The 72,089-nt window shown below is 43.6% G+C and overlaps 1 protein-coding gene and 1 pseudogene across 2 annotated transcripts; one reads left to right on the top strand and one right to left on the bottom strand.

Annotated features, from left to right (window-relative positions):
- Positions 1-17,944: 17,944 nt before the first annotated feature.
- LOC308420695 (small ribosomal subunit protein eS25-like) lies at positions 17,945-18,318 on the bottom strand (annotated as a pseudogene). The gene has a single exon. The product of its transcript is annotated as a small ribosomal subunit protein eS25-like (transcript).
- A 4,940-nt stretch (positions 18,319-23,258) lies between these two features.
- Positions 23,259-56,645, top strand: DCT (dopachrome tautomerase; the record flags this gene model as incomplete). The annotated part of the gene is made up of 8 exons (XM_080916621.1): positions 23,259-23,553; positions 30,416-30,715; positions 32,931-33,031; positions 33,579-33,745; positions 36,413-36,592; positions 38,477-38,612; positions 51,265-51,466; positions 56,473-56,645. 8 exons carry the CDS (start codon positions 23,259-23,261, stop codon positions 56,643-56,645), a joined length of 1,554 nt encoding a protein of 517 aa, XP_080772747.1.
- Between the last annotated feature and the right edge of the window lie 15,444 nt (positions 56,646-72,089).

Below are 72,089 nucleotides of genomic sequence, written 5' to 3'. Positions count from 1 at the left end.
AGAGTCATCACAGTTCTGCCCTCTCATACCAGTAGTTGCTGGAATTTCCAAAAGAGTTTCAACACAAAGTAGTGTTTTTAATTTGAACTCATGAAGGATATTTAGTTTCCAAGACCCACAAAATAGCAGGTGTCTTAGTCCAGTGGGATACTCTACGTAAGTACGCAAGACAAGGTAATTGATAGTGAGTATTTATTGGTTCACAAGTTCTGAATGTTGGAACTCAAGATCAGTGATCCAATGACTGGTCGTAACCTTCTAGCCACATCATCTCCTGGTGGAAGGCAAGTCCCAAGGGAGAGAGAAAGGATACACAACATCAAGAGCCTGACCAAGTAACCTTAGGCCACCTTTTATTCAACATCAACCCATCCATCCAAATTCCAATACAACAGAATTGATTCCAGCACATGCTTAGGGGTGAAAACTTAAACCGCAGTAGTAGCTGATCTTAGCAGGTACTCACAAGGTACTCACAATCTTCTTTCACCCTCACAACACAGGTTCTTGCTCCTGTTTTTTGAGGCACACAAGAGAAGCTTGTGGAGGCTCAGTAGCCTTCGCTGTAACACACAGCCCCTCGTCGGTGGTGAGGTTTGGAACCAGGCAGCAGGACTCCATGTCTCCATCTTAGCCTCATCTCTGGATGACTTCACTGACGACCTGTCTAAAGAACGGGCTTCATTCTGCCCTGTGAGGTTTTGGCTAAGTTTCAATGGACGTGGCTCATTCTCTTCAAATATTTATCATGTAATTTGTTCCGAAGAATTACAGAGCAGGATCTGTCTTTCTGGGAGAGAAAGGCACAAGGCTGGTGCCAGCAACTCTGTTGGGCTTCACAGCCAGCATCAGTTTTGCCTCCACACTGGGGAGCCCTGGGTTTCTCATCCTCTTCCTCTCCAACCACATTTCCCAAAAAACCTAGCTCTTTAGTGCAGTCCGGAACCTAGCTTCCCCGCTTTCAGACAGATGTGGAAGCTGAGCTAGGTGGTATTTAATGGACTCATTAAACATTTTTATTAGAGAGTTGGGCCCAGTGTTTGGGAATCGACTTGTCAGGAGTACAAAGGGCGAAGGGATGTGCCGTTCCAGACACACCAGCCACCGCTGACCCCTTCAATGCAGGAGCCGATACTGTTTCTCGCCCTCTGGTGGGCCTCACCACCAGAATAGATTAATTTTGTCATTACCCTTTCTCAGTTTCTGCCTTTGACCAGAAAAAAGAGGTTAATTGTGTGCCATTTCTCAGGAGAACGAGGTATCAGCATTTTAATTCTTGATAGTTTATGAATTGTGAGCAGCTAATTAAAACGTAAAGATTAGAGGAGCTATTTTGGTTGAGAGGCCATTTTCAGGGCTGTGCATTGAACAGAACAAAGGGTCGTCTGTTCTTTTCATCCCCCAAGTTTAAATGTAACTTGGTGCTGAAAGAGCCCTGAATGGTTTTGCACAGTGAGTATTCATCGTATTGATTCTAATTTTAATTTCGCAGCAAATGGCATGTCTGAAAGCCAACGAGGGGTTAACACGAAGACTATTGGGAATGTTAAGTAGCAAGATTTGTGTGTAAAGGCTCCTTTGGACCCTTCCTGACCTCCACGAGGCATCATAAAGTCAAACAGGGACCATTTTAAGATTCCGTTAGATGTCCTTCATTGCGTCTCAGAGGGCTCTGTGTATTTAGACATTTTTCTCTCAAACATAGCCTTTCAGTTTCTGTCTGGAGGATAATAGACTGTCATGAGCTTTTCCTTGGTTCTTCTACAATGTGGTTTGCTTTCAGGCATTTTCTTGGGTGTGTGAACAAGGTGCTAATGGACCCCGTCACACCTTTGCACAAACTAGGAAAGGGACATCTTCAACCCATGCAGTCTTCACAGACTTAAAGCTAGAAAAGTTGACCAGAGTCAGACCTCGGCTCCTAGGTACCTCCTGGCAATGCAAACCCCACACAGGAGTGGCCATGGCTCAAAAAACAGTTTCCATTTAAAATTGCTTAGACATTCAACTCAAACATATTTTGTGTGTGTGTGTGTGTGTGTGTGTGTGTGTGTGTGTGTGTGTGTGTGTGCATGTTTGTGTATGTGTGTGAATATCGATGTGCACATGCCATGACAATCATGTGGAGGTCTGAAGACACCTCACTGTAGTCAGTTCTCTCTTTCTACCACACATGCTTCAGGGATTGTGATGACTATTCCTGGCTGTTGACTTGGTCACATCTGGAATGAACTACAATCCAGAATTGGAGGGCTCACCTGTGATCTAGATCTTGAGTCTGGAAGACATGTTTCCAACTTGAAAAGGAATTCTTGAGGCATTGTGGCCAGGAAAATCTTAGGCTCAGGCAAGGTAGCACACACCTTTAATCCCAGGAGACCGAGGCAAGAAGATCTCTGAGTTTAAGGTCCAGATCCAGGCGTGATGGTATACACTTTTAATCTGGGCCACACCTTCTGCCGGAGGCCTACATGGGGACATTGGAAGAAGGAAGATTCACTCTTCTCTGACTGCACTTACTTGTCTGTTGGAGTCCACTTCTATAGGAGACCAGCTCAAACCACCTCGTGGGACTGAGAAACTACTAGAGTCTTAGACGTCCCATCCACAGCTGACCATTGTTGGGTTAGTTGGACTACAGACTGTAAATCATCACAATAAATTCCCTTAATATAAAGACATTCTATAAAGTCTGTGACTCTAAGAGAGCCCTAAGACAGGGATTATACTCAGTTATCAGGCATGTTAGCAAGCATCTTTCCTTACTGGTCCATCTCACCAGCCCTCTCTATGTTACTGTAAAAACTATTTTTATTTTACATGTATGGTTGTTTTACCTGCACATATGTACATGTATGTATCATGTAAGTATAGTGACAGTGGAGACCAGAAACAGACATGGGATGCTTTGGAACTGAGGTGGTAGACAATTGTTAGCCATCATGTGGGTGCTAGAAAGAAATCTGTGTCCTCTCCAAAGAGCAGCAAGTGCTAACAGCCGCGGGGCCAGCTCACCAACCTCTCCACTTGAAACAGGGTCTGTCACTGAACCTGGGTTTTGCTGACTCAGTAAAGCTGGCTGGCCAGTGTGTTGCAGATCTATTTCTCCAGCACTGAGGTCACTGTACAGACCCATGCCTCTGTGCCTTGCTTTTCATGTGTTTCTGGGAACTCATTTACTTGAATCCTGGTGTTTGGGAGACAAGTATTTTACCAAGTAAGCCATATCACCAACACCTCTGCTTACTTCTTGGTGTTTTCCAAGATGAGATGAGTCCAAATGTTCAAATGCAAACTTCTTGGAGGTAAGACAAGGTCTTACAAGATCCTAGTTTTCATCTTCTGTCACCAATGGGCTGAAAACCTATCAAGTAAGGTCAGGAGAGAACAATGTGGGGCTAGTGAGGTTAGTCAATAGCTAAAGGCATTGGTTGCCAAGCAGTGACCCAAGTTCAGTTCCCAAGACCTACATGGAAGAATGAGAAAACCAACACCTACAACTCATCCTCTGATCTCTCTACATTTCTTGCCACACAAACCACCCATCCCAATGAATGAATCAATCAAGGAATCAATCAAAGTAATAGATATTAACAAAAGAAGCCACAGCTTGATGGGATGAGATACAGGAAACAGACAGCTGTATGAGTGATTAATCATGCCACCGAGGTACTTGTGATAAAGGTTAAGTCATCGTGGGGACTATAATGACCAGATAGCCTCTCTATATTCTCATGTTGATCTGTATCACCTTAATCCCAATAAGTTCTACTTTGTGTCTTTATTCTGATTCTTAGAATACGTTGGATTTTTCTTACTTTAAGGTCTTTGTCCAGGCTCTTCTACTGATATGAAGTTTTCTTGCTCCCTTGCCCAGTCTCAAGCAGCTTCTTCTTTATCACTGTCTTGTCATGAAAGCTGCTAGTATCTCCCTGTTGACTTTTTTGTTTTGTTTTGTGTGATTTTTGAGGCAGGGACTCTCTGTGTTGGCCTGCATGTCTTGGAACTCATTATGTAGGTCAGGCTGGTCTTCCTTTGGACTTGAGATTGACTTCCAGACCTGGCAGTTAGATATTTATTGGCTGGAGTATGGCTTAGAGAGGGTGGGAAAGATGCATTTGAAGAACAGTCCCCACTGTTCAGAGCTGGGACTGGTGGTACCAAAATGCCTAGTCGCATGAATTTTCTGCAACAACATTAAACCATTAGGTGCTTACATTACTGGCCGGTAGATGTACAAAGAAACAGGTAAATTTGACTTTAATGACATATTATTTATGATAACATACCCAAGTCACAGTTCACAATTTTGCCAATTCAAAAATTATGAAAGTTATTTTATAAGCTCTTCTTCAAAAGCTGGTATGTATTTAATGTTTAAGAATATATATCCAGAGGGGAACTGCAGTCAGCATGTAATATATGAGAGGAGAACAAATTAAAAAATAATAAAAAGTGAAATGATGTTGATCAGGAATATTTTAACACACGCACACACACACACACACACATACAGAATATATCACCATTTGGGCTCATTACAATGCAGTATTACATATGTGTTCATGGAATAGATTACTTTTATACTCTATCTGTTAAGAGGATGAACTGCCGAATATTTGAGTCCTTGGCATGCATCTAAGTCCAGTAACATGTTTGTCTATGGGCAGGACCCACAAAACTAATTACCAGCTTCAGAAACCACTCCTATTTTGTGAAAAAGAGCAAATATCATCACCATGACAACCATCGGAAACAAGAGTCCATTTCCTATGCCCATTGTGTCCTAGGTTACTGTTCAGGTACACCATGAATGCTCTCTCTCTCTCTCTCTCTCTCTCTCTCTCTCTCTCTCTCTCTCTCTCTCACACACACACACACTCACACTTCTGTAATGTAAACTATACTCATTACTTGCAGACATGTAGAGAGAATTCTAGAATTCACTGAGACCCAGTGGCTGAAGACTCAAGAGGTCTGCTTAAGTGAATGGAATCTTTGTTCTGTGTGGTCAGCTTTGTAGTGCAGGCAAAGGGCCTTGTACAGGGGGCAATCTCATTAAACTGTTTTCTGTCTTGTGAGGCTCACTGCTGCCTTCATGAGTAGTTTTGTTCCTTGGTCATAAAATGCTTACCAATTAGACCTATAATTCCTGGAATCCAATGCAACTTCATAAAAAATTGATTAACAAAACAAAACCCAAACCAAAACAAAACAAAGCAACTATAGGAACAAAACAGCATCAGAAGACTTTCTTAAATCAAGTGAGCTGGGCCAGTGACCAGTCTTTCTCTCACAGCCTCCCCCTTATAGATGAGGATTGGCCTTGAGGGAGATGTATGTGTCCAGGAAAGTAGGTACCTTCCACATTACGTACTTCACATAGGTCTCTCCTGTCCCTGAAGGGCGCTGTCAGCACCTAACAGATGTGAGTGAGTCAGACTCATCTCAGGAAGCCATCGGATTTGCTTGTCTACGTCGTTAGCAGCCTCCATCTGTGGCACCAGGGAGTTAGGGCTTCATGTGGTCTGTGTACAGGTCTGAGCCAGTAGCAAGGCAGAAGCAGAAGGGCTCTTCAAAGCTATATAAGTTCTTATCCTCAGCTCTGTTCTCCTTTCACCAACTTGGACCAGAAGCTCCCCATGCCCGTTGGCAGCCATCTTAACTGGACTAGCAGGTCAGAGTGTGGACTTCCACCCAGCGTCTCCATTTCCCCCCTTGTGGAACAGCACACACTTCATGTAGCCCTTCGTGTTTTGGAACGGGTCTCCCAAGTTCTTCCTGAGAAGTTTTCCTCCATGTTGGGAGGCCCTTAATGTAAAGCTCATCAAACTGATGATCCCATACAAACTGAAGTATTTCTTTCCTTTTTAATTTCATGTTTATTTTTAATTGTGTGTGTTAGTGTGTGTTCATGCAAATGCAGGTACCCATGGAGGTCAAAGGTGTTAGATTAGCCTAGAGTTAATAGTAAGTTATATTACTTACTAGAGTTACATAGTAAGTTATATGCAGATGGAGAACTTCAACTTGAGTCCTCTATAAGAGCAATATGTCCCTGTACCCTCCTCCTCTGAGTCTTCTCTCCATCCACTCTCCTTCTTTTCTTCCTTTTCTATGCTTTTCTTCATCCTACAGATGTGCAGCAAGAATGCCAACTGAATAAACTAAATTGAGATATGTAAACAGAAGGAGCAGAAGCAATGGAAAGCTGTGACTTTATATGTGGTCACCTTCTCAGGGTTCAGATACCACTTGCTCTTCTTCTGGAGCCATATATATACAGCGAATGTGGGCTGACTTACCTTCCTGAGCTTACAGAATTATTGAGGGGACAAAAAAAGTCATAAAACAGCCTGTTTAATGCCCGGCACATAAAAACAACTTATTTGTTATTATGCCAGATACTGGAGCGACTGTTGCCTAGCAACAGAACACATCATGATCTGAAGTAGTGCTTTCTTCTTAATGTCATAGAGTATGGCATGCTCTGCATGTTCTGGACATAGTTGCAGACATGCTTACATGACTGTGTGCTATGTGAAAACAAGATGGAGGAGCAGTATGGAAGGGCCCCTGATGGGTCCATTTTCCCTTCTGCTAGTGATTCACGAGGCGAAAGATAGAGGCTAAAACTCATAGACTCTTCACTCTGCAGATGAAGAAGAGCTGTTGGCTTGTAAGAGTTTTACAATTAAAAGGTTGATACAGCAGAGACACAAACTCCACTGTTGTTCAAAAGCATCACACCTGTTGACATGGGTTGGAGGCATCTACTAGGGAGACACTCTTGTAGCTTGCATCAAAAGTCGGGTATGAGGCTCAGAGGCCATTGGGACTTCACTCTTGCAGCTGTGGTTTTTGTTTTTAAATTTCTAAGTTTGAACTAACTCCAGACTTGCAGAAAAGCTGCCCCTCAAAAGGAAGAAATGCAGCGTAGAGAAAACTCCTGTCTACTTTTCAACCCCACTCCCCTTACGTGAATATTTTCCGTAACTGAAGTATTCCTACCACAACTTGGAGTCAAGATCAACATGACATCATCTGGGGATCTTGTTTGAATCCTACCGACTTTTCTTCTAGTGTCTCTTCTGATTCTAGATTGCACTGAGTTGGCACATCTCTGAACACTCTCCTGTCTTTGTGGTCCGTAATCTTTGACTGTTTCCTAGAACTCTGATACTATCGAAGGATATCGACAACTGCAGCCTTCTGTTGTCCAGGGAGAAGATGTTCCACAAACACTTGACATAACAATAACATCCTCAATGTATCTGTCTGGTATTTTTCATGCCCTAGTGGACACGCGTGTGTGTATTCAGCTCTTCTAAGTAGATAATCTGACACCGCACAACTATAACTTTATCATGGGATGGTGGTTACTCCTGAATGTGTCCAGACAGTTCTGTACTTACTAATTCAGTTCTGTAGCCTCATTTTCCATTCTTGCCTGCACTTTCTGTAATGTCAGTCTATGTGGTTGAGTATTTGTTTTGGTGTCTGGTTTCTAATCCATCACTATTTTGTATTGCTTATATTGTTTTGTGCTTGGCCATGAGGGCTTCCTGCAGACTGTTCCCGTGTCCTTAGAGTTGTCCTTTGAGTTGTCTCATGAATTTCTCTGAGGTACCCTGGGTATATAAAGAAGCCAAATGAGTCACTTAATTTTTTAAGATCATATTTTTGTTTACTTTTCGTGTTGTGTGTATGTGCGTGTTTGGGATGCATGGGAGGAGATACAGGGCACGTGTGGAGGTCAGAGTACACTCTGGGAGTGTGATTTCTCTCCCTCTTACATGTGGGTCCCAGGGATTGGTCTCAGGCCTTCAGGCTTGGTGACAGGAGCCTTGGCCCACTGAGCAATTATCCTGACCCCACAAATCACTTTTAATTGTTTTTTTTTTCTCATTCCACCATGGTATGGTATGACATTGCAGTGGAAATCATTAGCAGCATTGTCTATAATGGTACATATATACATCCAGAACAAAAGGGTTTTGGCTCTTGCTCATTGAATGCCAGTAGCAGGTAGGCCCTGGACCAAAAGCAAGTGATCAGTGCTGCCTGGGCCGTACGCTCTGTGGTTGGGAAGCAGCGCCGAGGCTCAGAGACTTTAAGACTCTTCCTGGAATTCAGCATGAGAACTGAGAAGGAGCAGAGCATTCTTCCCAAGCAGCAGGGAGTATAAAATCGGAGCACATGATTTTAGCAGAAGATTAATTACATTTCGTGACACGCCAAACACTCCCATTACAGTCTTGAGAACAGCCAGGAGTGTGCCACGAAACAACAGCATTTTATTAACTCCACATCTTTGGATTGGGATGTGACATTTTTTTCTCCTTGACTTTGGTAAATGTGCAATAGACAAGAGGAAGAAATGTTACCTCGCTTTGCACCATTGCTGATATTCATTCTATAGGTTAACGGTGACTATTGTTAACCCGTTTATCAAGGACTCTAATATGAAAGCCACAGCTTCCACTTGATACTGTCAGAAAGGGAACAATGGGCAGGATCTGTGTTCTTGAAGACTGTTACAAAGTATCAGGTGCTGGGTGGCTTTAAACAGTACAAATGTATTCTCCCAGGTAGGATCTGTGCCCTGGGCTGCAGTAACAAAGCACCAGACACTGGTGCCTTTAAACAATACAAATGTATTCTCCCACACTTGCAGGAAAGAAGTCTAGAATCAACATGAGGGAGGGGCTCCACTGCTTCAGAATCCACAAGGGATGCTCCTTTTTTTTTTTTTTTTTTGGTTTCTGTTGGCTCCAGATTGTCTATGGTGTGACAGCACCCCCGCAGTCTCTGCCACCACCGTCTACATGACTTCTCCCCCGTGCTTCTCTCTGTTTTCTTGTGTCCGTTCTTTCCCTTCTTTCTGTTTTAAAAAAAGATTTTTAAAAATTTATTTATTTATTATGTATATGAATATACTGTTGCTGTCTTCAGAAACACCAGAAGAGGGCTTCGGATCCCATCACAGATGGTTGTGAGCCACCATGTATGTGGTTGTTGGGAATTGATCTCAGGACCTCTGGAAGAGCAGTCAGTGCTCTTAACCACTGAGTCATCTCTCCAACCTCCCCCTTACCCCCCTTTTTTTAGACACATCTAACTGTAGCTTTGACTGGCCTGGAATCCACTTCATAGACCAGGCTGACCTTGAACTCATAGATATCAAACTACCTTTGACACCGTGCACATGTCATGGGGAACATGGGGAAGCAGAGAGTAAAGAGCCCACAAGCCATCCAGGTGACTGTTCTCATCATATCTAGACCTGAACTGAAAGCTTAGTGAGTAATAGTGTCTCTCTCTCTCTCTCTCTTTTGTTAAAAGATTTATTTATATATTATATGCAAGTACACTGTAGCTGTCCTCAGAAACACCAGAAGAGGGCATTGATCCCATTACAGATGGTTGTGAGCCACTATGTGGTTGCTGGGACTTGAACTCAGAACCTCTGGAAGAACAGTCAGTATTCTTAAACACTGAACCATCTCTCCAGCAGCCCTAGTGTCTCACTTTCAAGCAGTGTTAAGTTTATGGAGTGGCCGGCAGAGTGAGCTCCCATACCCAATCCTGGCAGTCTCCAGTCTCAGAGTCTGTTTGCTGCTAGGGCTCTAACCTGGACCGGACTGCACATAGGAAGCACTGTTCTACTAATCTGCATTCTCAGCCCAGTTGTCCCACCACGAACTCTGGGATGTGGCTCACTTACTCTAGTCTGTGAGTTGGTGCTGATGCACTGCTAAGCACATTTCATGCATTTGTGTATATTCTTTACATTGTAGTCTGTAGGGTTTGACAGCAGGGTGATGTAACCCACTGCTACAAGTTGGCCTAGAAGAGTTTCACTGTTCACTGCTGTAAAGATGTCTGGTGGGTCACCTCCTTATCCTCCCCTTGTGACTCTGATTCTTGGCAACCACCGATCTCCTTACTGTTTTGAAATTTCCTGAATGTCGTGGAGCTACAATTGTTTGCTGGCAACCAGTTTCACATGAGTTCTTAGAATTTAAACTCGGGCCCTTAGGCTTGCAAGCTCTTCTACCCAGTGAGCTGTCTCTCTTTAGCCTAGCTTTCTAAACTCTCTAAGATTATGTTTCTTGTTATCAGAATCAGTATGAAAGGAGTTATATTAGGGCATAAATTTCAGAAGACATGGCTCCACAATTAAGAGTTCTTGCTGTTCTTCTAGAAGGACTGGGTCCATTTCCCAGCATGCTGAGCCACCTGTAAGTACAGTCCCAAAAGATCCGATGCTCTCTTCTGGTCTCAGTGGGCACCTCCCCATGACTTGTATATGTATATGTATGTGTATGTGTATATGTGTGTATACATGAATACAAATTAAAAAATAAAAATTTAACTAATACATGTCAGCTTTTAATTAGAAGAAGGAACCACACCTTGGGGGTAAGCTCCCACCTCCAGTTACCCTGGCCCCTATGGCCCCTACACGGCTGTATTCATTGCTAATTACTCTTTTGACGATATCACTTACTCTGACGGCCCACACTTAATGCTCTGTTATTTGCTCCTAGGAACCATTTTAGATCTGGCTACAAACAAGAAGAAAGCGGTATTTCTCTTCCCCAAAGAAAGGTCATTTCACAGCCAGAAGCGCAATGCTGCATAGTCTACCGAGCTTAATATGGAGAAGAACAGAGAGGTGATGGTGTCGGCTCTGGGCTGCCTTTCACATGTCACAGCACCTGTCCTTTCCTTGGAGGTTTCTGACATGTCGCCTCTTTCTTGTTTTACTTTTTAATAAAGGCCTGCCTCCAAATAGACCTTTCTTTACAACTCAAACTTATTTAAACACATCTTGAAAAGTTGAGTGGCAATCACCCTAAGTCCAGATTGTTTTCTCATACGTGATGAAGATGTAAGACCCAAATTGAGTCTTATCTATTTGGAGCTCCCATGAATAAGACGAGAGATTGGGAATAGACGCAAAAGCAAGAGGTTTATTCGTCCAGTGCACTGGGATGGCCTACAACCAGAGGAGAGGCGACCTTGAAAGGCTGTTACAAGCAGTTTTTAAATGTTTTAGGGGTACAGGTTACATTATCAAGGTTATAATTTTAATTCATTAGCTAAGCATATTGACCTTTAAACCTATTGGTTAGTGAGCATATGCGTCAGGACCCTATGTGGGACTCTCTAGAGGGTCAGATGGCTCTCAGTCAGCACATTTTACAATTCTCCTGAGAATTGTTTACTCAAGAAAGTAAACTCTCAGGCCAAGGCAGTCTGGGCTGCTGGGCCTTTGTTTCTACACAGGTGGGGGTAGATAATTTTTTACTTCTTTCAAACACAAAGGAGTAGTCTGCAATTGTGAGACTGTAATAATGGACCAGTGAGCCCAGTCTTAGTCATAGTTTAAGGTGTGTGAAGAAGTCATCCAGAAGCCATGTTTAAGATATTTTAGGCTTATCCAATGGAAATTTCATTCATATGTACATATTGTGGTGCTTTGACTAAGAATGGCCCCCATAGGCTCATATCATTAAATACTTAGTCGCCAGGGAGTGGAACTTGTTTGAAAAGATTTGAAAGGGTTGAGAAGATTAGAAAGTGGAACCTTGATGGAGAAAGTTTCACAGACTCACACCAGGTCCCCAACCCCCTGCCTATGAATCAGGATGTACCTATTCCTGGAAAACAGCTTAGGCCTTTCTTCTTTACTCATTCCCAGTTTTTATTCTTCACCAACATGACCCAAAATCTTCTGAAGCCCAAAGCTTGAAGATGTGACACGGTTGTCAAAATTAAATAGGTTTATGAAATTCCATGTCCAGTTGGTCTGAAATTGCGCCCCTTCCAATTTACATGCTCAAATATGGATCTTTGATGTCTCAGAATGTGACCATTTGTTTGGGTGCAATTCGCTAAGCTGAGGTGATACTGGAGTTGGCTGGGCCCTTTATCCAATATGTTGGTGCCTTATAAATAAGAAGGGGAATCTGAATACAGAGACACAAAAATAGAATACCGCATGGTGGGTGACTCAAAAAGCCCGATAACTACCAAAAACTTTCGGAGGGACCAGGAACAAATCCCCCTGATGTTTTATCCCAAGCTTCCAGCTACTCAACCTGTGTTGTTCATTCAAACAACTCAGTTGGTTGATCATTGTTACCACTGCCGTATTCTTCAATTTAGACGATTTCTGTGGTCTCAGATTTCTTTACCAGAAATGTATCTTCTAGATTATCTATGAACCTTGAGAGTTTATCTGCTATTTTCACTACTATGCTTAAGTTTCAGGCTCTTTATCTATGATGGCCCCTGGTCCCCATGCACAGCATGGTCCTATTTCTTCACCGACTGCTGGGTCTTCAGAGAGGACGTCCATTTCTCCTCCATTACAGCTGTGCCCCATTGAGATCTGATCTAGCATTCAAGTCATTGCATAAAGTGAAATCTATTTCCATGGCACGCAGTGAACTTTCATAAACTTTACAGCTTTTATGACTATAAAAATGTGATACTATACATTTCTTTAGAACTGAGGATAAATCAAAGCCCAAGGAATCACCTTGGTTTGTACTGCTTTTCTGTTTGTTTTCTTTTTCTTATGGTAGGATGCTTTTAAAAAATGAAAAATTCATAAGAGTAAACTTTGTACATTTTATGTAGCCATCTGTAATGATTTACAAGAACATCGTTCTTTTCTATAGCTTATCAAATGAATAGAATGTTTAAGAATTGCTTTCCTGCTGTGTGTGTGTGTGTGTGTGTGTGTGTGTGTATGTGCATGTGTGTGATTGATTCATTGACATGACTGAACTAGTACAGATGCAATTAATCGAAGCAGAACCATTTGCACAGAATGTGTCAGATGGTCACTGTGGCTTGATAATTTCTGACAGCGGTTATAAAATAGCGACTTCGTATCTGCATTAGATTTAGGTCAAGAAATTCTGGGACACTATTTTCTCTTGTTTTTAATGATTGGATTCATTTGTGTCAGTTCTTTATGTTAGTTATTTCTCACATCTGGTTTATTCCCATGCCCCCATGGCTTATTACAACTTGTCCTCATATATAATATTATAATTAATGATGGAAGGTCTAAAGTTCTAAGTTGATCAGGGCAAATTTGTCAATAGCATTTCATTCAGTAGGATATACGAAAGCACAGATGCTTTTATTTCTGGGTAGAAATATTGTATTATGGATGTAGGCCATCCCAGTGCACTGGATGAATAAACCTCTTGCTTTTGCGTCTATTCCCGATCTCTCGTCTTATTCATGGGAGCTTCATATGTTATGTTAGAGTTAAAAATACTGATTTGGTTGCCAGGAGAAAATATTGAAATAAATCTTTAAAATTAGATTCTAGAGATAGATGTGTATGTGTGTATATGTGTGTGTGAGAGAGAGGGGGATAGAGAGAGAGAGAGAGAGAGAGAGAGAGAGAGAGAGAGAGAGAGAGAGAGAGAGAGAGAGAGGAGAGAGAATGAAGAGCAAGTTGGTAACAAGAATCAAGATTTTTCTCAGTGGAGAATTTCAGTACTCTACCGTGAAGTACAACCCTTCAAAGTTGTCCATTGAAATTTAGTAAAAATTGTGTACAATTATCAGATAATTGTTTCCTTAAAAATGGCCTTTTTAAATTCTGTGAACAATAAACTATATCTTGGGTATTCTGTACTTTTTTTTTTTTTGGCTAATAGCCACTTATTAGTGAGTACATGTGGTGCATGTCCTTTTGGGTCTGTGTTACCTCACTCTCTCAGTCCCACTTGGGAGGGAGAAGAAAGCAACCACAAGTAGGGAGGGAGGGACCTGGGAGGAAAAGGGGACGGGGAGAGGGAAGAAGAGGGGAACACAATCTGGTGGGGGAAAAGGACTGAATCCATGAGGCCCATCAGAAAGAATGGAAACAGGCAACATTGGGAGGCCGGACGTTGGAAGACCCTCCAGAATGTTTCAGAGACCTGGGAGGTCAGAGACTCTCAGGACTTGAAGGAAGGGACCTTAGATGAAATGCCCTACAATGAGGAGAGGGACCCTGTAGGGCCCACCTCCACTAGAGAGACAGGGCATCAAGTGAGGGATGGGGTTGCCATCCCAGAGTCAAAACTTGTCTGAAAGAACTGCAGGGATGAAAATGGAGAAGAGCCAGAGGAAAAGAAGGTCCAGTGACAGGCCCAAAGTGGGATCCAGCTCAAGGGAGGCCCCAAGGCCCAACACCATTACTGAGGTCATGGAGTACTCACACAAGGGGACCTATCATGACTGCCCTCTGAAAGACCCAACAAGCAGCCCAAAGAGTCAGATGCTGATATTTGTACCCAACCAATCAGCACAAGCTGCTGACCCCTGTGGTTGAATTAGGAAAAAGCTGGAGGAATCTGAGGAGGAGGGTGACCCTGTAGGAGGACCAGCAGTCTCAATTAACCTGGACCCCTGAGATCTCTCAGACACTGAACCACTAAGCACACACCAGCTGATATGAAGCCCCAAACACATATATAGCAAAGGACAGCTGGGTCTGTGTTCATTCAGAGAAGACTCACCTAACCCTTGAGAGGCTGGAGGCCCCAGGAAGTTTAGAGGTCTGGTGGGGTGGGTGGGGTAGGGACACCTTTGTGGAGACAGGGATGGTGGGAAGGAGGTATGGGATGTGGAAGAGTCGAAGGGTGGACCGGGAAGGGAATAAAATTTGTAGTGTGAAAAATATTAATACTAAAAATTATTGATGATCAAAATAATGAACAATGGCATAATGGTCAGTGGTTTGCCAGGTTATAGGGTCAAGTCTGATGTGGCTCCAGTTGAACGTTTTTGTGGAGATAATAATTGTAGCCACTGTTTGCTGGACACCAGCATTTCCTGTCCTATCCTGTGCCAGGGTCTATGTATATGGTGCAAGTTTAATCCTTAGTATGAGACCTTATGATGTCGGTACTGTTCTTTAGGGTTTCCATATCAGAATCCCGAGACGGACATAGAGAGATGGCTCTGTGTAAAGAATACTTGCTCTCTTGTATGGCACCAGGGTTTAATTTTCAGCACTTGCACGTCACCTCAGAGCAATCTGTAATTTCAGTTGTGGAGAACCCAACACCTTCTGTCTTCCATGGGCACCAGGCTTACATGTGGTGCACAGACATACATGAAGGCAAATACTCAAACATAAAATTAAATCTCTCTCTCCTCTTCTTAGTTTTCTTCTTTGTTTGTTTGTTTTATTGTTTCTTTCTTTCATTTGAGATAGGCTTTTCTGTGTAACCCTGGCTGTCCTGGAACTTGCTCTGTAGACCAGGCTGGCTTTGAACTCAGAAATCGGTCTGTCTCTATCTTCTGAGTGCTTGGATTAAACCACTCTGGAAATCAGTCTGGCGGTTTCTCAGAAAAATGGACATAGTACTAACTGAAGACCCAGTTATTCCACTTCTGGGCATTTACCCCAGAGACGCTCCAACATACAACAAAGATACATGTACCACAATGTTCATAGCAGCTCTATTTATAATAGCCAGAAGCTGGAAAGAACACAGATGTCCTTCAGTAGATAAATGGATACAAAAATTGTGGTACATTTACACAATGGAGTACTACTCAGCTATCAGAAACAATGGCTTAATGAAATTCTTAAGAAAATGGATGCATCTAGAGAATATCATCCTGAGTGAGATAACCCAGTCACAAAAGAACAGACATAATATGCTGTCACTGATAATGGGATACTAACCTCAGAAAGCTCTGAACACCCCAGAAACAACTCACAGACTGGGTGAAGTTCAAGAAAAAAAGAATATATTTTAATAAAAATAGAACTGTATCACATCCCCCTTTCCTTCCTACAGCCCCTCCCAGTTTCTCTTCTATCCTCTCAAATTAATAACCTCTTTTCCTATATTATTGTTACATACATACATATGTGTATATATATGTACCCACAAATAATTACAACCTTAAAAAATGTATTCGTATACTTTTATGCAAAAATGCTTAAAATTTGTACATTTATCTTTGTTTTTTAAAATAAAGTTTTTTAATAATAAAATAAAATAAAGGTGTGTACCACCACACCAGGCTCCCATAAACTTTAGAACCTGTCTGTTCTTGTGCACGAAGTAACTGTGGGAACTTTGATTGACATGGCCACCTTTAACTCCTCATAGGAAGCCCCTCCCACATCACGCACCATCAGCATTATTCATCATTGAAAATTTACGACTTTTTTTTATTAATGAATGTGAACTTTAAGGCAAGTTTTACATATCCCCGGTTCAAAGTCAAAATGTACAGAAGCACAAAATGAAAGCAGATGGCTTTTCCTTCCTTGCTTCTCAGTCTGTACAGGTCCCTTTCCCAGTGACAGCCACACTTCCTGCTTCTTGCTATGCATTAAACTTGAGAAAGGCAGCGGCAGATAGACAGATGCAGAGACCTGCGCTCAGCTCACATGCCTTTCCTAGAAGAGATTAGAATAAACACAGTGCTCCTCTTGTTATGTTTTCTGACAAATATATATGTATGTATATATGTGTACGTGTATATATGATAACACACACACACAAAGAATATACTTATCCTTTTGGGACCCCAAGTGGATACCGTATATTTGTGTGTGTGTGTATGCATGTGACTTGATGGATGTACATGCCTATGTGTGCACACACATGTGGCTGTCAGAGTATATTATCAGTGTCTTCCCCTACATTCTTTACGTCACTGCCCTGAGTGGGGTGGGGGCTCTGAGTACTCTCGACACCGGCTGTTTAGTCTAGGCCAGCCATCCGTGAGCCATGAGCTCTCCAGACCCCACCACCTGTGTTCACTTCCCAATGCTGAGGTTACAAGCCTGGCTTTGACATGTGCTCTGGGGACTCAAACTTGGGTCCTCGTGCCCTCAGGACAAGTCCTTATGAAGTCATCCCCTCAGCCTTTCTTGCATTATCTTAACCAAACATTTACAATCCAGGAGCCAGTGCTAAAGTTGTCTTGATAAGCGCAGAGCATCTTGCAAGTGCACAGGCGAGCCCGCTGGGTTCATTTAGAGTGGGGTCAAAAGGAGAGTCGTTCTCTCCCTCCCACAGATCTCTATTTTGAAGCAGAAGCCATTTAATTGCTTATCCAAATCACTCTTAAACTGCATGTAAGAAACACCCAAAGGGAATTCCCATGCATCTGGCAAAGGATCAGAACCATATGACACTGAACACGAAGGGGTCTATGAGGTCAGACCTAGGCCCGAGGTGAGTGTCGGCAGGGGTAGGGCACAACCTTCAGGACAGACTAGCAAAGCTTCATGAGAAAGGGAAACACAACAGAAGCCACATAGCCTGCTCCTAGCATTTAATTCCTGTGTGTGTGTGTGTGTGTGTGTGTGTGTCCCTCACACCACCAGGAAAAGAGAAAACAAAGTCATATGAGGACGGATGTGTAGGAAAATAAAGCTAACCTCATGTCCCCAAGATGTGCAGTAGAGAAGAGACAGAACACATCAGAAGAGTCCAGCAGGGGGCTGGAAAATGGAGACGGTTTTCAGTCAGAGGCCTGAGAGAAAGGAGCGAGCGGCTTGCTGAGAGGCAGAAGAGAGACACACATTCTCTCTGTTGTCATATTAACAAGAGCCAAAGACGCAGACTGCCCCAGTCAGTGGCTCACCCGGCATCCAGCTAGCTTCCTGCTTCTGACTGGAGGAAGGCTGCATGGCCATCTTAGTTGCCAAGAATTTGCACCCTGCTTGGAGCCATCTGTGTGTGAATAATATCGTCTTACTCACCTCCCTCGACACCCGTTCAGTCCTTAGGCCAGTGCAGTGATAGGTGCTGGCAGCAAAGGGGATGTCCACAGACTGTCCTTTTAAATGCACTGCTGCCCCAACTGTAGGAAACCCTAGCAAAGAATGGCTTCTTACAGAGGCTTTCTCCTGCTCTCGGGATACAAATGTACAGCCCATTGAACCTGTTCATGCGTCTTCACCAGCAGCTGGAGCATCTCCACCCTTTGTGTTTCTGGTGTAAATGACTTGGGCTCCGTGCTTTGAAACCAGCTTTATAAGTCCTTCACTAAGTAGCTCCTGAAGGGCTGCCCTGGCCATGGAACCTCGAATCTCAGTCTCTCTGAGACCATGGCCAGAGTAATAAGCTTATAGTTGGGAACTTCCTTACAAAGTTTGTCGTGTGTAGCTTTGTCAAACAGGACAAGATTGTTCAGCTTGTCCTGAACTTTGCCTTTGGACCACTTTTTTAGCTTTGCCACCAGATTGATTTCCTGGGTCTTTGTCTTTTTCTTGGCCAACTTTTCGGCATCTTTATTCTTGTTGCTGTCTTTGGGTAGCATGGCGAAGCTCAGAGTAGTGTGGACCACAGCAGCCTCACTAAGATGTTGGAACTGATTTTTATAGTTCTTATTGGCAGCAAATAGTTTCAATATGCCCATGCTCCGGTCTCCTGGGTTTTGCTATTCGAGGCCCCACAGACCTTCCATTTTGTAAGGATGTGGTTATGTTAAACATGCTGCTGTCAGATCCTTCTGCCTGGCATCTACAGTGGAAGATGACCTACACCCACCTCTTAGGGACCTTTTCGAATTCTTTCCTAAGTTTTGTCTCGCTAACAAGCGATGGAGCCATGCAGCATCCACACCTAGAGTGACCAGAGGTCTACGTGCACATACATACGTTTTCTCTTCCTGCTTCACTTCCCAAGGACTCTGGGACTGATCCTACAACACACACATGTACAAAATGACAAAACGAGAAGCTCAGAATAACAGACTGGATCTTGCTGAGTTAGTTGTGCATTGTGAGGTCTATAGGTTTCGAATGGTCATCCTGGCCAAGGCAAAGATAGAAATAAAACACCGAAGAGTCACGAGGCTGGAAGACCCGGAACAGGAGCCATGAGAAAGCAGTTTTTTTGGGTGCTAGGCTGGCAGAAAAATTCCTCTAATGAGAAGCATATTAGATGATTTCATAAATCTCAGGGCCACATGATACTTCATTTTATCAGACTTTAATGTTGGCTGACATCTTGATACCAAAAGTAATTCAGTTTATGACAAGCTGGAGAGACCGTATCCTTTATTCTCAAAATTGTGATCCTCCTGCCTCCACCTCCTTCAGAAAATCCCATTGGCATGCATCATTACAACGGGTAAGATCCCTTATTCTCATTTACAATGAGACACCTCCATTGCGTAACAACGTTAAACTGATTTCTACTAGAAACGCCTAAATTTCAAGCAAAAGTTTTTGTGGGTTTGTTTGTTCATTTAGAGATGGGGTCTCAGGTAGCCCAGGCTGGCTTGACTTGCTATGTATCTGAGGATGACCCTGATTTCGGCTACCTCCACACTGCAAGTGCTGGCTGGGTGATGTACATCACCATGCATACCTGCGTTATGAGGTGCTGGGATTGAACCCAAGGCTGCACACATGCCAGGCAAGATCTCTACTAGCTGACCTGCATCCCCAGCCCCTCTTTGTGGTTTAAATGAGATGAGGTAAAGGCAAAGAAGCAAGCTTAGAGCATAGAGCAGGAGATTAAGAAATATAAATCTCCGGGGGGCTGAAAAGATGGTTTGGTGGTTAAGATCATGGACACCTCTTGTAGAGGACTTAGGTTCAGTTCCCAGTATCAACATGGCAACTCACAACTTCCTGTAACTCCTGTCTCAGGGGATCGGATGCTCTCTTCTGAGCTCCACAGGATCCTGCTTCAAAGCAGTGCATACACATTAACATTGACTCACACACATATACATTAAAAGAATCATAAATAAAACTTTTTTCTTTTTAGTATGGGATAGAGTTTGTTTAGGGTATGGGGATGGTAGTTGAGGAAGTAGAGACGGGGGGGGGGGGAAGGGAGTAGTAGAGGCCATCCACGTGCATGAGGGGGGAGGGAAGTAAGGAGAGAAAATACAGAGAGGGAGTAAGAAAAGCAAGAGCAGGGATCTTACATGTCTTATTTTGAAGTATTGCAACTAATGCCTGAGAGAAGATAAATATAGTAACAGCTTGTTTCGAAGATCAGGACCTTGGGGTCAGGGAGACACAGTTCTTCTGTTGCCCTGGTAACTGATGTTCCAGCCTCCTTTTCCTCTCCTGTCACCTTGGGATAATAACCAGTGATTACCTAGACGGTGAAGAGAATGAGCCTTGTACTGTGATAAGAAGGTGTCCTTGTCGAGGACACTAAAGTGATCGGCAAAGGACAGCTTCTCTCAGCAGTTGACACTCCAGCGAGGGGAAGCCAGGAGAGGATCTTTCCAGCAGAAGAAACAGCAGAACAGTGGCCAATAGTCTCCATGACTAGGTCTGTCTGGGTAGCGGCGATCTCAGTACTCTACCCAGCAAAGGAAGACAGAGAGGTGGGCAGTGGAAGATCTGGAAGGACCTTCTAGTCCAGCTCTTCCCAAACTCTATGGTACAGAAGTTTTGAAAAGCAGTTTTAAGGCCAATGTGAGAACTAAGTGTACATGGTATCTGTGCATGTGCAAGAGAGTACGGGAATGCCAAGCTTCTAAATGCTGGGTCCCACTTCCTGTCCTTACTGTACCCACCCTGATGTAGGTCAAAAGCACACGCGTGGGGAGCGCGTGGAATGATGCTCGATTTTACTCTAAGTGCTTCAGAAGGCATTGCCAGGGAAGGAATGAAGAGAAATTGAAGATCCAAGGACCGTGGCGGTGTTGGGTCCTCGGAGTAGAGGACAAATGTGATGAGACAGCGAAGTTTTCCTCCCAAGAGGAAGCTTGCTAGGAGTCTGAGATTTGCAGTTCAGAGCAGGACCTGGGAAGGAATCCTGGGGTGAGGTGAGAACCTTCACGGAAAGCCTCAGATAACCTGGGTTACACAGCATGCGCTACAGCAAAAAGGAGACAGGTCGATCTGGTGTGAGAAATGCGGAAAGTCCCTCAATTTCAGGTTCCTAGAAATGGTGGCATCTCCTGCACTTTACCACTTCTAAGAACACCAGGCTTCACACTGGTGGCACGAAGTGGATGTCAGCAGACAGACAGAATGAATGGGGTCCAAAAAGCCTGTAAGCCTTTGCTGTTAGGTGTCATGTTTCTAGCATGGCCAAGCCTAAGAAAGGAGCACACCTGGTCTCTCAGCTGACACTACTGCAAGTGTCACCTGCAGCTACACCTCCTTTCCACACTTTGACTTGTAAGAACCTGGAAGAGAGTTTAGGAAACGCTGACCTGAGTCTGGGGAGATGGATCAGTCAGTAACATGCTTGCTTGCATAAGCTTGGGGACCTGACTTCAGATCCCCAGTGCCCACATAAGAAGCTAGGGATGGTGGTGCACCCCCATAATCCCTGTACTTGAGAGGCAAAGAGACGTAGATCCCTGGAACTGTCTGGTCAGCCACTACCCAGTGGTTCAGTGGGAGACTCTGTCCCAAAAACCAAAGTGGAAAGTGAGTGGGTAAACAGTTCGTGCTGATCTGTGGCATCCACTTCCACATGCACATACAAGTGTGCACACACATGCATGCCTTCCAAAACACACATACTGTAAATGCACACAGCTGCATGCAGGCATGTACACACACACACACACATACACACACACACACACACACACGGGCACACATGCTCACATGCACTTACAGTGCGGATGCCCTGAACATATCATCAAGAGTCTGACTCAATGTCCAGAGCCCAGAGGTACAAACTGCTATTGAGTTAGTCACAGTTCCATATCACATGGGTGGCATAGAACACATAATAGGAACTCCTGGTTACTTCTCCCTTCCTTCCTTCTTTCTTTTTCTTTTTTTTTAAAAGATGGGGTCTCCAAATAGCCACTGCTGTTCTGAGACGTGCAATGTAGACTGGGCTGGCTTCCAACTCACCAAGATCCCTGCGCCTCTGCTTTCCGAATGCTGGGATTAAAGTCATGGGTCTCTAGCCAGGAGTATACACTTGGCTGCCGTGTGATTTTTTTTTTTTCTCTCTCAAGCTTAAGAATCCCTTTGAAGTTAATGAGACACTTTTTATTCACACACAAGGTATTCTTAGGTCCCAACTAGGGCAGGTTTAAGTTATCGATGTGTATAGAGCTCGTGACGCCGAGATAGTCCTGTTTGCACTAGGAAGGGGCAAATGCTCTGACGAACGGTCACCACTGCTCATCTCCACACTCCGTGGTACCCTAGAGGAAGCGTGTAGTGGCATTCCCTCCTAAACCAAAGCTTGATTACGCCAAACTTCAGTGCAATCAAAGGATTTCCTCACAAGCCCCACTCCAGCTTGGTTTCCTGACAGAAAAACGTCAATGCCGAATAATTGGTAGCAAATTCTTCCATGCAAATTAAAAAGAAATCAGCTCCGTGGATGTGCTGAACAAGAAAAGAGGGGGCTATTATTTGGAAGCAAGAGGGTTCCTAATTGTGCAACAAAGCAGTTCCTTGTACACTGGCTTTTAATAAACGTTTGTTTCTTTATGTGGGGGGCTGCGTGATCTCCTGTGGCAGTCTGTCCCATGTCAGCTAACAGTCATGAGGGAGAAGTACTTAGCAATGCACAGGGCTGTAAGGGGCCTTTGACGGAATGCTTGCTGCGTCTAATGATGCACAGGGAAGTCTGAGGTCACAAGCTTGGCTGAGACACACTAGCCCAATAAAGAGGCCGATTTTGCCCTCCTGACACAAAGCCAGACACTTTATCAGCTCCATTGTGCACTTAGGGTCATGTGCTAACAAAGAGGATTTCTCTAGTTATAATCCCCTTAATGATGGCTTCTCCCAGCCCTTCCCCCACGCCTCACCAGGGCCTCGTGGCTTGGCGAGCCGGAGAGAATAAAGGCAGCACGGTGCTTGGCTTTTGAACGGAGTTCAAGGCAATTAAGGTCAAGGGCTAGGGAGAGGAGGAGGCTTAGAAACAGCAGCCATAGTAAAAACCGTAGACGGTGCACTCTGTAAATTAACTCAATTAGACAGAGCCCGATTTAACAAGGAAGGCTGGCGAGAAGCACACCCCTCATTAAACCTGCTGTTAGAAGAGCTTCTGAGGAAATTAAATTTGTGTTAGTTGTTTGAGTCACAGAAAATAGCATGTGCGCGTACACACGTGCACACGTGCAGGCTCTGTGATTTAGGTGGGAATTTTGAGAGGGGAGAGGGAAGGGCTAGAACCAAACGTCGAGAAAAAGAAAAGGAGATTTAAGTGAGCGAAGGGCGCAGAACTCAGGAGTGGAAGACAGGGAGGAGACAGCCAGACAGAAAACAGGTGGGAAGCCGAGCCAGGCCTCCCAATTAAGAGAGCATGGGCCTCGTGCGATGGGGGCTTCTGCTGAGCTGCCTGGGCTGTGGAATTCTGCTCGGAGCTCGGGCTCAGTTTCCCCGCATCTGCATGACCTTGGATAGCGTGCTGAACAAAGAATGCTGCCCGCCTCTGGGCCCCGGGGCAACCAACATCTGTGGACTTCTAGAGGGCCGGGGGCGGTGCGCAGAGGTGCAGACAGACACCAGGCCCTGGAGTGGCCCTTACGTCCTCCGAAATCAGGATGACCGTGAGCAATGGCCAAGAAAATTCTTCAACCGGACATGCAGATGCACAGGTGAGGGCTCTTGGGCAGACCCAAGCGAACGCAGTCACTGCATTTGAGCTTGGTGGAGAATCCTAGCGAGAGGAAAGCGACCCCTTCTGAGGGAGGGACACCTGTGAAAGACTGTTAGGCTAGCCGCTTCTGGTCGCAAGTCTGTTCATTCAGTAAGGCGGATAGATGGCTTACACCTTTCACGCCCTGTACATGGACTTATGAAAACTAAATCAACATTGTGTGGGCCGCGCCTGAATTTCTGGACACACGCCAACATACCTTTGGCTTGTTTGTTGGGAGGGAAGGCTACAGAGCTGGGGAGCCTGCTTTGAAACTAGAACAAGTCTTTTCAAGATGGACTGGGGCCTCTCCTGCAATGGGTTCGCACTTGCTGAGGCGCTGGGTGCGGCTTGGCATGGGGCAGGCGCAGAGGAGGCAGGTGCTACAGAGCTGTTCTCAGCATTTCTCAGGATTTGAATAGACCACAGGCAGGGCCCATCTTCCTTGTTCAAGTCAGGACCGGACTGTAACTTTGCCAGAGTTGAGGAGATGGACCCAAGAAACTTCCTCAGAGAGGTGTTATTAGGGACCAGTGGCTTCTTCCCACCGCTGTCTAAATTCTGATTGGGCAATTATCAGACCTGCTCACTGTGCTCCCTTTACAACCAGGGTCTCTCCCAATACTTGTTTCTATGACGTCTCCATTTTCTCTGCTTTGCTGGCTTTCTTACGTCCTCCTCTATCCCACTTCCGGTTGCCGGAAACTGTGCACAACTGTAGAGAGCACTCGAGAGTCAGGCAGGGCATCTGAAAAGTCGGAATCCCAGCGAGCAGTAGCTCCACCGAAGCCCTGGGACTCTGTTCCTCGGGGGCCAGCTGCGTGAGGCTTTCCCTTTTGGGAAATTTCTGCTTTCACACATGGAGCTGAGGCACAGGAGATATGTCAGGGTCAGCAACGCTATCACAGAAGGAAGGTGTGACAAGTCCAGAAGCTCTGCCCTTATCGTTTTGTTATAAAATAGTTATGATGTTAGAAGTACTGAGAAAGAGAGAACCCAGAACATTGTGCGTGCCAGGCAAGAGCTGAACTACATTCCAGCCCTTGTAAGTGTAAATCACATGATTTAAAGGAATTATGAGGTCTAGTTCTGATCTAGATATTGTGATAGAAGTTATGATAATGTGTTGAATATGTATCATTCATTTTTTTTCCGGAGGTATTAAAGCATTTGCTTCATTAGCCATTGCTCAAAGGTTTTCAGCCCCATGTTGTGGGAGGGAGCATTGGATTCCACACTTGTATTGGGAGCCACACTAATATGGGTAACCTTTGTCTCAAGCCTTCAGAGCCATCTATGGGAATTATTTCCAGGTCAATAGATGGCAAAATGCTGTGTTTTTCAAAAGCTGAACATCTCTGTTTTAGAGTCCTGGGGCAGGATGCTTTAGTAGGTCAGATGCAACAGTGAGATTGTCCTCCCTCACCTTTCTAGTTCTCACTTGGAGAGTGAAGGCAATTTTGCTTTTAAAAAGTGAAAGGGGAAACCCCAGGACACAGCAGACTAGAAGGCATATTTGCTATGTCTCTTTCCCAAGGGAGTATTTTGAACATTCCTCAAGATGGGACAGAAACGTGTGTCAAACTGACCTATGGATGAAATGGGGTATGGGTCAGGAGCGGGATAATCCACAGGTTTCAGATAAAAACATCCCATTTCCAGAGACCAATTCCTTGAAGTAGGGCTTCCTTCCTCAAGGATCTGCATCTCCAGCCGCCTACCAGCCATGAGTACCCTCGAGGGTCCATCTTGGCTGTGGTTTACCTCCTTTCGCCCATTTATTGTCTCCGACTCACTTGGGCTCACTGCTCCTTCTGCACATACCACGTGTTTTAAGGCTGCTTAATATGTGCAACGTAACTCCCTTTATCTAGCTTTAAGATTTCCACACAAGATTCTGCACACGGTCAATATATACAACAACAAGTTTGCACACACACACATAGTCTCACAGTCCTGTTCCTCTCACAACAATCAAGGAAATGGGCATGTCCACTACCTCCAACAAGTTTTCTTGTGTTCTTGCTCTTTGGTTATTCTTTTTTTCCAAGAATACTTTACATGAGCCTTAGCTTGGTGGCCCATTCTTAAGTGTGCAACTATACTACTATAGAGTGGGTATCCCAAACTGTGACTCCATACTCTCTCCGTGAAGCCTCTGTTTCCTCCTCTGCCATCCTTCCTGGTAACCACTGTGCTCTTGTCCTCTCTGGTTAGCTGACCACTTTAGATGCCTCGCTGAGGTTGAGCCAGCCATTTTGTACAGTTGGGACTTATTTCACTGAGCACAAAGTCTTCCGGGTTCATCTGCAGGTTGTAAGAGGTAGGTGATGATCCCACCAACCCTCCTTCTCCCTTTTCAACTTACTATTTTTTTTTAAATTCTGGGACTTGAACCCAGGGATTCTACACATTACACATACATTCCACCACTGAGCTACATCCTCAGTCTCCTTTCCTGCCCCTCGCCCCCCTCTCCGTCTTGAGACGGGAATCTTAGAGACTTGCAGTGGAACATTGCTCTGTGTAAATAGTTTACATCATTTGGTGATGTGCCAACTGTTTCAAAGATAGACATATTTTCTTTTATTTTCCCTTTTAAAGAGCAAGAAGTTTACCTGCCTTGAGTAGTGTCTTAGTTCTCAGGGATCGTGTGTAATTTATACCTGACTTTGAGCATCCAGAAGGCTTTGAGAGCTGTCTAAAGCATTTGCAAATGGAGTGCCTGGGACTCTCCTGGCCAACCTGAAGTTTCTTTCTTTCTTTCCAACTTTTTTTTTTAATTGAATATTCTTTGCATTTACATTTCAGATGTTATCCCTTTTTTCACAATCCCATCTCCCTCCCCCTCCTATTGCCTCCATGAAGGTGCTCCCTCTTTCAACCACCCTCTCCCATCTCATTGCCTTGGCATTCCCCTACACTGGGAAAACGAGCCTTCATTGGACCAAAGGCCTTTTCTCCCATTGACGTCAGAAAATATTGTCTTCTGCTGCATATGCAACTGGAGCCACGGGTCTCCTCATGTTTACTTATTGGTTGGTGTTTTAGTCCCCAAGGAGCTGTAGTGGGTTTGGTTGGTTGATACTATTGTTCTTCCCATGGGGTTGCAGACCCTTTCGGCTTCTTCAGTCCTTCTCTAGCTCCATCATTGGGGTCCCCGTGTTCAGTCTGGTGGCTAGCTCCAAGCGTCCTCCTCTGTATCAGTATGGCTCTGGCAGAGCCTCTGAGGAGACATCCATATCCAACCTGAAGTTTTTAAGGCACAGATGGAAATTAGTGCGTGGTCAGCAGAACACTGGTGACCTTAGCATTCGCTGATTCCTTGAGAAAATAATTGCTCCATGCTCTACCACAGGCTCGTGAAAGAAGCTTTAGTTTCCTCATAAAGGAAACCCAGAAAACTAAAATAAAATAAGCAAATTTGGTGTCTTGCGTCTCTATACAGGATTTCTCTATAATCGGTTGGGATAAACTGGGAAAAGAAGTGCCGAGTGTATTTATCAGAAAGAGTGATGCTTCAGGAGATTTTGGCACTGGCCATTTCTGGACAGTTAGCATTTATGAGCAGATGCCACTTGCAGCTGTGTCTCTGGGCTTTTTGAAATCCTTGGGCGCTAAATAGTTGTTGAACAGTTGGCTGAGAACTTCTTGTTTGTACAAGTGACTAAGTGCCTCATTTTCCAATCTCTGAAATGGGTTTAATGATGAAACCACACTTGTAAGATCTTTCTGAGCTCTGCAGATGAAAGAACCTGTGTGAGCATCAAGTATTGTTATTAAAATAATAGAATCTCTAATTAAAAGGAATAGGCTATTTAGAGTTCCTTGTAAACTCACTAATCGGTGGTCGTTAAGCTTACTTAGTTAGTCTAATAGCGTTTTGAGTTTAAGCCATGCAGCGCATGCAGAGACTTGTGGTGTGTGGATGCTTTCTTTTCCCCCATCCTGGTTTTTAGGAGAGGATCTTGACTTTTTTAAGTTTAATTCTTGCTCAAGGACTATTTTACTCAGTGTGACTTAGACGGGAGGCATCCCATCCCTCCCTTCCCCATTTCCCACCACCCAACAACAAACATAATCTTTAAAAATGTGTTCCACTTGGATTTCTTACCTCCTGTGCACAAGGAGAAGACTAAGTCATAGTAAGCTGGTGGGACCCACAACAGGAGGTTGAAAGAGTTACAGAGCATGTTGCATTTTGCTGGTTGTTCTCAGTCTTTTGGTACTGTTTAGGGCCGGTGTATAAGCTAAAAATAGGAAGGGCCTCATGCGCATGTAGACATTTTTTAACTAAGTGAACTTGCCGATTATAAATGATAAGTAGCAAGTATTTTCTGGTGAGTAGTTTTGAGTGTGTGTGTGTGTGTGTGTGTGTATGTGCTTGAGAGTGCTCTTCCATTCCACACCTGTGCTCATCAGTGTTGTGAAGCACTGTGGGTCCTCCCAGGCGTCACGAGTGTTTGTCTTGTCTTTTGACCTCCCACAACACTTCATTTCCATTGAAGAGAGATGACTATGTGCTTTCTGAGCAGAGACTTTAGGATGCTCATAACTAACCATCAGACTGAACACCAGGATCCCAATGAAGGAGCTGGAGAAAGAACTGAAGGAGCTGAAGGGGTCTGCAACCCCACGGGAAGAACAATATTATCAACTAACCAAACTCACCACAGCTCCCAGGGACTAAAACACCAACCAGTGAGTTCACATGGAAAGACACATGGCCCCAGTTACATATGCAGCAGAGGACAGAATTCTCTGGCATCAATGAGAGGAGAGGCCTTTGGTCCAATGAAGGCTCATTTTCCCAGTGTAGGGGAATGCCAAGGTGCTGAGGTGGGAGAGGGTGGTTGGGAGAGGAAGCATCTTCATGAAGCAAGGGGAGAGAGAGGGGAGATGGGATTGGGGGAAAGGGGATAACATCTGAAATGTAAATACAGAAAGTATCCATTAAAAAAAGGGAAAAAAAGTTTGACTGAGTGCTCAATTGATTAGTAAGTATTCTTCAAACATAAATTTCCCCCTAATCACTTCTCAAAATAAAAAGTTCACCATGTAAAAGCTTCCCCAGTGGGTAATAGGTATTTTCTTTCTGTCTCTCTTTTTCCCCTGATGATGCTGGACATGGAAAATGAGTGCTTCACCACTGAGGCAGGCCTCCTTCATGAGGAGACATAAATAAAATAAGCAGGATTCCTAGTGGCGGAGGGAACGTAGCTCTGCTTGTTCTGGGTCCCAGGCCAGGGAAGCAGACCGGTGGCTGAAGCAGTGGGTTCCACACCCCTTCACCAGCTCTGCCACAATGTGGTATCTAGGTGATGTGCCTTGAATTTAAAAGCAGGGGTAGGTAGCTTACGTAGGGAGGGATGCTGGAAGGCAAGGAAAAGTGTTCTGGGCACAGGAAAGAACCAGTAATAGTCCCAAGCACCATGAGGTGGAGGCAAAGGCTGGGCAGGAACTGGTCATCTGCGTTAAATACTTGGAGTTGGCTCTTTAATCTTCTGGAGATAAAACTATTAACTTCTTGTGGGAATAACAGCTAAACTCTCCCTCTCAAATGTGCCTAAGGAATGAGCTGTTGATTATACACAAAGCAGAAAACCCACAAGTTTGAGTGCAAAGGTAAGCGAAAGAATTTAGGCTTAGTGGCATTTGAGAGCTCGCTCACCAGTTCTTGTCCTTTGGGTGTGGGGAAGGAGGCTTGCTTCGCTGCAGACAGAAAGTTCTAAAGGATTTGCGTGTCTCCACATCATAGTAGTTAATTCGCTTTTATGATTTACCAGACAACATCGATTTTTGTCTTAATTCTGTCTCCTTTGTGACATGAACCAGCATTTTAAAAGTTAGATGCCACCCAAATCCTGTAATTCAGCTTTTTTTTGTCGTTACTATTATGATTATTATTATTTATGATTATTATTATTTTTAAGACAGTGTCACATTGTGTAGCCCTGGCTGTCTCATCCTGGAACTCACTATGTAAACCAGGCTGGCCACAAACTCATGGAAACCCACCTTTCTGTGCTTCCTGAGTGCTGGGATTATTCATTAAGGCGGATCAGTCTGTAGTGTGGAGACAGCAGAGCTTAGCAAGGTTAGGCCAGGCAGAGGACATCAGAAGAGACAGCTCTGGGATATCCAAGAGCAGGAAGAGTTCCTTTGCTAGGGCCACTGCGACAAATGCAGGAAGGGACAGTGTGGGAGTCAAAGCCTGAGGCCGAGACGCTACCAGGGTTTGTGTCTTCTTAGACCCCTTCCCTGGGCTTCCCGATGATTGCTGAGTTTTCATATACTTTTCCTTTTGCGTACAGTACAATCATATGGGGCTATGGGCTGCTGCTCCTGTTCCCTTATTTCCCCTTAATTGCCACGTTGGAAACAAGATTTCCAAAACTAGACCCATGCTGAGATTCTGGGGACTAAGCCTCCTCCTCTTCTTCCACCTCTACCTCTGTACTCTCCCCTTTCCTCCTCTTCTCCCCCTCCCTCCTTGTCCCCCTCCTTCTCCTTTTCTGCTTTAACAATAAAAAATGGTTTCCAGATAGTAGTAGAGGCTGTAAGCCCAAAAACAAGGCAGCAGCTGGGGCCTGGGTTCTCGGAGGCTCCTGTACCATGTTCTGAGGTCTGTGCCCTATCCGGTGCTTTCTCTCCATGTCCTGTCATGGTCTTGCTGTATGTATGTGTCAGCGTCCCTCGTTCCCCCTCATGATCTCTGTTCTTTTCCTTTCTACCCGGAATCCCAACTGAGAATTTTCTTCCAAAGTATATAACTTCACACTCACTTCCTACCCGTCCCCCTATTTCTTTTTTTAAATCAGGAAACTTTGCTGGTTATAATTGTGGAGGCTGCAAGTTTGGCTGGACCGGCCCAGACTGCAATCTGAGGAAGCCACCCATCGTAAGGCGGAATATCCATTCTCTGACTGCCCAGGAGAGGGAGCAGTTCTTGGGTGCCTTAGACCTGGCGAAGAAGAGTATCCACCCAGACTATGTGATCACCACGCAGCACTGGCTGGGGCTGCTTGGACCCAACGGAACCCAGCCCCAGATTGCCAACTGCAGCGTGTATGACTTTTTTGTGTGGCTCCATTATTATTCTGTTCGAGACACATTATTAGGTGGGTTTTTCCCATTGGCTCAAGATGCATTATTAGAGGGTGGGGGTATGGGGTGGGAAGTCATTTGATACAAGTTAATTAATGGGGGCAACCTCAAGCGAGGTTACTTGTAGGTCTGGGCAGAATTACCAGACACCGTCTGTAGCTCAGATGAGGCCGTTTCTTTCTGTTCTGCAGATACTTCAATCCTCTCTAGTTTATATTCCTGGTTCAGAGTCTAATCCTAGCTCTGTGAAACTTAATCCTCAAAGGCCTGAGCAAAGTGGAGGCAAATTCCTTCTGATTCAGGGGAAAAAAACCCAGCTTTGGCTGGATAGCTGTCTCTGGCCTTTCCTTCAAAGTAGAGCATTAACTAAACATATGCCAAGGTGCGCAGCATTTCCTTGTCCTGAATCCCAGTATCTGGACTAGAAGTGTGGCACTCCTTAAACTCACACATATTTAGACTTTCAGGTAGAAGTCCACTTGAGGTTGCTTCCTGTAGGACAGGTAGCTTCTTCTGACCACTGTCCTCTCCTTCCACTCTGATGTGGGTTCTGTGGATCGAACTCAAGTATCCGGCTTACATGGCATGTGACCTTATCTTCTTCCTGGCCATGAACATTTGCTCATTTCACTGCTTTTTAAAGCATCCAATACTTTATCCACATGGCTAGGCATGATCATCCACACGGCTAGGCAAGAACTCTACTGCGCTGTGGCTCGGCTTCAGTGTTTCCTTGACAACACAATTCCAAAATGCTGGGAGGCTTCTCAGATTCCTCTAAGATGTCCTTTGACCCTGATGCCTGTTGTGGTGAACATGTTCCCCACCTCCACAATAACAGTGAAAGGATGCTTGGGAAATATTGAGGACTTCCCCAGAACCTAAAACTTGAGGACTGGGTAGGACACAGCACAGGAAGCTGGTAGTCACGCAAACAACCCCATTTATCCATGACCTGAGGAGAAGCCAGTGGTTTGCTCTAGGAAAGTTTGAGTTCATTCTAGATTCTTTTTCATAACAGTCTGTGTACTTGGCTATTTCTGCTGTTGTCCTTACCTCTGCCTCTCCCCGGGTCAGGGTGAGCAAAGTCATCCAGCATCCTGGGGGTGGTGTAGCTCTCTCAGCATCCCATCCTCTCAAGCCCAACACCAGTCCGCATCTTTAGGTGTCCCTCTCATCATCATTTTGTGTAGCAAACTGGAAACTTCTCCTTAGTCAAAAGCCAATTTTTAGGAAGGTTGTGTGGCCAGAAGCAGGGACAGAAGCTCTGCTTTTAGTGTGAGTGTTGTTAAAACCTGCCTCACGGCTAAGCATCCATCTTCCTTTATCCGCAGATGAGGCTAAAAGCCTTTATCGTTTTTTCCCTGTCTTTACTCTGAGGAATTTTTGCTTTATGAGAAGATAGCCTCTCAAGAGGAAAGGATAACTATAGTTTCAGCCCTATCTAGGAACTAAATTTATATTCACGTCAGTTTGGCTCTCTGAAGTTATTACAGCTACTTTGAAAGAACTAGAGTGAGCTGAAGTTTCTGCATAACCATCAAAAGCTGCTCTGAAAGGCAGAAGATGGATGGAGAGCAGGCAGTAAGAAAAGCAGGCAGCAAGAAGGGCGTTAAATTGCCCAAAGCGCTTCGCTGAAATTGGCAGTTCCAGTGGCCAGCTAAATTGGTTCCAGCATTTTTTTTCCTCTTCTGGTCTCAGTGACCATGCTTGTCAGCTGGTGGTTCTAGTTGATTGATGGGTAAGGCAGCATTCTCAAAAAATTCTTTTTGGATGTATAAAGGCTGCATTAGCACCAAACATGGTTGAAGTTGCTACATTATTAAGTAATCTCTGTTATAAATTTATGCAATTTTAAAGAGCAAGTCAGAAAAATCTTTAAAATGCATTTCATTTGGGTCTTAAGGATTGACACTTTTAGACAGCATTTTATTGTAATGCATTGTTGTATAGAAATTAAAATATGTAACAGGACCCTGACTGCTGAAATTGACTTGGGTTTCCTAGCATGCTGCTAAAAACCCAAAGTAGGAGGAATGAAAGTTACCGCTTTGTCAAAGTGCTAACTGCTTTTGAAACTTTGTTATTATTATTTTATCCTTGCTTTTTAAAGAAATACATGATTTTTAAACTAAGACACTGTGGGCCTTTTAGACACAGACTTACCCTTGATAAGGTTTAACTTCTTATGTATTCTGTTCTCTTATCTCTATTTCCCAACTGCTTTAGGTCCAGGACACCCCTATAAGGCCATTGATTTCTCTCACCAAGGACCTGCCTTTGTCACATGGCACAGGTACCATTTGTTGTGGCTGGAAAGAGAGCTCCAGGTTGGTCAAAACCATGTGCTTAGTATCTAAAAAGGATTTGCATTTAAGGATTACATGATGTTTCATACACTTATTTTAGTGGTAACTGGTGAAAAATAAAACCCAACACCCTTAGTGTTTTATATAGTTTTTCTTTTCTTCTGTGTCCAGTATCTAAAATATGCTCTTTTGACAAATTACCTACATTGTTGCCCATTATTGCCCATTGTGGTACATCCTGCCATTGTGGTACATTGTTGCCATTGTGGTACATTGTTGCACATTGTGGTACATTGTTGCACATTGTTGCAAATGGTATGATTTCCTTCTGTATCAAGGCAGAACAATTGCATTGTGCTTATTCACACATATGCACAAATGCATATGTGAGATTTATATATTTATGTGAATACATAAACTATACTTATAGATTCATATTCCCTTGTCAATCGAATTGGTTTTTGTAGTCTTGCTATATATTTGGCCAAGAGGCAGGCCAGTCTTTGCCTGAATGTCTTTGTGTAGCATCTTACATACATAAAGTGATGGTACCTCCCTTTGCTTTTAGAGACTCATTGGCAACGAGTCCTTTGCTTTGCCCTATTGGAACTTTGCAACCGGGAAGGATGAGTGTGACGTGTGCACAGATGAGCTGCTTGGAGCAGCAAGACAAGATGACCCAACCCTGATCAGCCAGAACTCAAGATTCTCTAACTGGGAGATTGTGTGTGACAGGTAATGCAATGTAGCCCTCAAGACCACTTTCCCTTAGTTCTGGGTGACTTTCTTTCTCTGTCTCTTTCTGTGGAACATGGAGCTGTGTTTACATGTTTCTGAAGGCATTGTCTTATGGGCATAAGGAATTTAAACATTAAACCTCTGAAATTAGGAAGTAGATGCACAGAAATTGTATTTTTGAGCTGAGTGTACTTGGGCATCCTTTTGAGACCAGGAACACCATTTCTCAACTGGGAGAGGTTCTAGCCTTCCACCACCATGTGCTTAGCATCAAGTATATCCTTGATGATGCAACTCTGCTGGGAACACAAGGACGAATAAGAGCCAGTTATTCTGCATTTACAGAGATCAATTTGTGGTAAATAAATTATCGAGCAGTCTGAGACATTCTATAATAGTTGTTTGTGTGTGAAGCCAAGAAGGCAGTCAAGACAAGTCCTCAAGGGCATGGAGCTGATGTTTCTGAGAAAGATGTACAGTCTCCAGCTCTATGTGGGGGAAGGCAAGGGGGGCATGGATAGATAGATAGATGACAGATCCTAAGTGTGCGAGCATCATGCACCCCTCTAGAGAAACCTCTGGAAGTAAGGGGGTGCATCTGGGTCACAGGTTCCTGAGGAGTTGCGTGGAACACAAGCACAGACCTTAGATGTGGGAGGCTCAACAGTGGTCCCCAATCCCTTAAGATAACATGAGGAAATAAGTGACCCAGAGTCTAGGAAGAATTCCCTCATCAATGTGACCTTGGACTTGTTTCTCTGTGTTGGTACAGTTCAGTAATCCTATCTGGCCTTTGGGGGTCTATTTCAGAGACCCCAGGAGTACCTGACACCTCAGATAGCACCAAACACTATGCACTCTGACTTTTCCTACTTAGGACAAAATTTAATATATGAATTAGGAACTGGAAGAGATTAACAACAGTAGCTAATAATAAAATAGAACAATTACACTAGTGTTCTGAAGAAGACCTGGTTCTTTCAAAATGCTTCCGTTTCTCAGCACACTGTCAGACCAGAGTTGGCCAAGGAACTAATCATGAAAAGCAAAATTGTGGATGAGGGGAAACAATTGTGTTTCAGAAAAGGATTCCCCACGAACTTTCTCTCCCTTCATAGTTTTCTCTCTCCAAATTTCCATGTTTTAATTTGTATACTGCTTTCCTATTCTACATCTTTCGGCGACATCAGGGCTACGTTCCTGGCCAGCCCTGGTACTAGGTATGTAGTTGTTCTGAGGGCCCTGCCCTGTGGTGGATGTGTATTCTGAGGGGTCTGGGCCTGCCACAGGAACATCCGTTCTGCACCCATCCTCAAGCCCTCCGTTTGGCCTCAGCTGATGTTCTAAATGCCCTTGCTCAACTTCACTGAGTTCCACAGAGTGCCATGGGCAGCGTGCCTTTGTCCATACATAAATGACATGAGACATTTCTGTGTTCACGTAAGTCTAAAGAATACTGGGTTCAAAGTGTGTTTAAAAAGTATATTTGGAACATCTTCTAGTCTCTCCAGGTGGATTTATTACTATTTATCTACAGGAACCAAAACATGTCTGACTCTGGGACTTTTTCAAAGACCATCTCTCTAGAACACACTTTGGGAAAGGATGCCTGCCAGGCCTTTGTTTCTGAGGTTGGGGGCTTGGTACCCTCCATCTCTGCATGTTCTGATTCTTTTTTACTCACCACTCTTTTTCCTCACCCTTTGTAGCCCGTGCACTGATGTCTTTAGTACATCCATGCGTCGGTACTCTGAGACTCCGGGCTGCCAGCAGCAGACCTTGTAGACCCTTCCTCTCGGCCTCACATTTACCATTCATGTTCAGTTGTCCTCACACTGTTCTAATATGGTTTACATTTTTACACTTTTAAAAATTGTTATTTCAAGTCCAAAGTGGTTAAGAGTACTTGATGAGAAACTGTGAGATCTAAGGTTGCAAGCTCAGCACCCACTTGATAAGCTGGGCATCCCAGGCAGGTTTGCAAGTCCAGCTTCGAGAAGGAGCAGCAGAGGCTTGCTGGCACTTGCTGGCTTCAAGCTAAGGAAACATGACCCTCAGGCTTTTGTACCCACGCTCACATGTGTACATCCACTCACAGAAATAACCATAGGGACTAATATTATTTTTATTATACAAATTATGGGGCATAATATTGATAACTGTGTATGCGTGTGTGTATTCAATGTAGGACAATCAAATCAAGGTATTTAAGACTTAAATAATATTTTATTAATACATTTTATTTGTATAATTATGACTGTTTCTCTGGCTTCCTATGTGTTTCTAGTTGTCCTAAACGCCTTTCCCAGCTCTATACAGATATTCCTCCTAAATTGGTTGTGTAATAGAAGCTACTATTTTATCCCTTTAATTTTTTCAAGCTCAATTACAATTACAGTTGTCACCACCTTGCTTGTAAACCTGTCACTGTCTTTTGAATGGAATGATAATTACTATTACATTTACTCCTGTATTCTTGTTTGGGCAAACCCATTTTTGAAATGTCTCTGTCCATAATTATTTTTAAGGGTGACGTTTTTTTTACACCTAGTTTGGACCTTGTAAAGTAGCTAATGACCATGACCCTTGTGGATTTTCTTGGATCAAATTCACGATACCATCCACAAAGTTGAGACATCGTGTTTTTAATCTTGCAAATCTTAGCTTGGATGACTACAACCGCCGGGTCACACTGTGCAATGGAACCTATGAAGGTTTGCTGAGAAGAAACAAAGTAGGCAGAAATAACGAGAAATTGCCAACCTTAAAAAACGTGCAAGATTGCCTGTCTCTCCAGAAGTTTGACAGCCCTCCCTTCTTCCAGAACTCTACCTTCAGCTTCAGGTAGGAATCAGTCTCTTCTCAGAGCAGAGTTTCCAACCCTTCCTAACGTTGAGACCCTCTAATGCAGTTCCTCATGGTGAGGAGACACCCAACTCTAACCTTGTTTTTGTTGCTATTTCATAACTTTAATTACGCTGCTGTTATAAATCGTAAGGTAAGTTATTTTTGAAGATAGAAGTTTGCCAAAGGGGTCATGACCCACAGGTTGAGAACTGCTGCATTAGTAGAACCCAAAAGATCCAGGTATTGGCAGAAACCTCCAAATCTAAATATTCGAGAAAGGCTTAAAAACACAGGATAAGGAGGGGTTAATGTTGAAAAATATACTCTCACCAATGTTGTAGTTTCATTAGCTTCTAAATAGGCTGTTCAATGCCATTCCGGTTTCTGATTTCTGAATACATACAGACATTACCTTGGGAACCATGAATCTCATTAACTATCGTACTTTACCAGTGTTGAAAGTCTTACTATTCTTTTCTCACTTACTTTCTCAAATTTGACATTCAAAGCTCATCAGTCACAGATCTTACTATTGGGGTCTGTCTGGACTATCAGGGGAGCTTTTTGGGATTTAGCTCAAAGTACTGCAAAACACAATGAACTAAGACGTGAAACTTGAAGATCAGCCATGAGTTTCCTCTCAGCGAAGAGTGCTGACGGATATGTACATAAATAAGGTTCTAACAAAGATGGGAGTTGTGTCCACAGAATAGAAGGTCACGTGACCTTCTCCAGAACTGAGTTTCTATACGCCCTCAGCTCCCCACACATAAACTGCATAAGTTATACCGGGCTAGGGGCAGGGTAGGCTGAACTTAATTTCAGAAATATTGGTGAATGTGTCAGGGCTTGAACCTGGTGCTGGAGGTGGGCATGACCCTTAGAGTAGTGTCAAAATCAGGCAAAATGCTGAGCATGACGGTGCTTGCCTTTAGTTGCAGCACTTGGGAGGTAGAGGCAGGGCAGATCTCCATGAGTCTGAGGCCAGCTTGGACAGTAGAGTGATTTGCAGGCCAGCCAATGAGATTCTGTTTCAAAGAATCAAACAAAAAAGTAAGTGAAGGGTAACATTTTGAGACTGTTTAAAAAAAATGCATTCATTTTTTTCTTGTGATAAAAATGCTATTAAGCCAAACTGCATTCTCTCTAGGTTTAAGCCGAGAGTAGTCTTAAAATGTGATTCTTGGATCACAATTACTGGCATTGTTTGAGAGTTGGTTAGTAACATGCATAGTTAGGACCCAGCCTGTTCTTATTAGGTAGGAAACTCTAAGAACAGGTCATGAATATTTTCTTCCATGCTTTCAAGGTAATCCTCCTTTCGAGTATCACTGTGGCAGGGTGTAAATGTTTAGAATTTCTTGGAACTAGAGAAGGAAACAAGAGAAGAATAAAAGAAAAGCTGGAGTAATTTCAGAAGGACAAGTGTCTTTCAGTCAAGCAGATAGTGTGTTTCATTGAGAAATATAAATGTAAGAATCTATGTTGATTCAAAATTCATTTATTGAACACAGGTCATGTATGGGGGAGAGAGAAAAAGTACAGGCAGTAACATTATGAAGGAAACACAGTCCTTGTCTTTCAAGGTTATAAAAAATAAAAATAAATAGTCACACTGTGCACAAAAGAGAACAATGTTACCGGACAGGTTCAGGGGCAGTATCGATTGAGTTCTTTCCCCTTGCAGAAGATTCTAACAAAAGGTGGAGGTGAAAGAATCCTTTCACCTTTCAATTAGTAACAGGGCCTTTGTTATTCTTATCCAACCTTAGAGGGGAAGATGGCTTGGGTGATGCTGAGACTTAGAGGAGAAGATGGCTGGGTGATGTTGAGACTTTTGACAATCTTCACTGAAGTGGCCCACACTCTGTTTTTTCTCAGGAATGCGCTGGAAGGGTTTGATAAAGCAGACGGAACACTGGACACTGAAGTCATGAACCTTCATAACTTGGCTCACTCCTTCCTGAATGGAACCAATGCCTTGCCACACTCAGCCGCCAACGACCCTGTTTTTGTGGTAGGTTAGAGACTCAGGACTTACAAAGCTGTTTCTACAACATACTATGTTGGATTCATTGGCTTTGCAGTGGAGGTTTGGTGATGTTTCATTCTCTGTAGACAATACCCTTTCTGCCTATATCCACTGATTTTAATCCACAGGGGAAATATGTCTAGGTAGCATATGAAGACCCTACTCAGAAACCAATCCTTTAGGAAAGGTTGGATTTAGATAGACTGTAAACAGGAGTTTACAGTCCAGAGGGGAGTTTTCAGGTCAGCAGAATTTGCCAGTAATCTAACAAACTGTAAATCGGCATAACTGTAAACAAAGTTCCCTGACAAATGAAAGGTGTTGAAGAGTGTGCACTGCACGCAGTCTGCATTCATTTGTTGCCTGTAAGAAACAAAGGCTTGGGTAGCCAGATAAAAGGAGGAAAGGAGATACAGGCTGGATAAGAAGCACTAATGCTCTCAGCAATGGTAGTGATGTGATACCCAGGACAAGAGACAGTCACGAGAGTCAGACAGAAGACATAGCCATGAGAGACAGGACACCAGACAGCCATGAGAGACAGGTCACCAGACAGCCATGAGAGAGACTCAGTACTATCTACTCAGGGTCCCAATGCCTCTTTAACACCCCAAGTGCAATTTCTTTGAGAAATCTGATTTCGTTACTACTTCAGAACAAGGAATTCTTGGCCATACTTGACAGTGGGGTTATCAATTTTAAAATCTCAAGCTACACCAGTTCTTAAAGATGTTTGCCAAGGTCTTCTCCTGAGACAACTCAAATGGGGACTGTACCATCTGGGACTACAGTATTTAGCTGCCCATCATGATGTCTCTCACTAAGAGATGGTCCTCTGGGAACAGCTATAAAAACAGACCCCTTTGTGTGTCTTAGTTACTCATGGCCAACCATGGTCCTGGGAGAAGAGGAAAGATTAATATGATACAAGATATTTTGATAGTTCACATTTATATCAATCTTACTGTTAACAAGCATGCTGTTATTATTATATTATTTTATGAGTTTGTTAATTATTCCTGGTTGCTAAGTTAAACTTCATAATAGGTATGCGTGTAGAGGAAGCATATAGCGTACGTGAGGTTTGCTATCAGCTGAGGTTCAGGCATCCAGTGAAAGCTTGGGGCATGTGGTGTCTGTTTCTTTCTGCTACAGATGAACACATTTAGTATAGGGAGAGAATGAGGATGCTGGAGAAGTCCTGGCCAATGGACATTAGAAAAGACAGTTAGGCTTTGGGTTGACACCCGATATTTTGTGGAGAGAGAAGCAGGGGTGTTTCATTCCTGGTCAGTCCTGTCAGGAAGAAAGGTTGATTCTATTCTATTATTGGCTGCTGAAAGTACTTTCCCAGAGGAAGGCAGACTAGATATTGTTTATTGGTACATCAGAAGCTGTCATTTGTAGCAGACAGCAAAGGACACTGGGTATTTTATCTGTGCTCAGACATGCCTGTAAGGTTATATTGGTTTGGTCCATATACATCACAGTCACTTGCTGATGTCTGTTGCTGATGCTCTGTGGAGCAGTTTATGTCTTAGAAAGTGCACCAAGCCAGGGCTAGTTGACAGTACCAGGCCAGCTCCTAGGTGTTGAGGTTCCTTTTCTTTCTGAAGAACCGCTCATTAAAGCTGTCTGAGAAGATTTATAAGAACAGCCATACTGGTTTTCAGCAGCTAACCTCCAGCAAGGTGTCTGCTTTGGAGGCCCTCAAATCACACTGCTTATTTGCAGGCTTTCTCTTCAGAGCTCTGTGCCTTAGGCTGATGATTTAAGATCCATCATAAAAAGAAGCATTTCTCTTTGTCCTTAAAATTTTTATAGCATTTTGCATTTAAATTATTCCAGAATTTTTTTTCCCTTTGTGTTTGAATTTTACCAATGTATCTTAGCTTGCTCAGATTTTGTCAAGAACACACTGCTGACTTGTGAGTGTGAACAACAGCCCGCTGCTCTGGGCAGGGGGTCAGCAGCGTAAGATCAACACATTTAGCGCTGGATGAAGGTTCCTGTATTATCTTTCCCTGTCACTGTGACCAATGTGCATGACTAGAAGTGACAGGAAGGGAGAAAGGTTCATTTTGGCTTACGGTATAAGGGGATCCGGGTGATCATGGTGGAGAAAACATGGTAGAAAGGAAGAGAGGGCTCAGGTCCCATCGTTCCTGCAGACAGGAAGCCCGGCAAACAGGAAGTGGGATCCCATAGTGAGCCACTTCCTCTAGCCAGGCTCCACCACAAATGTTTCATCAAACCTTCCAAAGCAGTGCCACGAGGTATGAACTAGTAGTTATTAAAACGCAGCAGTCTGTAGGAGATGGTTCACATTCAAGTTCCAATAGCTCTCTCTCTCTTCCTGGGCCTCGAATGATGGGAAGAGGCAAAGAGTATACTCTCTTATGCTGTTTCCTGACACTAATCCTATCCCATTGCGGCCCCGCCCTTAAGACCTCAACGATAGCAGTCTCCTTTCAGGTCGTGTCTCTGACTGGAGATGCATCAGCGAGTGTGAGTGTCAACACTTGAACGTGAACGGCTTCAGCAGTTTCTATAGGTTTGTTTTTGTGGACCCCTGGGAGGCTATGTGACACCATAAGAAGACCCTTAAGTCTAAGTCAAGTTGAGGCTAAGCAGATGGATGATCAGTGCTTCTAGGTCTGCTGAGCTGTGATAGCCGATGGGGCTGTCAGCCGTGTGGACTCTTGGTCCCTGCCTCTGTCCAGGTGGGACTCATCTGTGAGCAGCAGACACTCATGCCATCCGTCTCATGCTGGCACACTCATGCCATCCGTCTCATGCTGGCACTGCCTGAGGTCTTTCACTCCATGCCTCAGATTGAGTCCTTGGCTACCATCTCAGCCGTCAGCCGCGCATGTCCAGATTTCTGGTACCTATCTGACTTCCCTGCAACTCTGTGTCTCTGTGTGTGCAGCATCGACTATACATTTGTGTGCACAATCCCTACTCATAAGGATAATTTTACAGATTCTCTTGTCAGTATTTCATGTAACTTTCAGCAGAACCACGAGGTTCTGTAACAGATTGAGGAGGAAGACAGACCTTCCTCTGCTCCTAAAGGAAATAGCAATGGCACTAGATTTTTTGTTTTGTTTTGTTTTATTTTTGTAGGACTGCTGTCTTTTTGAGGAAGCCCACACACTCCATCAAAGCCTCCAAGGACGGGTCACATTTTTCTGTAAGTGACCAGATAGCAAACTTCTGGGGTTTTTGGGCCACAGACCCTCGAGTACTCAACTTCCTCTTCGTTCCACCTCCTCAGCTGCTCTCTCTTCACTCCCGCCTCCTGCCCTTGCTTTAATTTATTTTCTAATCAGTAGTGGGAACGGAAGCCAAGTTCTAGCACATGCTCAACAAACATTGGGCTGTATCCCCAGCCCTTACTGAAGCACTAAAGAACCATAGTTAACACACAAACAATTGAATTTGGTGTCCCAATAAAGCTACAGAGACGGGCAGTAGGCCCATGTGGTATTTTGCACTTGTCTTATCTACCATAGCACTGTGGTCTCATCGTTTTCTTTTTCCTTTATATTACTTTGCTAGCTCTTATCCTAAGGGATCAGCATTTGTTGTTTGCAGTATAGGACACTCTCCCAATCGTCTCAATCTTTCCTTCTGCTTTTCTTATTTTCTGTTTTGCAGTGGGGTCTTACTATGTCACCCACACTGGCCTTGGACTCATCATCCATTTACCTTAGCTTCTGGAATATCACTGTAATCATATACTTCCTGCCCTAAGTGAGAACCCCACATGGTAACTTTGTCAATAAAAACAAAACAAAACAAAAAGCCACTGCAGCATACATGGAGTTCAAGGATACTACGTATTTAGTTGTCTTGGTCTTTATTCTTTTAATATCTTTCATATTAAAAATTTTGTGGAGTAATAATGTATTCCTAGATACATAAAACAACAAGAACAACAAACCAGAAAGCCAGAGCCTTTCTTTGAAGGTGGAGGGAACAGCATTTTATTGCTGTTTTTAAAAACACATACTTAAGGCTGTTTACAAAGTAGTTTATGTTGAAGCCAAGTCAGCCTTAAATATTTTGCATCCTGAGATTTAGGTTAAGCAATTTTAGTTGACAGTGTTATGGCTTTAGGAATTTCAGATTTGTGAGGAAATTTATACAAATATATTACATACTGCTTTTATTAAAAATTATTTTGTCAAAATCTCTATAAGCAAGAGAACTACAGAGTTGTGGAGGATCACAATATGAAGGAAGAAAAGGCAGAATGTTAGGAAGGAGAGGGGAAAAAAACCCTCTGAAGCAATGTCTGAAATTTTAATAATTCTTATGAGCTGCAGCAAGTCCACGCATTAATCACGGAAAATGAGGTTAGGCCACAGGGAAGCTAAGCATTGCTCTCTTCTGTATTAAATTTAGATATAGTCCAGAAAATGTGAAAAATGGGGAAACCAATACACTGTAAAATCCAACAGTTAACTGCTGAGAAAGGAGTTGTGCTAGAAATGTGACATTCTACACAGAGCCTCAGGACACTCCCTTCCAAGCATCTTAGAAAAGGGATAGGCAGTTTGTCTCTGTGCACACAGATCACCCCACCCTGCACATGTGTTTGTCTTTCTGTGCCCAGCTCATCCCACCCCACCGGCGTTTGTGTCTCTGCACCCACGTTGTCCCACCCATGTGTGTGTTGCACTCACTAGTATTGTTAACCTTAAGAGCTGAACAGAAACTAGAGTGGTGCTATGGGCCTATAAGCTCAACACTCAGGGTCTAGAGGCATGGAACCAGGAACTCCAGGCCATCATTGAGCATAGAGGAATTTCGGTGCTAGCCTGGGCTACAGGAGACCCTATGTTTAAAAAAATAAGTAAGTCTCTCATTGTACTTACACAGATTTTCACCCCCTTTTAATCTAATCTAATGCTGTATTTCAAGGCACATTTTCTGTGGTTTGGGGGATGAGATTCAGAACTATATGCAGGCATGCAGCCTAGCGACAAAACTCTACTCCCAACCCTGGCACCACCATCTAAGGGCAGGTCCTCTGTTATGCACGGATGCTATTTCCCAGTTTTGGCTATTGTGAATAGCTTGGTGAGAAACAGCAGGTGCCGTTTGACATCCTACCCCCTTTAGATCTAAACCCCGTGGTGGAGTTCGAGAGCACACAGTGGTCCCCCTTCTCATTTTTCAGGACCTACTCGGTTGTTTTCCACCATTGCTTTACTAAACCAGTGGAGTGAGTGTTCACCTTTCTCCATAGCCTCACCGGTCTTCTGACCTTCATCTTGGAGGTCCTCTGGCTGAGAGGTGGCATCTTTTTGCACTTCAGAGTTACCCTTTCATGTTTCAAGTTGTATATAGTGGAAATTATAATATATTAGTGACATATATTATATCTCTACTTATTTCACTTAATTAGAATGTTGTCACATAGTTTCTGAATGTTTCAACTTCATCTGGTGCTGGGGATTGAAGCCAGGGCTTCATGTATTCTAGTCATGTGCTCTGTTACTTGACTGCACCTCCAACCCTCCTTAAAATTTTGAATCTTAAAATTAATGATGCAATACAAGGTTTGCAATGAAAAATGTCTAAATGAAGCATTGTGGCCATCTTTTAGCCACTTGTTACCATTTTTTTCTAGGTATATTTTGTAAACATAGAAGCAAATAGGTTATACATTCAACTAATTGAAAATATACTATAGACCCTTTTCTTCCCTCCCCTCACGGCTCCCCCTGCCCTTCTTGTCCCTTCTTTCTCCCTCTCCCTAACCTCCCCATTCCTTTTCTGTTCCCTTCCATACCAGCATACATCCATTAATAAAGTCTATTCTCCTTCCCCTTATTCTGGTTGGTTGGTGATCTATTGTATAGATTTATCATCAAAATTTTAACCAGCCTCCCATGGATGGGCACTGCTTCAGTTCACTGTGTGTGAGAAATCAGGAGGCTAGGTAGATCCTACAAAACAGATTATTATCAGCTCCTGTGTGAGAGTTCTGAGGATGTGCTGCTGAGATCTAGACTTGAAGACCTTGTGTAGCCTCAGCTGATAGTGAAGACAGGCAGCAAGAAAGCATTTCTCAGTTTAGAAAGCAAAGAGCCCAGAAAGCCAAATGTATTCCAGTGACAGCCTACTAGAGGAGTTGGACTCTGGTCCTGTTAGGAAGCTCAGACACTTGCTGACTACCAGAAAGAGAGTGTCGGCCACTCAGGAGATAGGTCCCTCATGACTTAGTCCCTCAAAGTTCCCACTACCTCTCAACACCTTTACGTTGGGAATTAAAATTAAACATGGATTTTGATGGAGACAAACAACACTGAGGTCACATCAGGCATTTAGTTTATTGATTTACCAGTAATGTTAAGGTGAACAATGTAGAGCAGGTAAGGTGAGAAGACAGGATAGAGTCCTTGAATGTGAGAGAGGATAAAGCATTAGACATTTGATAAAAATCCGGAGTTGCACAGTCGCGGTCATTGCTAGCCCCTCCTTTGATTTATGTTCTTTGTCCTGTGCTGTCTTGCCTTCTCCTCTTTGCTAATTTGGTAGAAGAAGAAGTTTTAATTTCAATTTATCTTATAAATGAAGCACAGCATCTTTTCTATGCATTAAAAATTTTGTTAACATTTGCTTTTATGTAACCCATATGCTCATTTCATTATGACGTCTGTGTAATTCTTAAAAAATAATTCACAAATATCCAAAGAACCAAGATCTGGGAGACTGAGTTGTTTCCTAAGTGGACAACAAATCACAGTGTCCTCTGTTTTTGGTATTTCTAATGGAAAGACAAATATGACAAGTTCGGGTGACATTTGAATGTATATCTTATTGACTTATTTTTAGTTTATGAGGATCTGGTGTCCTCATTGACACCACATCCAGTCTGGCCCAGTCACAAGTGCAGTGGCTTTTTCTTAGGGTTGGGCATAGGTTAGTAGAGTGTGTGCCTATTAGGTGTGAGTCCTGAGCTCTGTCCTCCAAATCTTGTTGTCTGTTTCATTTTGTTATTAAGAAGCTGTTTGTTTCTAAGCATTTACTCAGTAACAGTTCCTGTTCTATAGGTGTGAACACACACATAATGTTTTAACCTCACAAAGCTCTATGCTAAACTATTCCTCATTTGAAACATGGAGAACAAAAGATTCAGAGACATTGAGGCATAGCCCAATCAGCTAGAAAAGGTTTCCTGCTCACAGATTTTCTCCATTTTATTCTTCCAGTGATTTCACCTTTGTCAGTTGAGACAGTTCTTAACTTGATCTATCACAATGGCTTTTATTATAGCTGAGCCAGTTTAGTGCTGTTAGGTCATGCTAAGTAGAGTTAACACTAATTGGGGAAGGGCATGTCTGAGTGATTTTTTAATGGCTTTTGAAAAGATGGGGCCATTGGTTTTACTGTATTTATGCTTTGTAAATGCAGTGTTAACTTTTTATATGCAGTTTGATGTAGCAGACACACAGTTGCTACCTCTTAAGTAGCATCATGTCTGAGCAAGATCTGGAAGAGCTGAAGCTAGCTAGGATAGGTAACCACCACAGGCAAAGATCTTTGTGAGTTCCATCTGGTCTGAGAATGTTACTTTGGCAGACGCTAAATGTCTTTTCAACACTAGACTTTATAAGTATTAACACACACTTTTGAGAACTAAGGCAGTACCAAGGGCTGAATTAAATGTACCTCCTTATCATTCAGATAAAATATGATGTCAGCAGCAAGCCATAGTTTATGTGCATATCTTGGATGGTCTAGCATTAGCTTAAGTTTCCTTCACACAGGGCCTTTCTGATTCCACAACAACAACAACAAAAATAGCCCAGAGGTAGCTCTGCACAGACTGGACCCTCACACTAGCATAGAGCCCTCTCTTCAGCCCTCACGGGGGATGCTTGCTGAACTATCCACACCTCCTTGAAAGCTGATGCATTAATAGCAGAACCCCATTGCACCTAATCTTTGTGTTTGCTCAAAATCTTCAAAATCTTGAACATTTTTCCCCTCAAGGAATTAACTACTGAATTGTTATGGTTCTGTTTCCTCTATATGTAATTCATATTATATACGATACATTCATAGGTATATATTCATAAATATTTGCATTACATACATTTCATATTGTCTTAGATTTGATTTTGTTGTTGGGAACAGGCACCATGACCAAAGCAACTCTTATAATAACAATAATTAATTGGGGATTAAAGACATGCACAATCACCACCTTAAATGTGTTTAAAAAGGGACCTTTATTTTTAGACCTTTCTAAAGGCTCTTAAGTTTTAAATTAGAGTTTGTCAGTGTCCATGTCTGCCTTGTGACTTTCAAACAATCCCATTTGTCCTTACCTCTGAATTCCAAACCAACAGTAACATGTCACCATCATGCAAGCCTCTCCGTTTATAAAGATGAGGACGGGGTTGTGAAAGCCGCCCTGTGCCGGCCTTGGATAACGTACGCATCTGTTTGCAGCTGGATGCAGCTGTTTGTAGCTGCAGAAAGCATTCTCAGTTCTCCTGTATGGCAAGGATCCGAATTTAGAGCCAGCTCAGTTCAAGCCCCTTGGCAGGCCTTATCCTTATCTGCATTCTTGTGTGCTGCTCTCTTGCCTGGGAGAACAACGTGTGCTGATGGACTGCTTTCTCCTGCAGGGATTACATTAAAATGATTTCTAGCCATTCGGTCCCACTTTCTTTAACAGTGCTTCTGAGTGAAGACTCAGTGTCTCCCCTCCCTCATCCCCCACCCCCTGCTTCCTGTACCGATCCTAATCTTGCAGGATGGAGCTGCACAAGACTTTGCCATGTTATTTCTGAATGCTAAATTTTAATACCAAACCTACAGTTAGCATCTCTGGGTAGTGGTTCAAGGGCCATAATGATATACCTTTTTTTTTTTTTTTTTGACATTTGCTCTTCACATCTGACCCTGAAATAGCTTTTGGTCATTTCAGCAATAGTGCCCAAGTTAATTTTCAACTCCTGTCTAACAAGATACAGTTAGTGTCCCAGGAGCAACACAAGGTCTCTGGTTGAGGAGGAGCATCCACAACTACAGTGTGGACACTTTCTGGCTACACTGTCTCCCTTTATGGCTGTGGATACGTTAGGACTTGAAGTCTATTTGTTGGAGTCTGCATCTTCTCAGAGCACACGGCTCTTCCTCATTTACTGTGCTCTGTAAATTGGCCCTCTGTATGTTGTTCCTACTAGAGCATTTATTGTATGTTTTATGGCCCTTATGAAACCCATTGTCTTTCATTATTTTTCTCCTTTCTTTTATCTCTGCTGATTATAAATTGCTTTAGAGTTTTGTCTGCCTTTTTAATTATAGGCTTTGCGCTGGGATGATTTACTGTGTTTCCACAGGCTGTCAGCTTCAGCACTGACCCTGCATCTTACTGAGATGCTCTTTTCTTTTACCTAATCACACCTTTATTTCTGCCACGGATGGGCTCAGAGATCATGGGAGTTCACAGTTGGCGTGGAACCTCCTGAGTTGAACTCTACCCTTTCTCCTCCTTGTCAAATATGAGGATATGCCTAAAACTAATTTGCTGTTGTGGTTGGGGCTGAGCCGTTGATGTGCAACGTGATTTATCGAATGGGAAAAGAAATCTGTGGTTTGAGAACTCTGGCTTTAGCACGCCTTTGATCCCAGAACTTGGGAGGCAGGGGAAGGTGAGTCCGAGGCCAGTCTGGCCTGCCAGAGCGAGCTTCAGGACAGCCGGGATTAAACAGAGAAACCCTGTCTTGAAAACTCCAAAACCAAATCAAACTCAAACCGGCAAGAAGAACTCCGGCTCTCTCCGTCCAGGGATAAGGAAGCGCAGAGACGTGGAGATGACCCAGCAGCTAGAGTGCAGACCGCTCGATCTTGCGAAAACCTGAGTAAACACCCGTGTCAAGTGTCCACAGCTGTCTGATGACCCCAGCTCCACGTAAATTAATCACTGTGCACACAGGGAATTAAAAGGAGAGTAAATATTTTATTGTAAAATGAGCTCTGGCTTTAGCGTTGGGCTCCCTGGCTTCACAAACGTCTGCTCCATCACATGGCACCTGGGTGCTTTTGGACAAATCTCTTGACACTTCTGTATCTTACATCCTGTTTCGACTCTGCCGCCCCTCATTGAAATACTAAAGTCCCAATCCTTGTTCAGTCAGTAAACGGCTTTGTTTCTATGTAATGAGCTCAGATAAGGTCGTGTTAAGGGAGTGTAGGTGCCTCATTTGTTAGGCAAGGGGCCTTTGCCTATTTCCAGTGCCGCCACAAATTTCTACAGTCCGTGTTAATTGTAAGCAGTAAAAGCTTATTTTATTTTATTTTATTTTATTTTATTTTATTTTTGGTTTTTAAGGCTAGAAAGTCCAAGAGCTCGGCACTGGCATCTGGCAAGGGCCTTTGTGCCATACCACAGTGGCAGTGCATGTCAGTTTCTGACAAAGGGCAGAAAGCAGGAGAGGTTGGGTTTTGTTTTGTTTTTTTTTAGTGAGAAAATGGCTCCTAAAGTAACAGCCCCCACACCCACAATCACAGCATTAGCCCATCCATGTGTTCAGACTCAGTCTTGCCGCCAGCGGCAATGGAACCTCAGCATGAGTTTCCGAGAGACATTCAAGCCTTCAGAACTGATGGGCCGCGGAAGCAGGAGTCTGGGCGTGGCCAGCACACATGTACGAAGATGAAGGCAGAGACACACAGCCAAACAGTAGCAAAGACCCCTGGAAGCTCTAGCAACATCTTATTTTGGATTTCTGTCTTCTAGAACTGGGGGGGGGGGGGTGAATCAATGAGCTTGCAGCCAGCATCTAAGACACCCAGTCTGTGGTCCTTTCTTACAGCAGCCTGAGCACTTAATAGAAGCAGCAGCCGTTAAAGCTGGCTGTCCTGAGGTTCCAATATGTTGTTATTCATAAAGTCTGACACAGAGCAAGCACTAACAATGTTAATGATTGTACCTAATAAGTGCTAATTATGTACCGTACGCCTCCCTGACTGCTCACCTCTTTATTAGCTAGCTCTACAAAGTTATGATGCCAGAGGACAGCAGCCTGCATACACCCATAAAATAGGAATTCCTTCATTCTTCTTCAATGGGCCACTGCGGCAGATTAAGCTAGCAGCGGCACCGCTTGCTATAGTTGAAGTGATGGTCACCGTTCGTGAACGTTTCTCACACAGCAGAAGCCGTTGTAGGCTCTGTGTTATCGGCTCCACGCTGCTGCCCGCCGGTGTTCACTGCCGATGTTTGCAGCGCTCCCCTTGGCCAACACTCATGAGTCGTGTCTTCCCCAGCTTGAAACGATCCTTGACCTCCAGCACCAATGCCGGGTTCAAGGAACAGCTTTCTCTATGTGGCAGAATGAGTCTGAGTCCATCCTAAGCTGCTCAGGCCCACTTCTCTCCCTGTGGTTATCTACTGCTGTGTTAGAACGACCCCAACACTTCAGCTCTAAGCTTGTGTGACCATTGAGTTTCTTGTGAGTTCTTATGAGTTTGGCAAGAGACTCTGCAATGGCTTTTCTGAGGCTTCGTGATCTTGAGGCTTTTGTAGTCCAATAGTGGGGTCGATACTGGAGCAGCGGTGGTTTGGCTAGCCTTTGTTCCCTCTGGCTGCTCTGTGTGACCGAGTTGGGCTTCCTGACAAAATGGCTGCCTTCAGAGATGTGGGGCTCATATATTGTGATCCTGAGTTGAGCATGTTTGAGACATAGGAGGAAGAACACATGCTGTCCCTGAGCTTCCTGAACTCTCAGTCTGAGCATCCTGAACTTTTAGTGTGAGCATCCTGAACTCTCAGTCTGAGCATCCTGAACTCTCAGTCTGAGCATCCTGAACTCTCAGTGTGAGCATCCTGAACTTTCAGTCTAGGAATTAAAGAGGATGCCTCACTGCCAGATGCAATGTCTCCACTGAACTGCCTTTACACCCTGTTTAAAAAACAAAACAAAACAATTGAACTCTTGCCTTTTTACACCCTTTTTAAAAGTCAGGGCTGTGCAAATGGGGAATGCACTGGTGACGTTTCGAAATATATAAACATAGCAGTATTTCAAAAGGGTTTTTACAGCTTCTTTGAGAAAATAAAAACGAGCATTCTGTGTATTCGAACACTTTCAGGTTTTTTTTTATTGCCATGTTATACTAAGAGTTCAAGGGAACGGTTTGTGAAATGAGTAGGTAAAGGGTATGCAAAACCGGAAAATTCACTTTCGATGTTTTTATTTCTTTTTTACTGCTCACTTATTTTACAACAATGGTGGCAACTGCCTCTTCTTTTCCGCTAGACTCAAACATCTAAATTTCGAGTAAAGAATGTATCACATTTGCCTTTCTCCCGGAAGCAATAATCAGCACAGTTTGCTGAAGGTGTTAGATGTTTCCAAACCAGTGTGAAATTTGCAACGTGAGTTCATGCCCATTCACCCGATCAAAGGATTTGCAGACACCTTTGAGGAGCTATGTCTGTATGTCATTGTAAAGCTCATCTGAAAACGCCAGCCAGCGTGTGTACCATCAGGGCTAGGTCGGCCACACACATACTCCCGGGTTTAGGACTCCATTCCATGGCAGAAAAGGCTGGCAGGGTCGGCTGATCAGTTGAGGAGCACTATGTTCGTCTGTCTTGCAGGTCCTCCACTCCTTTACAGATGCCATCTTCGATGAATGGCTGAAGAAAAACAACCCTCCCGCAGATGCCTGGCCTCAGGAGCTGGCACCCATTGGTCACAATCGGATGCACAACATGGTCCCTTTCTTCCCACCAGTGACTAATGAGGAACTCTTCTTAACCGCAGACCAACTCGGCTACAATTACGCCATTGATCTGTCCGGTAAGGTGTACAGCTTCTGAGTGCGTGACTCTGTCCACTTCTCAGGCAGCTTTCTTTCCTTCTTTCTTTTTAATGTAAGAAAGACTGTTAATTGAGGCATTCAGGCCGGGTTAAGTTTATTGGCTATTTTGAGAATACTTTGGATTTAACAAGATAAGTCATTAGGCTAATCATCACACGTCAGAAAGGGACTAGCTGCAGACCATTTGGGAAAACTGTACATTGTTAAAATACTCTGTTCTACAAAGGCAATGCCAACTCTTCTGCCTGATTCGACAGTTTTTACCTCAACTAACTAAATCTACAAGAGAACTTCCCCATGTGTAACTGATAAAGTCCAAATGGCTTTACTCCCGAGTGGACAGGGAGGGGCTAGTAATCTTATTTGCATCAGAGTTGAGATTACGGAGACACACTTCTGATTGTCACAAGCTACAAAGACCAGGCAAAAACTCAGCCATTGTGCAAAGTAATCCAATGAAGTTACTGGTACCACAAAACCTTCATGAGATTCCCCACCGTGGGTTTGAAGGTCAACTGTCGTTTATTTGGTGGATACAGTGAAATTACTTTGCAACCGAACCAGGTAGTTTGAATCAGCCTTGGCTACACCAGTGTTGTAGGGACAGGTCTACCCAGGACAACAATGAACATCTGAACAGATTGGGCTTCATGGAGGTTATGGTGTGTTTTCATACCCTTATTAGTATGCATGGATAAATACTTTTCTTCTTTTGCCCTGACTGTAATGATTCACACGTCCTTCACAGAATCTTAGGGAAGCTTGGGAAAGGAAAGATAAAACCACAGAAATACTATACGGACAAGCTGCAGAATGGAATCCCCTGGTAGCTTCTTCCCGTCTGTGGCTGTCACTGCCCTTATTCTTAGCCTGCAAGGTGACCCCAGAGCTCCTCATGCTGCTCTCTGACACAGGATCTTTTGGTCGTGCCATCTGTGTTTTCCCCTCTCTTTGGGCGCTGACTGCTTCCTGTCCGCACTCGTTTGGGATGGCCGAGGACCTTCTTTTAGAACTTCTTTCTCTTTGCTCTTGATAAGCATGATGACAATCCAAGGTCTGGACCGGGCACCCTGCTCTGCTCTTATTCTTTACATCAAAAGTCAACTAGCAGATACCGTCTAATATCCCAAATACACCTAAAATCTATCAACTTACCGTAGGATTAAAAGAAAAAAAAAAAAAACAACCATGCTGGTGATAGTTTGACCATGAAATATAGAATTCTGCACCGGGAGGAGTGTGAAGGATTTCCTTCTTTGCTAACTCCTAGGCTTGTTGGTGTTTAGCAATCCAGACTGACAAAAGGAAGATTAACAGGAAATAAGTTGACCCTCTTTATGAGACACGGAGCTCCTTCTAGAACAGAAAGGAGGAAAGACTCAGGGAAGCCAGTGGCTAAGGAGCTTAGATGACACTTTAAACCAAGAGTGAGACGTCATGAAGGTGTGGCCTGACAAAGGCAAGCTATGGGAAGGGAGTCTTCGGGGAAAGCCACAGCAGATGAGGCTATCTTTATAGTTTCGAGTTCTTTTACAGCTGACAGCTCCTCACCCTCCTACCCAGGGAGATTTCTGGCAGCCCTTGTTTCTTTTGAGTTTCTTCATTTAGCTCTAGGAAGTGACATCTGCTGATTCTCAAACGCCTTCATCTAAAAATGACCCTCTTACCCATGGGCATATTGCAGAGAGGGATATTCTGCTTCTCTTCCAGCCAAGGGTGGGAAGCCGTGAGGGATATGTGATGGATCTGAAGCTGGAGCTGAGGGGATCGCGGAGCCGGTGTTTTAGACTGTGGAGGGAGGGGACGGACAGGGAACTGCACAGGCGGCTTAATTGAAGGCCCGGAGAGGGAAACTTGACTCTGCCCACATGATCCCTGACCGTGAGATATTGGCAAGTGAACACTTTCAACTAAAAGAGAACCAAGACGTCTCTAACGTCTCCTCCCCTCCCTGCCACCTCTTATTGCCCTTTGATTCCTCTGAAGTCCCTGTTCCCTCAAAAGCCAGACTCTCCAGAGGATCAATAGAACAGACTAGATTTCATGGTACATTCAGAGCCCGGCAAGCTTGTCCCCAGAACACCATTATCTCCCCTGAAAAACCACTCGATCTTTTTATTTTTACAATTACTCTTCAACTCTAACCAGGTGTCTTTTCTCGGTGTTTTACACTTGTGGAACTCCCGTGCACATACGTATTCATGGGGTTGGATGCCGTTTCTCCTGCTAACATGCCTGTTGTTGGCTTTATGCTCCTTTTATGTACAAAAGTAATTCTATCTTCAGAGAGTGAAAAGAAAATCCTTTTGCTTCCCCGCCTTCCTATCCTGGAAGGACCTAGGCAGAGAGTCACTGGGCAGTAGAGAAGAATAGGATTCGCCATATTGTTCTATAGACAGTGGTAACAACAGCCACATACAAATGTGAAGGTACTTTAATACCACCAAGTGCATGAGAGAACAGCTATGATGGTAAATGTCTATAACATGTATGTTCCCATAATTTAAACATGTCTTTTAAAAAATGCCAACAGGATTTGGACAATAAGAGGCCATCATTTTTGGTGTCTCATTAAAGAAATGCCAGGATAAAAATCTGTGGTTTGTTTTCAGACATGATCTCACCATGTTGCTCTGGGCGGCCTACAGCTTGCTATGTTCTTTGTAGATCAGAGAGAGATTCACAGAGATCTCACTGACTCTGTCTCTCAAGCACTGGGATTAAAAGTGTGGGCCAACATGCCTGTTAAAACTCCATGTTTTAAGAAGCTGTAACTAGCTCACACCAGGCCCACACAAGATCATCCAAGGCCCGCACAAGATCACACAAGGCCAGTACAAAATCATACAAGACTTCCACAAGGTCACACAAGACCTTTAGAAGATCATATAAAAACTGCACAAGACTTACAGTCTATAGTTAAGTTTAACACTGAGTGGGGTAGCCTCATAAGCTCCCACTCATAACTGGGACACTGTTGACAGTTAATGGCTTCTGGAAGGGGAGAGAGAGTCATTATTCTTAAGATTGTGAACCCTGATAAGTCTGCCATGCTCTAGTGGATGTCCATGTGTTCTCCAGTATGAACACCACAAACTAGACTCAGTGGGTTATTTATTATTTTTTAAAGGAAATGAAGTTAAGGTTGGTAGGTAAGTGGAGGGTGGATCTGGAAGGAGCTAAGAGAAAGGTAAATAGAAAAACACAATGCATGAAATTATAATAGAATTAATCAAATGTTATATTTTATATAAAATTATATTTCATATTGCCCAGGATTAGCCTTGGCTTGGTTGGCGGTCCTAAGGAAAGGGCATTCAGGAGCGGTGAGAAGAAAGACTCGGAGTCAAATTGTGGATACAGGCTGACACCCTGTGTTCTGCTTGAGACAGCTTTCTCTGGAAATCTCTAGATGGCTCAGCTCTTGCAGACCAAAGCCTAGTCTTATATTTACATATCAACTTATTTATTCACTCCAGTTCTTCTCTGCTTATTCCATGAATCAGCATTCCATGACCCCAGCCCCCTGAGGAAAAAAAAATCCAGCAAGTGCATTCCTTTTTTCCCCCTTTTTTCTTTTCTTAATATTGCAAATAAATTCAGAGATCTGCCTGCCTTTGTGAGCATAGAAAATAAGTTTACCTGGATGGGATCCTATCCTGAAATTACCATTTCTATCACACCTGGGCCTGGACCTAAATTTATGCTGTCCCTGGTTGACCACCTAAACTCAGGAATTTGCCTGCCTTTGCAAGCAAACAATAGACTCAGTTGAGTGGAATCTAGCTCTGAGATTACTACTCCCTAAATCTTCTTATTGCCTTCCTTAGTATCTTTCTGAGAAGCTGGCTCATAGTGCAGTTGCTTCTGTTCTTTTAGGTCCATGAAGCCCCTCATAAAATTCATATTACAGCCTTATATTTTGCATAGTTGAAAAATTATGTATTTTTGAACTCATGTTTTCAGAGTTCTTTTCCACAGCCTTAAGGGCTCTTCTGAAGATCTCAGTGTTTACCATTTTGCTGAGATATTAGACACAGCCTTGCCTTCTGGACTGGTGCTGCTTCCAATTATCACAGAGTCATTAACCTTGGCAGGGAGCACACACACAATTGTCAACAGTTGTGAAGGCCCTGCTGGCCCTGTTCCAAGGGTAGGAACCATGTCAAGTTGTCCCTTTTGTGACCATGCTGAACTTGGCATTCTATAAAATTAATAATTCTGCTGGATCATATCAAGAAGGGACAAAAAAATAACCCCACTCCTTTTGGAAAGATACAGTCAAGATGAGCCCTGGCCCTTGGGACTGAACAAGGTTGAGAAGGCACTCTGTCATTTAGGTGAGGGCCACATGTTGAAAGATAAGATGGCTTGGAGCCTTCTACAGCAGCTGATGTAGTTTAAGGAAATGTCACATAGGCATAAACATATTTCAAAAATTCATTAACTTCATGGGAGAATGGTATTAATTGCGAGTAGATTCGATATATCACCTGGGAAGCTCAGATTTTATTCACAACCAGATTCTGCTGGTGAGTGTTTCTGTAGGAGAGTCCATCTGTTCTCTCACACGCCTTTATCATCTTCCACAAGGGTAGAGATAATAACAGAATTTTCTATCGAGAGTGTCGTTCATTTAGCCGTTCCCCAAAGATCATCTTAGCTCTCATGTCTACAAATGAGTTCCTAACTTAGAAAAGCAGCCATGTACTTCCTTAGAGGTTTTTGTTCTGCATCTAAACACTCATTGTGACAGATTTACTAAACGCAATAAGCCTGATTTAAATAGTGGGATGATGTTTTCTGCTTCCTTGAAGAATAGTTGGGGCTATATAACCATGAGAAAGAAGAAGATGAAATTCTACCAAGGGTAGTTTGGTTTTGCAAACAAATGTACATGAGAAAGAGAAGTATTTTAATTTTCTAGGAGTGTTTGACTGATGGAATTGTAACCTCAGAACCTTCTCGTCTGCTCTCATTTCAGTGGAAGAAGCTCCAGTTTGGACCACAACCCTCCCAGTGGTCATTGGAATACTGGGAGCCTTTGTTGGACTCTTGGGGTTGCTGGCTTTCCTTCAACACAGAAGGCTTCGAAAAGGCTATGCACCCTTAATGGAGACAGGTCTAAGCAGCAAGAGATACACAGAGGAGGCCTAACAGGCTCTTCCCTTGCCTGACCTAGGCAGTAACTAAACACACCCTCACTCATCTTGCCATAGGTAGAAATCTTCAGCACATGCCCTTTAGTAGATGATGAGCCCCCTACTTTGCTTATTGCAAACAGACAAAATGCTTGGGTCTGTCACCATCATCAAAGTAAGGTGTGGCTAGTTATATGTGACCTTTGATTAAAAGTCCTTGTAGTGATTAAGCCTCTTTCTAGACTAAAAGCACAGCCACTAACAATGGCAGTACCAGCAGCACCACCATCACCATCACCAATAGTAACAAAAACACTGAGTGCATGCCTTTAAACTTGCAGCTAAGTGTATTTCGAGATCAGGATACAGACAGTCAAACTATCTGCTTGAAATTGTGTTTGTTGGAAGTGTGCTTGTCAACATTTCACTATTACATTGAAACATGTGAGGCAAGCTAACTTCATGAAGAAAAGGAAGTTTTTTTTTCTTATTACCATAATGGTTGTTTTATAGGTGCAGGGATGAGGTGCTGAATTTGATGATTGCTTTGTTAGACTAGAATTCCAAGGTGGTTTAGAACATCACATGGATTATGGCAAGAATTAAAAATTGTGTGTGTGTTTGTCTGTCTGTCTGTCAGACCACTGTCCCCATTTTTATAGAACTCATCAGAATTCATGAAGGGGTTTCATTCTGATGACCTTATTGAATCCTAATTACTTTCCCACATCTTAAGAATAGTTTAGGTTTTGCCTTCTTAATTCTTCATGTTGGGGATTAGATTCTAATCCATGAAGCTGGGGTGAAGAGAGCACACTCAGACCAGGCTCAGTCTGGGGTGGATGCACACTCAGACCAGGCTCAGTCTGGGATGGATGCACACTCAGACCAGGCTCAGTCTGGGATGGATGCACACTCAGACCAGGCTCAGTCTGGGATAGATGCACACTCAGACCAGGCTCAGTCTGGGATGGAGGTTTGCACACTCAGACCAGGCTCAGCCTGGGGATGGAGGGTTGCACACTCAGACTAGGCTCAGTCTGGGGATGGATGCACACTCAGACCAGGCTCAGCCTGGGGATGGAGGGTTGCACATTCAGACCAGGCTCAGTCTGGGATGGAGGGTTGCACACTCAGACCAGGCTCAGTCTGGGATAGAGGGTTGCACACTCAGACCATACACAGCCTGGAGAGGGTGAAGAGAGCACACTCAGATCAGGCTCAGCCTAGGATGGAGGTTTGCACACTCAGACCAGGCTCAGCCTGGGGATGGAGGGTTGCACACTCAGACCAGGCTCAGCCTGGGATGGAGGGTTGCACACTCAGACCAGGCTCAGCCTGGGATGAAGGGTTGCACACTCAGACCAGGCTTAGTCTGGGATAGAGGGTTGCACACTCAAACCATACACAGCCTGGAGAGGGTGAAGAGAGCACACTCAGACCAGGCTCAGCCTGGGGATGGAGGGTTGCACACTCAGACCAGGCTCAGCCTGGGATGGAGGGTTGCACACTCAGACCAGGCTCAGCCTGGGATGAAGGGTTGCACACTCAGACCAGGCTCAGTCTGGGATAGAGGGTTGCACACTCAAACCATACACAGCCTGGAGAGGGTGAAGAGAGCACACTCAGATCAGGCTCAGCCTGGGATGGAGGTTTGCACACTCAGACCAGGCTCAGCCTGGGGATGGAGGTTTGCACACTCAGACCAGGCTCAGCCTGGGGATGGATGCACACTCAGACCAGGCTCAGCCTGGAGAGGGTGGAGCACCCTCACCGTGTCACAGCGTCATTCCATCGCTACTCATGGTCCACAGTCCCTTTAGTTGAAGACTGGCTCAGTACCTCATCCTCCTCTGCCTTGGGCTTTGTTTTTCCTGTATGTTTTCCCCTCTGGCCCTGATGAATAAGAAAAACCTTTATTTTCCATATAGGATAAAGAGCGAATAAATGAAGCTTCAATTCAGTCCTGCTTAATGGGTTGAAGCTTATAAGATTTAGTTTAAAGTTGCCATTCTTGATGGTTCTACGAGACTCATTAGCTGCATAAATATTTACTCCACTGGATAAACAAGCAGGTGGGGGAGTAAGTCTAATTTCCTTATTTATTAGCATATAATCCAGGCCTGTTGATGGATGTAGGGTCGTGTGTTTGCAGGGAAGGCTGACTGTAGGAGGTCATGAGACAATTCACCAAGAGCCCCATGACCCTAAGGTCTCATTTCCCTGATGCTGAGCCTGTTCACTCCTTTTAAAAAATTAAACAAATTTATTTTTAAAACAAGAGATAAATGTACATATTTTAAAAGCATTTTGCATAAAACTATATGAACACTTACTCCTTTCTTGGGTGGCCTTACATGAAAGATCTTTCTTTACAGTTCATTGGATGGTATGTAAGAATTGGCTGTAGATGTATTAAGGAGACACTGTAGAGGAAATTATTCAAGAACACTAGCCAATTAAGTCTTATCATCCTAAAGCAAATAATCTATTCAATGGATGACAATTTTGAATTAAATGGTCACAATCTACTAAGAGATTATCAGATCATGAAAAATAAGAATGCTTAATATATTGATCATTAATACAGTGTTTAGGTTTATCGTGATTGGTTCTGGAGAAATAAATGGCTTGGCGGTTAAAAGCACTGCCTATTTTGTAGAGGATCTACGATCAATTCCCAGCACTCACAAACCTGGAACTTTAGTCCCAGGGGTTTTGAAAACTTCTTTTTAGCCTCAGCACTTCTTCTTAGAACACAGCACATAGACAGACATGCAGGCAAAACCCCTGAAAACATAAAAAACCAAATGTACCATAGTGGTCCTTCTGAGAGGTTAAGTGTTACTGATATTTCAAGTCAGAGACCTGTAAGGTGAGTTATAGCCACTTGCCATGCAAGCCACATGACCCGGGTTTGATCCCCAAAACAATGAAAAATACAGGATGCAGTGAGGCGCCTCTGTCATGCTGGCACGTTCGTGGACAGATGAGACATGGAGACAGAAAAGTCTTTCAGAAGCTGAGGGGTCAGAGAGGCTGCAGTACACAGGGCAGAAACAAGAGAGACCCTGCCTCACAAACAAAGCAAAAGGGGAGAGCGAGCCGCCTTGCAAAAGGTGTCCTCCAGCCCACACACAAGTAAGTAAATAGATTTTCAAAAAAGTTGAACTGCGTGCTGTAAGGATCCTGTCTACATTTCTAACTCCTGGGAGGCCGGAACACAATTGCTCTGAATTCCAGGACATCCTGAATACGGTGATGTCTCCCAGGAGAAACAAACAGAAACAAGATTTAAGGTGAAATCCACTTTTACCTTAATATCTGACGTATGTGCATCAGGAACAAGGTTGAAGTTCAAGGAGCCCTTCTGTGAGCTCTGTTTACCCCTCTCTGCTGGCACAGCTGTGTGTGTGTGTGTGTGTGTGTGTGTGTGTGTGTGTGTGTGTGTGTGTGTGAGGGGGTGGTGGGAGGCAAACAGGTGCACATTTTATGCAGCACCAGTACACTTTTGGTGGACTGACTGTTAAAAGGGACAAAGCCAGCTAGAACAGAATCCAAGTCCAAGACTCTTAAAGTTACAGGAGTATCCCAGAGAAGATGCAGCTAAAGCAACCCAGACAGCCCCAGTAGCCTTCCCGGAGCAAAGGTCTGCTTGGGGACTACTGCCACATGCACATCTCAAAATCCTGTCATTCACAGTGTGTTCCTGGAACCCAAACAATGGTCTCTCCTGGAAGGTTTATGCTCTGAGTTCATGGTTCTTGGCTATCTATTTTAATCTCCTACTTTTAAAATGAGAGGAAAATACTAAAACAAAGATAAAATTGTGTAAGGTAGATATGCTGTGGAAAAGTTAGGTATAAATCAATTATATATTAAAAGTACCATGGGAAATCAGGTTTTTAAAGGCGAGCATTTATGAATAAGGCAAATAACTATTACTACCTTACCTTTCAGGCATATCAGAATTTTCATATACCACATCATCGTAACATTTTATTAAAGCTAGTTGTTCAGAAATAGAGATAAATGGAAAGCATTTATACTTAGCTTCTTTTATCCAGAGCACGTGCAACTTTTTATAAATATTATAGTTTATGTTTTTTTCCAGAAGAAACAATTTTATAATTTTCTACTCCACATAAAAGGAATACAATTTCCTAACCTCATAATAAATCAATTAGGAATGCTTTTAACCAACTCGAAAGGTAGGATAAATTTACACAGGAAAGAGTTGGTATTTACTTATATTGAATATTATGCAAATAACCTCAGAAAATGTCACTGAGAATTTCAGGGTATTCTTCTCAATGACAGGGACACACACAACCCCGAGGAAAAGGAACAAATCACTTTATATGCTTACAAGCCCAGGGTAAGGAAAGGACTGTGTGTATGAAGCACAGTGTCCATAAAATGCTTTCACGAGGCTGACTTCCCAAGGTGAAATTAAATCCGGTAGCACGTGCCCTTTGTGAATTCGGTTCTCTTCCAGTTCCAAAAGTCTCTGACCTTGATGTGTATCTTGATTAGGATTTAATAGTTAACTATAACACTTTCAATGAATGATTTTAAATTTTATATGCTTCATCTTATGGTAACAAACGAGGAGAAGACTTCTTAAGGAGGAAAATAAAAATAATGTGTTCCAGCTTATTATTCTGGTGTGTGTGTGTGTGTGTGTGTGTGTGTGTGTGTGTGTGTGTGTGTGTGTGTTGGTTACTGGTTGAATGTGTTCATTTCACCATCTTTAGGGTTAGCGCAAGTATATCGCAACATGTATACATACAGGTATTTCCGAAAATCTGCCCTTGAATGCACAGTTGAGCTCTTAGGTAAGTTTTAAAACTGGATCTCTCTTGTAGAGGTGGGAAGGGAGGCTCTAGCTTTGCTCATGTGCTTTTTGACATGTCATTACAGTTCCACCCTGGGTGATGTGCTTTCTTCTTCATTGACTTAAGAGAAGAGATACCAAAGGAGTTAGTGTACCAATTCTATAGGCACATCATCTTCAAGGCCGGAGATCCTAAGGATCCTCCAAGCCTTGAGGCCAGCCATCCTTTTGAACTACAGAAGGAAGTTAGAGGCAGTGAGGTGATGAGTAAGAGTCCTCATGGGGATTTGGTTGAGGTCAGATGGTACACCCTTTAATACCACTCTGTTGGCTTTATAGCTGAGCATGCCTCCTTCCTCAGAAAATATAGCTTGTTAACTGTCACAAAGAGCCAACACAATGGCGAAATCCAAGGTTAGTTTTCCAGTTTCTCCAGAGATTGTTCTCCGAGTCCTTTGCAAGTTTTGTTATTTCTTATTTTTATTTTTTGAGTGAATAAATGAACAAACCAACTTCACAGTAGGACTTTTTATGTACCACCTCTGGGGTGCAGGGCTTATATTTTTCAAAACCTACTTTAATAAAGGCTCTCAAATACTTTGATCCCCCGTTTCTAGCCCACTGTCTAAAGGTAGAGGAGAAAAGATGTTCAGTAGGACAAGGGGGTGTGGACCTTTGGGGGGAGATTCCAATCTCCATTTGTCAGGATAGCAGTTCAGTTTAAAGGGGACCATCAAACTCTCAAATCAGCATGGAATTATCTAGCAGAAACCGCCAGGCCTCCGCCAAACTTGCATGAGTCACCGGGAATGACCAGCTGGAATGCCTTTGCTTCTATCAACATGAAGATCATTGAAGACTTGAGACCAATCAAGAGATGTACAGCAAGCCATGCAAGTGCCCTGTTACTGTCTGCCCAACTCTCTCCCTATGAGGTGGAATTTGACTCCATGCTATCTGACACAAGGGGGTGCTTTGGGTTTATTTGGTTTCTAGGTGAGTTTTCTTGGCCATAACCGACAGAGACTAGAACATTAAGATTTCTACTTCTCACTCCTCTCAAATTTCACACACATTACAGCCGAGCCTTCCCACACCTGCTGTCTGAAGTCTGACTCCAGTGAAAGAAACGAGAGGGAAAGCTATGCACGCAGGCAAAACAGTGCTGTTCTCATGTTGCTGACTTTGACTCTGAGCAGCATCACTGGGTGTCTTGGTTAGGGTGTTACTGCTATGAACAGACACCATGACCAAGGCAAGTCTTATAAGGACAACATTTAATTGGAGGTGGCTTACAGGTTTAGAGGTTCAGTCCATTATCATCAAGGCAGGAACATGACAGCATCCAGGCAGGCATGGCTCAGGGGGAGCTGAGAGTTCTACATCTTCATCTGAAGGCTGCTAGCAGAATACTGGCTTTCAGGCAGCTAGGGTGAGGGTCTTAGAGACCACACCCACAGTGACACATCTACTCCACTAGGGTCCACACCTTCTAATAGTGCTACTTCCTGGGCTGAGCATATACCATCACTCTAGAAAAAAACTCCACAAAGATAACTCAAATCCCTGGCTATCTGTGGCAGATCCAGGACCCTGATCCCTCAAGATACCATGATTCATGGATGCTCAAAGCTTTTCTATAAAAAGGCCTAGTACTGATATATAATGAGCACATATCCTCATGCCTGCTTTGTCATCTCTAGATGGTTTTTAGTTCAGGGTAAACGTTGGCAAATAGTTTTGTGGCATGAATTCCCTAGGCAATGATCACAACATAGGAAATGATCTGCATTTATTTATTACAGGCCCATTCCCCCCTTCCCCTGTAAAATGTTCATTATTTATTGAATTTGCAGAAGAGTAACCCAACAAGAGTGCTGACAATCTTATAAATACTATTAGAAGGTGTGGCTGTGTTAGAGTAGGTACATCTCTGTGGGTGGGTGACAATTTGTATAAAGGCAGTTGGGACAGAAAATAGTCCCCGTGAACTTAGTTATACTTTGGCAGGTCGTTAAGTGAGTTGTTGGAAGCCACATGGGGGAAACTGTGAGCCGGGAGGCACGCCAAGATGACCCAAAACAAAACAAAGCAAAGCAAACAAAGCAAAGGGTAAAAAAAAAAAAATCCAATCCAGATAGGTATATTGTTTCAGAAGAAGGGTTACAGTTACTGGGGAGAAGCCAGGAATCATTGTGGATTTTATTGCCACAGCAATGCAAGTCTGACCTCTGGGGTGTAATGTGTAAGCCATGTCAGGTAGGAAGGCAAGAGCTTGGCTGTTGTTGTTGTTGTTGTTGTTGTTGTTGTTGTTACTATTACAATAATATCAGCCTCGCCACCCAAGGCACCCACCCGATGACTTGCTTACTTTGTGTGCCTTTGGCTGTTTCTGAGTTGGCAGTTACTGCAGTGACCATCTATTTCTGGTGGACAGAATCAGGTTTACAATAAGGCAAAACCTGCCCTCTTGTGTTAGACTTGGAAATTGCACAGCGTTCTTTCAATGCTCCATCAGCCCCTGGTCCTTTCCAGGGTAACTTGCTGGCGAGTGGGTACAGTACATGCGGAACCCTGGAAGATTCGACATGAATTCAGAAGCCAGAACTGGCGGGTCACATAGTATTTCAAAGAAAAAGTGCAGCTCTCTGAACTTCAATTTTTACTTACTTCCTCCCCCCCACCAAAAGAGTTTTGTGTGCACTTTTGTCTGTAAACCACATGCATTTCTGGTGCTGGAGCGCAGGTCACTGTGAGCCATGTCAGTGCTGGGAACCCGACCAGGTCGCTAGAATTGCTGTCAACCAGTGAGTCGCTTCTCCAGCTCCAAGCTTCATGTCTTCAAAAACACTGTTTTTATTAACCCTTTAGGACGTCCATTCAGTGTTTCGGGCTCAGAGCGTCACTGCCATCTCAGCAAACAATCGACGCTTAGAGTGGGTGTTCCCGGACGCGGGAAATTTCTTTCACTCCTTGAGAATATGTACGGGATAAGATTCAGTGGTCACTATTTGTGTATTTGCATTTAACCTGAAGATGGGGGGGAAAGTCTTGTTTGATTTTAAGACTGGTTTAGTTTCATTTAATAGGCGTGGGTGTTCTGCCTGTGTGTAGCATGGGCAGTACGGGTGTACAATGCCCATAGAGGCCAGAGAAGAGGGTTGAGTCTCCTGGAACTGGGGTGACAGACCTTTATGAGCCTCTGCTTGGACGCTGGGGACCGAAACCTGGCCCACTGCAAGACCTTCAGGTGCACTTAACTACAGAGCCAAGTGTCGTGCCGTAGAAAGTGACTTTTCTATGGAACACTGCCGTCTGCAACTGGGATCCAGGCCTAGGATGCAGGTTACTTGGGAGGCTGAGATGGGGAGGAGCACAGGTCCAGTCTTAGCTTGGACAATTTAGGGAGAGCCTTGTCTCACGATCAAAATACGGAGAGGAAGAGGGATGTACAGCCCAGTGCGAAGGGGTCTCCTGGCAGGGGCTGCGGCAACCTGAGTCCGGTCTCTGGCATCTCAAATGGAACAAACAGAAACTGTTTTTGAAGGGGAAAAAAAACTGGAAGAGTTTTACAACAGATAGTGAGTAAGTGAGCTGAAACTAGAGATAAGGATCTGAGTTCGGCAAACAAGTGCAACACCAGGAAACACCCTGGAAAGTTCCCTTCTTGAAGTTTCCAGAACCATGACAGGATGCCGGTGGTAGAAACTGCTTAGTACGTGCCCCCGATGGCTTCAGGATACATGATTGAAAAAAATATTGTCTACCCCAAAATCACAGCTCTCATCTCAAAGGGGCTAAGAAATAATTTATTAAACAAAAAAACAAAACCAAAAACAAACAAACACCACCCCCCCAAAAAAACCAAACATGAGTGACCATATAGCCTGGAAACACAGATTCAGGTTTTTCCAAACTCCATGTTTCAACCTGTTAATAGTTAGGTCGAGTTTTTTTTTTGAGTAACAGAACAAAGTAGGTCATAAACCAAGACACTTTTCAAAGACATCAGTGGCAGTATCAGGTTAGATGTCTCTGAAGCTGACTGGAGGTGTTCTTAGTGTTTTGTTTGTAGAATCGAGGGGCCTGCTTGTACATCTGGCTTTCATCTAAGGTGACAAAGATGTTAGGTCACATACAGAGGACCTAGGTGGCTGATAAAGAGTGCAGAGATGGCCTTAGAAGAGTTGGCTGTAGACTCGAAGCACCCCAACCCCTTCACATCTGTGAAGTTCTGAGGGTCAGTTTTTTTGGCCACTGGTTTGTTCCAGGGGAGTCCAGTTATTTGTTCTGAGAAATTTCGTGTGAGTCAAAACATTAGGGACCTAAGTCTTAAACACTATAAATTCTACCAGAAGATGTAGTTTCCCTTGGAGAAGAACCATTAATTGCTTTTTTTTTTTTGTTCAAACACACAGAATTATCAGTCACATTTGATGAAAACTTTATGTCTAAATCAGCAGTTTGCCCTTGACATTTCTAAATGAGATTATTTTAGTCGTTGTTAGCTGCTATCTCTTCCTCCTCTTTCTTTCCCTCTCTTCATCCTCCTCTTCCTCTTTCCCCACTCTGTCTCTCTCCCTTCTTCCTTTCTACTCTCTCTCTTCTCTTCTCTTTACTCCTTTTATCTGAAGCAAAGGACTGGCTATGCAGCTCAGGCTAGCCCCACTTCCTGATCTGGTCCTCTTGTCTCAATCTCCTAAATGCTGGAATTACAGGGATGAGTGTGCCCCCGTATCTTCCTGTTTAGACATACCTGCATTTCACATCAATGAAAAATGCTCCATCAAAAGAATGGGGATGTTACCAGAATCATAAAAGGTCAGAGGTTGGACTTTGGCTGCCTGAGCAAGCCATGCTCAGCTACGTACCCTCCATAAGCCAACGAATAAACAAAGTAATAGTGAAAAACTGAAAGGGAAGATTAATTCAATGTGGCCAGATTTGGAAAAGGGAGCCAAGAGGTCCAGCGGACACCCCTGACCCAAGTCCATCTTTGGGGTGCTCTGCCACCACCTGACAGATTGCCAGAACTGTGTGGCCTCTCTTCCTGGGAGACAGCGTCCCTTTTGGGCTGCAGCTTTTCCCTTCTCTCGGTGTGATAGTCCTGGGGAAATTCTAATTTCTATGAAAGACTTGTTTAGGCTGGTATACCGGAGGGGGGTTCTGGGGCAGGCGGCGGAGGGGCGCGGGGTGGGGGTGGGGCGAATACAAGCGCCTCTTCGGAATGTCTCCATTCTCAGTGCAGTCCGGGTGTGTTTTCAGAACCATTATAGAAGCAAATGGCCAGCCCAGGAAACAGCAATGCCATGGGCTTTATCACCTGTGCCGTTGGTGGCTGTGATGGCTGGCCCCTCTTCCTGCTCCTACTCCTGGCCCTTCTACTGGTCCCAAACCTTGAGTCTGAGCGCACGCTTGCTTTTCCACTTTCAGTCGTTTTACAAGTCTGAGGCCTGTAAGGTTTCACTGGCTCGGCATCATTTTCTTTCTACACGTTTCCCTCCTCGGCGGTGCCTACTTAGCAAAATAAGGGCTTCTTTGTGTTTTTGGTACTTTTGCTGAAGATATTCTCAACCCTTTGATCCCTTGCTGACTGCGGATGTTTGCTGTCAGCCACACGGAGAGAGGATCTGGTGCAGTTGGCTTCCGCTCTGTCTGCCGGGCTCTTGACAGCAGTATCAGACCTCTTCTACAACCAAAGGACTCTTACAACCCAGGAACATGCAAATTTGTTCCTTTTTCTGAGAGCTGTCACAGCTAGCATTTCCCAGGTTAGCTGCACAAAAGCAGGTGTGATAAAAATCATTCTGCTGCAGCAATGGATGCAAAGCCATTGTTTTCCCGGCAGAGGATCCGTAGACCCGAGAGCTCGCCTGACAGCTAGGTGGCTGCCTTGGACTTCGGTTTTCCTTTCCTGTGACTGAGCAGCTCCGATGACAAAACAGTCTGCCCTTTCCTGTCAGAAAGTAAACATCTAGAGTTTGCTGGATTTGATGAGGCTGCTGGGTATATCCCAAGCTGTGTGCAGCCACAGAAGTAAACCTGTGATTTTTAGGAGCCTCAGCCACCAGGGTTTCTATCTCTCAGCAACAGTCATTCCCAACCACCCTTCCTCCCAGCACTGAAACTGAACACCACTAGAACAGTATCACCTCTTCTACCAATAATGGTTTTGATCTTAATTATCTCCCCATATGAATGCTTTAGAAGTCTAAGATAGGGGGCTGGAGAGATGGCTCAGCCGTTAAGAGCACTGACTGCTCTTCCGGTGGTCCTGAGTTCAATTCCCACCAACTACATGGTGGCTCACAACCATCTGTAATGAAACCCAATGCCCTTTTCTGGTGTGTCTGAAGACAGTAACAGTGTATTCATATACACAAGAAAATAAATTAATTTAAAAAATAATATAATTTTAAAAACCAGAAGTCTAAGATAAGATTCTGGGCTCCCAGGAAGAAGTTATGTGTCCTGAGTCCTATCTCACATTAATGTCTAGCACAGTCTAAGCATTTTTTTTTTTTTTTTCCGGCTGCTGACAGAGGCCAGGCATCTGCCATACTCATTGACCCTGCGGTGTTGTGTTAGGGTTTCGGCAGGCTCTCTCCAGACTTGTTTAAGGGGACACTTTGCTCCAGAAGTGTGGAGACCCTGATTTCTTTAGCTTCCTGGAAAGTAAAATATGTTCAGAGATTTTTCTCTTAGTTTTAAAAAGAACCTTTGTGTAAAAATAATGATAACATAAAATTTGACATTTGGACCATCTTAAGCACACAATTTAGTGGCATTAACTACATCTGCAATACTGTACAACTCTCACTACCTCCTGGTTTCAGAACCCTTCCAGCATTTTAAATAGATCAGTTTTCTTTCAGTTCTGGAGATGGTACCCAGTGTCCCAGGCCTGCCACATAGGTACTCTGCTATTACACATGTCTCATCCTACAAACAGGAGTGCCACTCCTCCTGGACACTAAATCCAGATTCTCCAGCAGCAAGAAACTTCTAAATCGGATTTAGGAAGCAAGCTCCGCCCCCTCTCCATGGCCCCAAACACATACTGAGACTCAGAGCTCTGAGATTGCATAAGAATCTACTTATCTCTAGAGAACCTGTTTATCTCTGTTTCTGTGCCCTTGGCCACAGAGTTCTAGCAGTGGAATCTGAATCAGAAAACAGAGGTGGAAGGGGGGGGTCTTCCCTGAGGCTTCTGGGAAGAACACTCAAAGACTTGATCTCTGGGAGGTAAGGTTTACAGATGGATGGATGGCCAGAGAGCCATTTTATCTGCCTCAGAGAGAATTCAAGCAACCCGGAAGAAGAGGTAGTGAATATTTATTCTTTCTTTGCTTCTTTTTTTGTTTCTTTTTTTGCTTCTTTCTTTCTTTCTTTTTTCTGTGTTTCTTTCTCTTTTTTGTTCTTTCTTCTCTTCCCCTTCTCTTCTTTTTTCCTTCCTTCCTTCCTTCCTTCCTTCCTTCAGTCTTTTCTTCCTTTTCTCTCTCTCCCTCCCTCTTTCTTTCTAAAATTCAAGGCAATATGAGTGGGCTTGCTTACACTGTATAAGACTCCAAACTAATAAATACAGTCACCGAAGAACAGAGGCGAGGTTCTGACTCCTTTGCTCGTTTATTTCTAGACACCGTAATCCCTGCAGTCAACTACACAAAAAGACGAAAGAGGAAGGTATGCGGAGAAGTAAGCTGATACGTGAACACAGTGTGAAAGATTCTGTGAAGAGAGGCAGAGAGTGTGAGGTGGTTGGGCGTGTGGCCTCTGGAGGCAGGCAGAGCACAGGAATTAAATTCCATGCTCAACCACTTAACGGTGTGATGTTTTTAAAACCTTTGTTTCCAACTGCTCTGCGTCTTAAATTTCTTTTTCCCTTTTGTCTACAAAGGGTGTTAATAGAATCCCGCTTGAGTATTAGGTGGGCTGTAAACACTGCAACAAACACGCTTTCTCCTGAGGCCTCTCCTGGCTTGCAGGCCATTCTTTCAGAGCCCACCGCTTTCCCACCATGCATGGGCAAATCCTTGCTGTCTCTTGGTATGCACGGCTCCTTTTACAAGGGCAAGGTCAGCTTAAATTTAGGCCCGAAGATGGCTGAATTCTGACTGAATCACATCTATTAAGGGCCCTGTCTCCAAGTGTTTCACATTCTGTCATACTTAAATGCCTGAATCTGAGGGGCTAAAATCCAGTCTGAAATGGAGACGTTACTCAACAGACACCGATATTACTCGTCAAATCTCTCTGGAGCTCCTGGTGTGTGAAACTAATTCTGGAGTATGGATTTTACTAATTAAGAAGGGAAATGTTGGCTCTCAGATCATATTGTATATGGGAAGCCATATAAAAGCTGAGCAGGGGACTTAGGGAAGGTTCCATGGTTGAGTATCTGCTCTTGCAGAGGATGGAGTTCAGTTTCCAGTACCCGCATCAGATGGCGCACAACACCAGTAACTCCGAAAACCTGACACCCTCATCTGGTCTTCCTGACAGAAAGCTTATATGACTACACATAAACAAAAATTAAACAAATAAACCTTAAAATAAAGGAAGAAATGAAGAATGAAAGAGGAACCAAACAAGGTTGTCCTGCAAACCTTTTCAAAAGTTCACAAAGGTGTCTGTGTGGTTTACTGCTCAAGTGTGCACTGAACTCAGATAGTTTTTTTTTTTTTTGGGGGGGGGGGAGTGCCAAGACCTCCCCATGAATGAAGAAAAAGGGAGACAGAAAAACAGGGTAGGTGCTTCAGGGAAACTGTCCCAAATGTCACTCTTGCCTTTTGAGTACTGGACAGAGGGACAGAACTTTAAGCAAATGACATTCCACTTTTGTATTATTACAATTTGGTTTATTTATTTATTTATTTATTTATTTATTTATTTATTTATTTATTTATTTGCTTTGGGCTAGAAAGAAATGGTAAGGGATTGCTATATGGTACTAATTCCAGGCAGAGATGAAAAAGATTTCTACTTACCCTGGGGAGGAAACCAAGAACAGACAGAGGTAAAAATACCACCAGAGTCTAACGTGGTGAAGTAGGCTTACTTCTAGGAATATGGGTGAAAGGCTGCATGCAGAAATGGAAATGAGTCAAAGACTGTGTTAGTGAAAGCCTACCCCAGGATGGGTGGCAGCTCCTGAAATCTACTGTACTGTACAAACAGGTAGGAAACTCAACAGGTTGGAACGGTCTCTTTTAGGAAACTTATGTGGTCTGAGCCTCTGTCAGACAACTCAGCTCATCTCTGCTTTTTCTAGGAGCTGATCTGAGTCATTTCTAGGAAGACAGGCCTGTCTGAGGCTTTCTACCAGCAGCTACTGCTTATGTTGCAACTAAAGGAGGAAATGCTACTAGATTTCAGGGTTTTCCTGAAACCAGTGTGTTGTCTACTTCCTGAGCTCAAGAAGCTTCTTTGCAAGGAGCAATGTTTCACCTTTTCTTAGAACATCCTGCTGGGTTTACATTCCTTTTAATATCCCTAACTAATGAATTCTTTAATGCCTCCATCTCTATATCTTGCCCCTGGATTTTATCTAGGAGAAAAATGCTACACAACAGGAACCATGCCTCCACCTCTCATGGGGATTACAAGTATGTGGCATCATGCCTACATGACTAACTTCCCTTTAAAAAGTGACCAAACTCAACTCCTCATGCCCGTGTGGCAACTGCTTTATTGACTGAGCCATCTTCCCAGCCTTGTGTTGATACTTGTCTTAGTCAGGGTTTCTATTCCTGCACAAATACCTTGATCTAAAAGCAAGTTAGGGAGGAAAGGGTTTATTCAGCTTACACTTCCACATTGCTGTTCATCACCAAAGGAAGTCAGGACTGGAACTCAAGCAGGTCAGGAAGCAGGAGCTGATGCAGAGGCCATAGAGGGATGTTACTTTCTGGCTTGCTTTCCCTGGCTTGCTTTCTTATAGAACCCAGGTCTCCCAACCCAGGGATGGTACCAACACAATGGGCTGGGATCTCCCCCCTTAATCATTGTTGAGAAAATGCCTGACAGCTGAATCTCATAGAGTAAGTTTTTCAACTGAGGCTCCTTTACTGTGATAACTCAAGCTGTGTCAAGTTGACACAGTAGCATCCAGTAAACCACTCATATGCCGTTTAACAAGTTGTGTCCTTTAACCTTCCAAGTAGGTTCCATCTTCTGTATCTACCATGTGCCAATAGCCCATCAAATCAGAAAACTATCAATTGAATCAATTTATTGATGAGGAGAGAGTCCTTAGGATGCTGCCACGCATGTACATACCATCACGGAATGTTGCTGCTTTGAGGACCTTGTCTTTAACAATGAACAATGGTAAACATTTCAGATCCAAACCATTTCAGAGAGAAAATAATAATACAAAATGAACTAAAAACAAACAAGCAGACAAAAAGCAAGATAAATAATAATGGTAAGTTTCACAAATTTGGTACATCTGGACAATGAAGGTCAAGTAGGGGTTGATTTAGCACCGGTGAAATAGAAGCAGAATAATTGTAAAAGAAAACATAGAAATCACATTATAAAATCCTGAAAACATATCATCAGAAACTATGCCAAAATGATGCAGTGACATTAAGAGTTTCAGTTTTTCAGTGGTTAAGAGCA

This window comes from Micromys minutus (genome assembly GCF_963924665.1).
Source record: "Micromys minutus genome assembly, chromosome: 5".
Lineage (NCBI taxonomy): Eukaryota > Metazoa > Chordata > Mammalia > Rodentia > Muridae > Micromys > Micromys minutus.
This window is presented reverse-complemented; position numbering and strand designations above follow the sequence as displayed.